This window comes from Triticum aestivum, chromosome 6B, assembly GCF_018294505.1.
Source record: "Triticum aestivum cultivar Chinese Spring chromosome 6B, IWGSC CS RefSeq v2.1, whole genome shotgun sequence".
Lineage (NCBI taxonomy): Eukaryota > Viridiplantae > Streptophyta > Magnoliopsida > Poales > Poaceae > Triticum > Triticum aestivum.
The window spans coordinates 91,816,931-91,889,019 of NC_057810.1; positions in this window are offsets into that span (position 1 = coordinate 91,816,931).

Genomic DNA, 72,089 nt, shown 5'->3' on the forward strand with positions numbered 1-72,089 from the left:
AAACCCGTAGTGAACTCGCCGGAGAGTCGGTTACCGTACATCCATTGCCGATTCATCTGCATTATTATAATATAAAATATATAATTAACCATCATGCATTTGTTAAACTAACTAGCTACAAATAATATAAATTAAACAATGAACTGCACACATGCATATTTTATCAATGACACATCAAAGGTTCATCAAGTTGCTAACCGCGATCGAGGAGTGTGGCTCCAACACTTCATGTCATGTTTGTTTCATGCTCTTGGGGCATTTCATCAAACACCTTATGTGCATAAGAGGAACCAAAAACAAACCTACACCCACTTGTGAAGAGAATGGCTCCAAATGGCTAAGTGTTGGCTGCCGGATGGGTATATATAGGGGAGGGGCTTTAGTTGCGGTTGGTCTGGCCAACCGCGACTAAAGGCCTTTGCGCACCATTAGTCGCGGTTGGCCTGGCAAACCGCGACTAGAGCCCGCGAGCTTTAGTCGCGGTTTGCCAGGACAACCGCGACTAAAGGCCTTTGGGCACCTTTAGTCGCGGTTGGCCTGGCCAACCGCGACTAAAGCCCGCGAGCGCCCTGGGCCCAGGCATTTGGTCGCGGTTCATCTGCCGAACCGCGACTGAAGACTTCATTAGTCGCGGTTCCTACAGTTTCGCGACTAATGAGGCTGGACGGAAGCCTCTTTTTCTACTAGTGAACCCGGTCAGCAGAAGAAGCCATTCAAAAGAAACCCTTCGGACCCATCCAGTTTAGACCGGATACTCGATCGCTCGTGCCAGATACACGGCACCGCCGAATAACCAGCCAACCACACCAACAGGGATTGTTGGGTGTTCAAGCAGGCAGGCAAGTTAAGTGCCGAAACCAGAGACAAGGGGTTGCATAGCGATGACGAGGAGGGGCCCTGGCCGCCGAACAACAGAGGACAGAAGGGCTTCCCCCCGCAAGTGCGGACGGTGAACATGATATACGCAACCCATATCCCCAAAAGGGAGCGGAAGCGTGCTCTCAAGGACGTCTATGCGTTGGAGCCGGTCGCCCCAAAATTCAACCCATGGTCCTCCTGCCCGATCACTTTTGATCGAAGGGACCACCCCACTAGCATCCGTCACGGCGGATTCGCCGCATTGGTCCTAGACCCAATCATTGACGGATTTCACCTCACTAGAGTCCTCATGGATGGCGGCAGTAGCCTGAACCTGCTTCATCAGGATACAGTGCGAAAAATGGGTATAGATCCCTCAAGGATTAAACCCACAAAGACAACCTTTAAAGGCGTCATACCAGGTGTAGAAGCCAGCTTTACAGGCTCGGTTACACTCGAAGTGGTCTTCGGATCCTCGGATAATTTCTGAAGCGAAGAGTTAATCTTCGACATAGTCCCATTCCGTAGTGGCTATCATGCCCTACTCGAACGAACCGCATTCGCAAAATTCAATGCGGTGCCGCACTACGCATATCTCAAGCTCAAGATGCCAGGCCCTTGCGAAGTCATTACAGTAAATGGAAACACCGAACGCTCCCTCCGAACGTAGGAGCACACAGCGGCCCTGGCGGCGGAAGTACAAAGTAGACTATCAGGGCAATTCCCCAATCCGGGTGTTAAACGTCGAAACAACGTAAAGCGCGCCCGAAGTAACCTACAACAAAACCGGCTGGCACGTTCCGAGCAAGCATGGCAGTGCGGCCCCAACCCCAGCCCTTGCCAAACGGCGATAGCGGTACCACGCGTACATAATTACGCTTTGGAAATACCATGGGCATAAGGGAAGGGGCACAACCACGGCACGCCCAGAATGCGGCTCAACCGCACTAGGGGCTCCCTATTCCGCCGTTTCCTTTATATATATATATATAATTTCAGGACCCAACTATCCGGAAGGCCTACCGGCAATACACTCGCCGAACACGTGATGCAACAGCCAGGGAGAGAGCAAGCCACGTCAAATGTCCAGGTGGTCTCTATAACGAGCTAAATACCTGTTTTACTTAAAAGTCTCACAGCTAGCCCCTGGAGGGGGACATGTCAAATAATCCCATCTCTTGCTTATTGCACTATTTGTATCGTTCTGCTTTCATAGAAGCCCCTTTTTAATAAACAATACATGGCTCTTATCTATTATTGTATTCGTCTATTTCTATACAAATATGTTCAGTCATGATATTATGCAACCGTATGCTTTGGTACGGCCAATACACCAGGGGCTTAAGCACCCCATAATAGAAGTGTGAGAAGACCGAACACTCTCACGAGTGCGGCACCCCGAACTTATAGCACTATATGCATCGGCTCCGAATCATGTCTTGGGTCAATAGTTGGGTTTGCCAGGCTCCCATGTTTTGGTACCTTACATTCCGCAATGTTGGCTAAGGTAGCGCTAGGAGAACTACTGCGATTGTGCCCCAGTGAGCTGGGTTAACACCTCAGTAGAGAAAGCTAAAACTGATCGTCATGATAGTGCGAGAGACCGGTCGCTATTCGCGAGGTTTTTCGAGTCCCTAAAGACGTATGCCGCTTCGAGCAAGGAGGCGGATTTATCTGGCCTAGGCGTGGATAGCGCCCCGAACTCAGTCTTCCGAATACTAGGGGCTTCGTCGAAATTTAAAATTATAGAATTCTATGGCTAAGTAAGAGTGATAAAGCATTATAAGTCCGACGGCCTTGTTCGTTGTGCTGAGTGCCTCCCTAGATGGACCCAAGAATGGGAACAAGAGCGCTCAGGTTTATCCCGAACACCCCAGCACTCATGGCATGGGGGTAGAAGCCGACGACTTGCATCTCTCAGATTTGATAAACGGCCGCACAGAAGGTAATATTTTAAATTAACTAGCGTTGCTTAACGCATATGAACAAAGTTTTCAGCGTACAGGATAACAGATGCGAGTCTACTCAAAAATTACATCTTTGGAGCATTCACCCGCTATAAGGCGGGCACCCTTCAGGACGCCCTTATAATACATCTCGGGCTTGCGATACTCCTTGCCCGGTGGTGGCGCATCCGTCACAAGCTTTTCAGCGTCCATCTTCCCCCAGTCCACTTTAGCACGTGCAAGGGCCCGACGGGCAGCTTCAATACAGACGGAGCGCTTGATGACTTCAATCCATGGACAAGCGTCCACCAGCCGCTGCACCAGACCGAAGTAGCTCCCAGGCATAGCTTCTCCAGGCCACAACCAAATTATGAGGCCCTTCATGGCCTGTTCGTCCACCTTGTGGAGCTCGACCAGCTGCTTCAGCTGGTCGCTCAGGGGCACCGGATGTCCGGCCTCAGCATATTGAGACCAGAACACCTTTTCCATCGAGCTCCCCTCCTTGGTGCGGTAGAACGCGGCATCATCAGACAAACTACAGGGCAGATCGGTGAACGCTCCTGGAGAGCTCCGGATTCGGGTAAGTAATAGATAATTCACTTGTATATGCTTCTTTTGCATAAAGAATGCCTTACCCGTCGCTATCTTCTTTATCACCTTGATCTCCTGGACGGCTTTCTGGGATTCGGCCTTAGCGGTTTTGGCACTCTGAAGAGCCAAGGCGAGCTCGGCCTCTCGATTCTTCGAGTCACGCTCCAAACTCTCGTGTTTCTCCACGAGAGCCTGGAGCTCTTGCCACACCTCTGCCACCCGTGCCTCCTGTTTCTCTCGCTCAATGCGCTCCAAGGCTGCACTGTTTTCGGCCTTGGACACAGCTTCCTTCAGGGTCGCCACCTCGATCGTGGTCCCTGCAACGTTCACATTGGTCCTATCATTATTTGCAACTAGGTACTTCTATATACATTTACATACGGTATTACATACCCTCCTGGTCCTCGAGCTGCTTCTTGGCACGGCCGAGCTCGTTCTCGGACCGCTCGAGGCTCTTCTTCAATGTATCGACCTCCGCAGTCAGTGCGGCAGAGGTCAGCAGCGCAGCCTGCATTCCCATATTGACATATTTATGTTAGACTCATGTGTATATCTTTTTAGATCCTCAGCTCGGCTTTTCTTTTCGAACGTTGAACTGAGCATCAGGGACTACAGTCTATGCGGTAACATTGTTATATGTTTTACATACCTCAAAGCCTGTTAGCAGGCTAGTACAGGCTTCTGTCAGTCCGCTCTTGGCGGACTGAACCTTCTGAATCACCGCACTCATAATAGTGCGGTGCTCCTCGTCGATGGAGGCGCCGTTAAGCACCTCCGGCAAATTGTCCGGCGTCTTCGGTTGGACGGAGGCCGCCGGCGTCATAGGCGCGCCTTTGTTGGTTCCGGAGCAGTGTCCGGCCCGGGGCCGGACTTAGATCCCTCTAGGGTTTTACCCCCTTTGGGCCTGGAGTCCGGGAGGTAACCTTGCGGCGCCTCCAGGACCACCTCCTCCTAGTTTAGTCCCTTTTGGGACTCCACCTCGGCGTCGTCTGTAGGGAGAGGGGAGGAGGCCGTCGGAAGTGAAGCGCTATTCACATCCGACGAGTCCAGGGAGCCGCTCGACGAATCGCCAAGCTGAGTCGGGGGCGGACTGCATGATTGAATTCGGCGTCAAAAGGTACCATACATAAGAGGAGCGCCATAAGTTATTCTGGTATCCGGATACTTACGATTTTGCCAGGGGCTTGACCCTGGATGGCCATTCCTCCACGCCGTCTTCGGCATCGGAGGCGTAGTCCGGCAGAAGGGTCCTCCCCTTCTTGGACCCTCCGGCCTCCCCAGGTGGGGCAGCCTTCCTCTTCTTTCCTCCCCCCGCTGGAGGGGGAGAAGCTTCTTCTTCTTCCTCCTCCTCCTCGTCCTTAGAGGCGGAGGGTGCTTCGGGGTTGTCGGGTAATGAATCCGACACCACCAGGCGCCGAGAACTCTCTCGGGTCCCCGTGGCCTTCTTCTTGGCCTTCTTCTCTGGCACCATGTGAGGTTCCGGAACCAGCAGCTTCGTCAAGCGCGCGTCTGCAGGGCCTTCGGGCAAAGGGGCCGGGCAGTCAAACTGTCCGGATGTCCTCTTCCAGTCCTGTCAAAGGAGCAGGAGTTTAGATCCTGCATGGAATCAAACCATGAAAATCAAATGTCCCGAGAAAGACTAAAAGCAAGCTTACTTCGGTGGCTTGGCGCTTGGCGCAGAATCCGTGATCCTCGGTGACGGGTGGGGAGAACTCAGAGCTCTTGAATAGCACCTTCCAAGTGTCCTCGTGCTTTGTGTCGAAAAGCCGGGACAGAGTCTAGTGCTGGGCCGGGTCGAACTCCCACAAGGTGAAGGCCCGTCGTTGACACGGGAGAATCCTGCGGAAGAGCATGACCTGGACTACGTTGACAAGCTTAACCTTCTTGTTCACCAGGTCTCGGACGCAGGTTTGGAGTCCGGTCACCTCTTTCGGACTACCCCACCACAGGACCGTCTCCTTCCAAGATGTGAGCCGAGTGGGGATGCCGGATCGGAATTCAGGGGCCGCTGCCCATTCAGGGTCACGCGGCTCGGTGATATAGAATCACCCCGACTGCCATCCTTTGATGGTCTCTACGAAGGCGCCCTCGAGCCATGTAATGTTGGCTATCTTGCCCACCATGGCGCCTCCGCACTCTGCTTGACGTCCGCCCACGACCTTCGGCTTGACGCTAAAGATCTTCAGCCATAGGCCAAAGTGAGGCTGGGTGCGGAGGAAGGCCTCGCATACGACGATGAATGCCGAGATGTGGAGGATGAAGTTCGGGGCCAGATCGTGGAAGTCCAGGCCGTAGTAGAACATGAGCCCCCGGACGAACGAGTGAAGAGGAAAGCCCAGTCCGCAGAGGAAATGGGGGAGAAACACGACCATCTCATGGGGCCCAGGGGTGGGGGCGAGTTGCCCCTCCTCGAGAAGCCGGTGCGCGATGTCGTCAGACAGGTATATGGCCTTCCTCAACTTTTTGATTTGCCCCTCCATGACGGAGGAGGCCATCCATCTACCTCCCGCTCCGGACATGATTGGAGAAAGGTCGAGGTGGGAAGTGCAGGCTTGGACGCTGGAGCTCGAGTGCGCAGGGATGGATAAGCAAAGGAGGAAGAAGGCGTAAATGGAAAGGGTGGATTCTTATCCCCTTATATGGGCGGCCGAGACTGTAAGCCCCCACTAGCCCAATAAAACTCGCCTATCTCCCAAGCGCCGCGGTTAATGACGCGGTTGGGTTACCCACGCCCGTATTGATGAGAATCCCGGAATAAGGGGACACGATATCTGCTTTGACAAGACGTGCCAAGGGAACCGCCTCGCTAAACGTGGTGAGGTGGAACAGTAAAACGATTCGAATAAAGGCTTGGCTATGGCGTGATGTCACGCTGCGGAATACGTCAGCAGATTAGAGTTGTGCAGATATTATTCTCTCTACGGTGGCATGTGGAACTTATTTTGCAGAGCTGGACACTATCCTTGTGTTCAACGTCTTCTATGGAGTATTCGGAGGAGGAACCCGCCTTGCAATGCCGAAGACAATTTGCGCGCCGGACTCGTCGTCATTGAAGCCTGGTTCAGGGGCTACTGAGGGAGTCCTGGATTAGGGGGTGTCCGGATGGCCGGACTATGACCTTTGGCCGGACTATGAAGATACAAGATTGAAGACTTCGTCTCGTGTTCGGATAGGACTTTCCTTGGCGTGGAAAGCAAGCTTGGCAATATGAAGATCTCCTCCCATTGTAACCGACTCTATGTAACCCTAGCCCTCTCCGGTGTCTATATAAACCGGAGAGATTTAGTCCGTAGGATGAACAACAATCATACCATAGGCTAGCTTCTAGGGTTTAGCCTCTCTGATCTCGTGGTAGATCAACTCTTGTACTACCCATATCATCAATATTAATCAAGCAGGAGTAGGGTTTTACCTCCATCGAGAGGGCCCGAACCTGGGTAAAAACATCGTGTCCCTTGTCTCCTGTTACCATCCGCCTAGACGCACAGTTCGGGACCCCCTACTCGAGATCCGCCGGTTTTGACACCGACACTATCTTACGATCATGCAAAGCAATATGACAATGAATTCTCAAGTCAAGTATATGATGATGATGGAAGTTTCATGGCAATATATCTCGGAATGGCTATGGAAATGCCATGATAGGTAGGTACGGTGGCTGTTTTGAGGAAGATATAAGGAGGCTTATGTGTGATAGAGCATATCGTATCACGGGGTTTGGATGCACCGGCAAAGTTTGCACCAACTCTCGAGGTGAGAAAGGGCAATGCATGGTACCGAAGAGGCTAGCAATGATGGAAGGGTGAAAGTGCGTATAATCCATGGACTCAACATTAGTCATAAAGAACTCATATACTTATTGCAAAAATCTACAAGCGATTGAAAATAAAGTACTACACGCATGCTCCTAGGGGGATAGATTGGTAGGAAAATACCATCGCTCGTCCCCGACCGCTACTCATAAGGAAGACAATCAATAAATAAAATTGTGCTCCAACTTCATCACAAAGCGGTTCACCATACTTGCATGCTACGGGAATCACAAACCTCAACACAAGTATTTCTACTAATCCACAGTCGCCCACTAGCGTGACTCTAATATCACCATCTTTATATCGCAAAACTATTGCAACGAATCAAACATACCATATTCAACGATCTACAAGTTTATGTAGGATTTTATCACTAACCATGTGAATGACCAATTTCTGTCATCTCTCTAAATAGATATAAGTGAAGAAAGTGAGTTTAATTCTTTCTACGAAAGATATGCCCATGCTCTAACAAATATAAATGAAGCAAAAGAGCATTCTACAAATGGCGGTTTTCTATGTGAAGAGAAACAGGCAATCCAAACTTCAAACGATATACATGAAGCACGTGAAGCATTCTATAAATCCATACTCAAAAGATTTAAATGAAGTGCAATGAGGATTCTATAAATGAACCAAGGACTATCTCATACCAGCATGGTGCATAAAATAAAAGTGAAAACTAAATGCAAAATACGCTCCAAGACTTGCACATATCGCATGAACAAAACGAATACGAAAACATACCGATACTTGTTGAAGAAAGAGGGGATGCCTTCTGGGGCATCCCCAAGATTAGACGCTTGAGTCTCCTTGAATATTTACTTGGGGTGCCTCGGACATCCCCAAGCTTGATCTCTTGCCTCTCTTCCTTTTCCTCATATCGAGACCTTTTCGATCAAACACTTCATCCACACAAAACTTCAACAGAAAACTTGGTAAGATCCATTAGTATAATAAAGAAAATCACTACTCTAAGTACTGTTGCAAACCAATTCATATTTTGTTTTTGCATTGTTTCTACTGTAATATAACTTTTCCATGGCTTAATCCACTGATAGGAATTGATAGTTTCATCTAAACAAGCAAACTATGCATCAAAAACAGAATCTGTCAAAAACAAAATAGTCTGTAGCAATCTGAACATTCACCATACTTCTGATACCCCAACAATTCTATCAAAATTAGGAAACATAAACAATTTTTACAGCAAGACAGTGCAAAATGAATGAGAACCATTTGACGTTCCAGTTAAAAGTGTAAAATCGCCCACTGCAGCCAAAGTTTCTGTCCTGCACCGTACAAACCAACAAGCATTGTAAACATCCTAAAGGCAAACCTTGGCACATTATTTTTATAATACAATGGAATTGTACAAGGGGATAATTATTTTTGATGAAAAGTTTCTGTAATTAAGATTCACAAAGTTTCCGTGAGCATGAACAAAGTTCAAGGAGCTCTCCCACTTCAACAATGCTTGTCTCTCTCACTTTCACTTTCCTTTTTGAAAAGTTTTTAGGTTCCCCTCTTTAATTTTTTTTGTTGTTAGACTATATAAAGGCACTCAACAGAAATAAATGACTCTCTAAAACTTCCGGGTTGTCTCCCTGGCAGCGCTTTCTTTAAAGCCATTAAGCTAGGCATATAGTGCTCAAGTAATGGATCCACCCGGATCCCAAGGTATATCAAAGCCAATTTTAATTAACAATGATTTGTAATTTAGTAGTGAGCACAAAGTAACATATATCATGCAACAACAAAGTTTACTCTCTTCCTATGCATTAGCATGTCATAAAAGAACAATTCATGCACACATAATAAAGGCCAATGCATAGTATAAACAGTTTCTTGCAATTTCATCGTATGGGAAACATAAAGAGGCAGAGATGTAGTTCCTCTCTCATAATAATTGCAAGTAGGAGCAGCAAGCACATGCATATTATATTCATCAAAATCATCATGTGCAACGGTAAAAGGCAACCCATCAATATAATCCTTAGTAAGCACCAACTTCTCCGATATAGTCTAGTTGGGATAATTCAAAAAGATAATAGGACGATCATGTGTGGGTGAAATAGCAACAATTTCATGTTTAACATAAGGAACTACAGCAAGTTCATCTCCATAAGCAACATTCATATTGGCATCTTGGCCACAAGCATAGCAAGCATCATCAAAAAGGGGTATTTCAAGAGAATCAACGGGATCATAACAACCATCATAGCAATCATCCTTCGGTAAGCACGAAGGGAAATTAAACAATGTATGAGTTGAAGAATTGCTCTCATTAGAAGGTGGACATGTGTAGCTAATCTGCTCTTCCTCCTTTTGTTCTTCGCTCTCCTCATCATTGTTTTCATCCAATGAGCTCACAGTTTCATCAATTTCTTCTTCCATAGCTTCCTGCAAAATATTAGTCTCTTCTTGGACAGCGGAGACTTTCTCAATAAATGCATCAATATTGTAATTGTATTCATAATTTTTATAGCAATATCTAAGTATAGCAAAATTTTAAGGTCTGTAAACTGAATCATCAAAATCTTCAAACTCTTTAAACATAGATTCAATCTCATAAGCTCCCATAAAAGCAACGAATTCTTCTGTTTGTTCCACATCATAGTAATCATATATACCATCAGCATAAGAAGCCAAGGTTTTATCATCATTAAATTTGCATGAAAAGGGAAGGTGTGGAGCCTTCATCCTAGAGCAACGTGTATAATCATATCTCAAGCATAGTTGCCTAGCATACCAATACAACATATAAATTTGATCCCATAATAGCTTCCCTTTTTGTGTCAAGCGATAAAACCTAAAGTATTCACATTGATCCAACGTGTCTCCCATAACATAATTGAATGCGGTTTTCTCAGGATTATCAAAGTAGTACATAATTTCTTTCACATAACAAGCATCGAGGGTTTTAGGAGGTCCCCCTTCACCATGAGTAGCAAGTACACATGAATTTTTTGGTATTTCGTGTTCCATATCCATAACTAAAGATAGAGAACAACTTAGAACAGCAAATAAAAATTACATAGTGATAAAGCAAACAAGCACACACGAGAATATTCACCCCACGCTATGACTCCCCGGCAACGGCGCTAGAAAAAGGTCTTGATGACCCGCAAGTATACGAGATAATTGTAGCCTCTTTCGATAAGTAAGAGTGTCGAACTCAACGAGGAGCTAAAGGTAGAACAAATACTCTCTCAAGCTCTATCTGCCACTGATACGACTCTACACATGCTTAGTGTTCGCTTTACCTAGAACAAGTATGAAACTAGAAGTACTTTGTAGGTGTGATAGGATAGGTTTGCAAGATAATAAAGAACACATCAATATAAACTAGGGGATGTTTAGATAAAGAAGCAATAAAGTAAATATAGCGAGTGTGGAAAAGTGGTGGCAGGAGTTGTGGAATTGTCACTAAGCAATTAACTATGTTACTAGACTGGTAATCACTATTGCAATTCTATTTGAGGGAGAGGCATAAGCTAACATACTTTCTCTTCTTGGATCATATGCACTTATGACTGGAACTCTAGCAAGCATCCGCAAATACTAAAGATCATTAAGGTAAAATCCAACCATAGCATTAAAGTATCAAGTCCCCTTTATACCATACACAAACAACCTACTTACTCGGGTCTGTGCTTCTGTCACTCACACCACCCACCATAAGCAAATCATGAACATATTGCAAACCCTACAGCGGGAATCCCTCACGCTTGCACGACACGGAGGGCACAATAGGACAGCACCAATAATAAAACATGCAACTCAAACCAATCATAGTAATTCATCAATCACCGGTAGGACAACGAAAATCTACTCAGACATCATAGGATGGCAACACATCATTGGATAATAATTTGAAGGATAAAGCACCAAGTTCAAGTAGAGGGTATAGCGGGATGCGGGAGAGTGGACCGCTGAATATAGATGGGGGAAGGTGATGGAGATGTTGGTGAAGAGGGCGAAGGTGTTGGTGTAGAATGCGGTGATGATGATGGCCCCCGGCGGTGTTCCGGCGCCACCAGAAGCAAGGGGGAGAGATCCTCCCTTCTTCTTCTTCTTCCTTGACCTCCTCCCTAGATGGGAGAAGGGTTTCCCCTCTGGTCCTTGGCTCCCATGGCGTGGGAGGGGCGAGAGCCCCTATGAGATTGGATCTCTCTCTCTCTCTCTCTCTCTCTCTCTCTCTGTGTGTGTGTGTGTGTGTGTGTGTGTGTGTGTGTTTCTGCGTTCCCAGATTCTGCCCCTTCACCGTTTCTTTTATATCCGGAGATCCGTAACTCTGATTGGGGTGAATCTTTCGCCCAGATCTTTCTCATAAAATTAGCTTTCTTGCGGCAAAAGAAGAGCGTCAACTGCCTTGCGGGGGGCCCAGGACAGTCCAGGGCGTGCATGCCTCCCTGGGGCACGCCCCCTGTCTCGTGGCCCCCTCGGGCACCATCTCGCATTGATTTTATTTCCCAAAAATCATAAATATTCCAAAATAATTCTCTGTCCATTTTTATCCCGTTTGGACTCCGTTTGATATTGGGTTTATGCGAAACATAAAACATGCAACAAACAGTAACTGGCACTGGGCACTGGATCAATATGTTAGTCTCAAAAATACTATAAAAAGTTGTCAAAAGTATATGAAAGTTGAATAATATTGGCAGGGAACAATCAAAAATTATAGATACGACGGAGACGTATCAGCGGCGGGTGTACGCGCGAATACGTTTCCTTGCCGAACTATCACTCCTCCGTCGGGAGCTTGTAGTTCGATATGTGGTTCACCAAGTGAGCCACCTCCGCGTGTGTCATCTCCTTAGTGCTCATCCGGCTGGGGTCCCGGGTCCCGCTCATTTAAAAAATCATGTGCAGCCAACCTTAAAGGGGGAGCACCTGGCGCGCCACAAAGGCGGTCAGCAGGTCCGCCCCCGTATGGCCCTCCACCCTCGTCATCACCTTGAGCCGCTCGACGACCGTGGCGGAGACGGCCGACAGCATCTTAGGCCGGTAGGCTGACGAAGTCGGCCTTCGGGTGGATGTTCTTCACATAGAAGTACGACTGCTGCCACATCTTCACCGACTGTATCAGTGTGATGGCCGGGAAGGGGTTCTTAGTAGCTGGCCTTCGCACCGCGACGAAGGCGCCGCACTAAGCCGACACCCCCTTGGTGACGGTGCTGAGCTTCGTGTAGAAGAATTCTCCCTAGAGCTGGGGAGGATGCCGAGGAAGCCTTCACAGAGGGTGATGAATGCAGACAGCAACACCATCGTGTTTGGCGTGAGGTGGTGCGGCTGGAGGCATAGTAGTTGAGGAAGGAGCGCAAGAAGCTGCTTGCCAGAAGCCGAAGCCGCGCATGGAGTGCGACCGGAAGATGACGCGCTCACCTTCTTCCGGCGCCGGCAGATCTCCCTTTCGGGCGCCAGGAGGACCCTCATGTAGTCCTGGCCGGGCAACCGCCGCGTCCGGCGAAGGAAGTCGATATGGTCTTCATGGACGGTGGACATGTCCCACGCTCCGGCGCGCGCCATGGGAACGTGGATCTTGCGGACGGGACGAGCGGCGGTGAGAAAGAAGCCTGCGGTGGTGCGGTAATGCAGCAGAATGGCCGGAGTCCGTGACGACGAGCTGTAGCACTGGTGGGAAGAAGAAAAGGAAGAGAATAGCGATGGAGGAGGTGGGCGCGAGTATGCCTGTCCTTCCCCTCCCCCCTATTTATAAGCCCAGGCAGCAAAGCCGAGGGGGCAAGTCGTGGGGGTCGTGGGATTAACTGCGCCCACGCCCCCCGACCCCATGATTACCGCGCCATAACAGTGCCCATTTAACCATGCCCGGAATGCCAACCGGTCGCCTCGGCCACATCAGCTCCGCACGTGGGCCGAGGTGTGGTGGTGGCGGCCCCCAGCCTGCGGCGACGTCCTGTCGCGCGCGTGGGCTGGCATGCTGGCCCAGCCGGCTGGACCGCGTGGCGTCAGGGCAGCGAGCGGCCGGCTCAACGCCCAGCGAGCGTGCCACCTGGCTCCCGCCTTCATGTTTCAAAACCCTCAAGGCGGCGAACCTGCTCGTAGACGGCTCCTAGCTGTCGGCACTGCAGAGTAGGAAGCTGCTGAGGCCTCTTGCTTTTTCAGCCGCGACACCCCACCAGCTTCGAGGACTACTGTCGGAGTAAATAGCCACGGTTAGCCTCATTGACACCCCTTGTTGCGGCCGGCTGGACCAAGCAGCCGGCTACAAGAAGGTGGCAAGGCCCAAAAAGCGGTCCCGGGGTCGGCCGACTCCTAGAAGGCGGCCACCAGAGTGGTTGGCTCCTAGTAGTCGGCCCATCCCTGCGCCCTCAAAGTTTGCACCCACCTAACGGCGACGAGATGGGGCGTGGCTACAGTACAACATGCCGGCCCCGAATCCCGGAGCGGACGTGGCCACAATGCAATCTACCAGGCAGCCATCCCCCGCCCGGTGCGGCACTGTTGCCACATTGACCATGACATCACCTATGGCTGAGCAGCCATGCCACCACAACGGGCTATCGGAACAGCCCATATGCGGTGGGCCCTACCTGGCAGAGAGGTACCCGAGGGCGGCTAGCCCAGATCAGTCAGCACAGGGGGAGGCCAGCTCCAAACAGTCGGCCCTCCCCTTCCCAAGAAGTTTGTGTACCATTAATCAAATAAGATGGGGCGTGGCAACAGTGAACACCCACTAGGCGGTGGCACTGTAGCCACGCTCCCATCGACCAGGCCATCATCAGCAAAGGCAAGGCTACAGTAACGAGTTGCCGACAAGGTCCACAGGTGGTGGGCCTGACCTGTCGGCCGAGAGCCCGGCAGCCGGCAGGGCCCACCAGGCGGCTAGCCCCAACAGCTGGCAGAGAAGCCAGCGACCACAGACACTGACGGCCTGGGCCTACGCCCAGCCAGATTACTATTGTACCCCTGGGGGGTAGGCCTACATAACCCCCCCCCCCCCAGGGCACCCATGTAAAGGTTTCAACTCTTAGACTACACACACCACGTAGAGAGAGGAGTAGTGCTAGCCTTGCTCTTCTTCCTCCTCTAGCCGAATAGCTCAAGGAGCCTCTTGTAGCTACTTGTCGATCTAGTGATCATGTGGAGACCCCGCAGAGTAGGACTAGGGGTGTTATCTCCTAGGAGAGCCCCAAACCTGGGTAAGATCCGCCGGCGTGCATGTCTTCACCTCATCCCGTTTCCAGGCACCGGTGATGTCTTACTAGCTCCCACAATGATTAATTATCCTTTGGCATATGTCGCACCAACCACCCGACAATCTAGCTACGAACATAGACATTGTAGTGGTAGACGCTCTTAGAGCATCGCCTCCAACAATTTCTTTCATGCTTCCCCTCTCCGACCTAGAACGCGCATGCTCGGAAGGGTTATGCAACAGGCTGGCTGGTACTATGCTGAACACTGAGCACGACGTGGTGTCTTGGTCTCTCACAAGTTCCAGGAAGTTTTCGGTTAAGTCGCTATATATACGCCAAGTTAATGGAGGGCCCTACACTTGGCATACCTAGGGGGCTGTGGAAAGTGGCTATCCCCCTCAAAATCAAGGTGTTCATGTGGCAAATGTTCCATGACCGGCTCCCATCTTCCAATAACGTTGCCAAGAGAATGGATCTTCAGACGAAAATTGTGCGGTCTGTAGGGCTCATGAGGATGCCAATCACATCTTTTTCAATTGCCACCTCGCCCGTTTTGCTTGGAGTGCAGACCAGGCAGACTTTGGGCAAAACTGGAATACCCATTCCCGTGGGGAGTTGCGCGCCATTCTCAGTGCCCGTAGGGGTGGTTTCGCTAGGATTCTTTGGCGTTGCATAGGGGCGCTGTTGTGGTCCCTTTGGACCACCCATAACAAGATTACTATCGAGCATAAGTTTCCTTCGCATCCTACTAACATCATCTTCAAATGCCATTTGTTCCTTCAAACTTGGATGTCGTTGGGGAAACGGAGGGACACTGAGTGGATTGAGGAGGCCATGGAGAGGATCCGCGCTATTTAGATCGCTGCTCCTCATTGATCCCCATGTATGTTTTGTTGGAGTTGGACTCCTTCATGTCGGCTGTTTAGGCTATTCTAGTTTGTTATCACGCTACGGCCGGTTGCATGTTATATTACTTTTGGCTTCGGCCGCGTGGTTTGTTTTCTGTGTTGTTTCGAACTTTGATGCTGCCTGTTGATAGGATTTATTAATTTAAAGCCGGGCACATCTTGTGTCTTCGTTATAAAAGAAAATATCTAAGGAACATATTTTAGAAGAGTCCCAACTATTCCGCCCGTGTTACCTGGGTAGTAGAGGAAATACATAGGTAGCAGTTCTTGGCGGGCCCATAAATGGTTTTGAACCCTTTTTATTTCATAGATTATTTGAAAATATAAATACTTTCAAAAATAAGAAAAAAATAAAAAATGTTATGTTCGCAACATTTAAAATAGATTGGTGAAACTTTAAAATATTTAGGAGTTTTAAAAATGTTCACTATTTTCTAAAAAAGGTTCATGTGAATTGAAAAATATCTCCATATTACAAAAATTGGAAAACTTCAGAAATATCCATGAATTATTAAAAAAATAGTTCACCAATGTTCAGGAATTTGAGAAAAAATTGAATTATTTAAAAACTATTTTTGGTTTCTGGAAAAATTCTTTGTGAACGATAAAAATAAAGAGAAATAAAGATAACCAATAGAAAATCGACTTAGAAGAAGTAGAAAACCGGCCTGAAATTTTTGATAAACTAATAGACAAAGTAACAGAACATGGTAGACACTCATTAGAGTGTTTGGGATACAAGCAAGACCGTGGGGTTGGCCTAGCCACACATGGTGCCCCCGATCTAACGAACTAGAAAACTTGGCAAGCGAATGGGCATGCAGGAGGAGTTCGACGCTCGACCCTCAAAAACAAAAGTACAATTAAAACCTGATGATCCTAACTTGATCTATGCAATAATCTGGCCATGCAGACTGCTACTTCCTTTCTGTATGTCATCTGCAGCTTGTTTGAATCAGTGACAATCATAATATCGTGGAGAAGAAGATCATCAGCAAATGAAAGTGCTTTGCTACATGCTATAGCTTCTAGTGTCACCACATCTCGCACTCCATGAATAACCAATGCATATGAACCCAAATTATTACCGACAAAATCTCGACAAACCGCTGCAACTGAACCTCGCACTCCAGATCTCGCCAGTCCCCCGTCCACATGATTTTTTGCATACCCAGCCGGTGGAGACGCCATGCGTCTAGGTTCCTGCATATGCATTGTCATAGGTTGTCACTAAGTTGCAGTTTTCTGGGATATATCTACTAGCTCCAAAGTCTATCTTGAGACAAACAAGTTTGTTGATAAAGGGCTCGGAAATACTCCTCCATGTATCGCCTTTCTTCCCGCCCACCACGTTTCCCATAGTGTCACTATCAGTAAAACAAATGCTTCATGGGAAAGGGACTTCATAATTACAAACAACCACTATTTTGCACATGGCTTGGTGGTTGCTATCATATGTTGTGCCAATTCATCGTCAACTTGTGACCAAATTCACATAGACATAGATCACTAAATTAAAGAGTGACGCCACAAAACCTCCATAACACATATACCGCAAGTGCCTGTAGTTGTCTTGTTTCGGTGACATCGCACATCTTCTGTTGGTAACAAATGTTTGGCTAATCTCCACAGGAACATTCTGATATTTCCTGGTACATCTGTTTTCCATAAAGATTTCCAAGAAGCTTCCTCCTGTCCCATGTTTGATGTTCTAGCTCCCCCGTTTAGCCAGGCTTCTCTTCTAAATTTGGTTGCAATCATCATTTTATATGTTGAACGAACTGTGAATGCACCTTTCTTCTTAAAGCTCCTTGCCCAACAATCACTCATATTTCATGTACACAGAGGTACACTCAGTACAACCGGAACATCTATTGGCATAAATGCCTCCTCCACCCGAGCTCTATTCCAAGTGGCACATGTGACATCAATCAACTCTGAAACAAATTGACGCGGGTTAGGAGCAACGCATCCATAAGGTCTCATCATCTCAAGTCTAGGTAGCCACTTATGTTTACATATCTGAGTTGTTTCTCTATTTCCCAATCCGTTTTATTCATCCCTGCTGAAGTATACCCCTTCCCTCCAATATAGCTCTCCAATTCTGTAATGGGTGGATTCCCACTACTGCCTGCAATATAGATGAAGAGGGGAAATAAACATATTTCAAGATTCTCGAGCTCAATATTTCGGGATTTTGCAACATACACCAAGCCCGCCTGGCCAAGAGAGCAAGATTAAAAAGCTCAAAATCCTTAAAACCTAGGCCACCCATTCCTATTGGTTGTGTCATCAATTCTCAGGACACCCGTCTTGGCTTCCTTTGTCCATCCTTACTGCCCCACCAAAACTTCCTGATCAACATATTAAGATGTTCGATCGTGGTTTTTATCTACAATTGTAACTTCCACACCTATTCCTTTGTCATTTGGTATAATAATTTCCCATATATAGAAAGAAAAAGATTCAAAGAAAGGATGGGAGATGTTTCCTATGTCAAATCAAAATATAGAGGTGAAAGATACCATAACAATGTGTATCATGCTCCATGTTTCTTTGTAGTTGGATCTCCTACTTTTGGGAATGTTCCATATTCCACTCGAGCATCCAAATCAGGATCAATACTAGCAAAAACATCTCAGAACAATGTTCTAGCGCCACAACAAATGTGTTTGAAAATGAAGAGCAAAGAAAAAGTAGCATGGCCAATAGTGAACCAACATGTTCGACCGCTGCGAAAACACCATTAGATTTCAAAGTAGCCCGGCCTAATTCAAGAGTTTCCACTGATTGAGAATGCCTCACATATTTTCTTATAGTAGCAGAATCGGAATAACTTACTTGATTAAGTTCGCTACCATAGAACTCCGCCGTCACACCTACTTGTTCAACACTATATTTGGATCCTGCTCTTCTAAAAGGAACGTCCACTCTAACAATTCCCTCCTCGTATCCCAGAACTACCGGAAATGGTTGAAAAAAAGTAGGCATAGGAGAAAATAAAAAATGCCCACTCCTTGCATGCTTTGGGCTGACCCAGTGCGAGGCATGGGTCACCATACTGTTTTTCAACTCCTTCATTTCTTTTCTCATTTTTACTATTTTTGTTATTTTTTTCATTTCCCTTTCGTATATGTTTTTCTTGTTCATCTTTCAGAATAAATGATAAAATTTCTAGAATTTGATTGTATTTCCATGAATATGGATATTTTTTAAAAATCTTCTCAAAACTTTTAAAAACGAATAATAATTTTTAAATGTTCCAAAATTGTAATAATATTACAGGATCCAAAAATATTCTCAATTTTCCCAAATTTCTCCTATTATTTTTTCTCATATATTTAGAAATTTACTTGAATTTGAAAAATTATTCAAAACTCAAAAAATGTTCATAAATTGTAAAAAACATCCTAGAATTAAAAATATTCCTTAATTTCAAAAAATGCACTTGAATTAAAAGTTGTTAAGTAACTATAAAAATGTTTGCTGAATTTTAAAAATGGCCCTGTATATTAAAAAATGTTTCATCTATCGGCCCCACAGAGCGAGGCCGCAATGATGTAAAATGGCGTGCGCGCGCGTGTGTGTGTGCTTGCGTGCGTGCGTGTTCGTGTGCGCGTGCGTGCGTGCGTGTGTGCGTGTGCGTGTATGTGTGTGTTGGACTTGCATGTTGATGATGACTAGATTAATTGTTCGCTATTGTACTTCTATTGAGATTGGGAGGGGGATTGGGTAGGCCCGAAGTGTTGGAGTCCTACATTTCGAGTGTCTGGACTCCTACAAACCGTCCCCATTTTGTCTTCAATTTACTGAAAAATCACGTCCAGACAACCCGCGGACCAATACAGGATCGCGTTGATGGTTTTCGCAGTCCAAACAGTGTAATCCGAACGGATGCGGGCTGTTTACGGGCCGACTTGGAGATACCTTTACTCCCATTATGACTTGCCTAAATGCATGGATCATGTTCTTCTAAGAAAAAGGACACGACTAGGGAGCACACGTGTGCTCCCTGGCATTCTGGAGCACACACCCAAAAAAGGTAAGTTTTTGTCCTAATGCTATGATGCAAAATCCACTTAAAAAAAGAAAGATTTTGTCCCATGTGCAATTATTTTGTGTGTTCAATTTTTAAAAAAAGTCATAACTTTTGAACGGAGCATCAAAATTAAGATCTGTTTTCACTATTAGATCCTTGGCGACGAGCTCTTCAAAACTAGATCTCATATCGATATGTTTCGACGAACTTTTTTTCTTCAGGAAACTTTGATGTCATGGGGAGGCAACTTTTGTACTACTGTAGGCAACTTTCTGTTAGGGTGTGCATCATGGTCACCTATCATTCCGGATGTTCTTTTGAGTTGGTTATGATGACTACCAAATTGTCTAGCATCACGTGTAAGTTGCCTACCATGACTAGCTATCAACTTTGCTGCTATATGAAGCACTTATTGCTAGGTTGCCTATCATGACTACGTATCGACTCAATGCTCTTATAAAGTTGGCTATCAGGATTGTCAAGTTGCCTGGCATTATCTATGAAGATGCTTTTGATGAACTTATCTTCTCAAGCAACTTTTTTGCCACAAAGAGGCAACTTTTGAACTACAGTAGGCAACTTTCATCCCTAATGTTCTTTTGAGTTGGTTACAATGACTACCAAATTGCCCTAGCATGACATATAAGTTGCCTAGCGTCAACTATGACGTTGCTTTCGACGATCTTTTTTTTCTCAAGCAACTTTGGTGCCACGGAGAGGCAACTTTTGGTTAGGTTGTGTATCATAGTCATCTATCATCCTAATGTTCTTTCGAGTTAGCTACGATGACTATGAAATTGCCTAGCATCACTTTTAAGTTGCCTACCATGACTACCTATCAAAGTTGTTGCTACGTGACCCACCTTGGTTCTTATCAGGACTACCTATTATCAACTCAATGCTCTTATAAAGATGGCTTTCATGACCTCAAGTTGCTTAGGTAGCCAATGAAATTGCTTCTGATGAAGAAAAATCTCAAGCAACTTCATGCCACGTTGAGGCAACTTTTTTATTACAGTAAGCAACTTTCGCCTAGGTTGTGTATCATGGTCACCTATCATCAAAATGTTCTTTTGAAGTGGCTACGATGACTACCAAGTTGCCTACCATCACCTATAAGTTGCCTACCAAGCTGTCTACCATCACATGAAAGTTTCCTACCATGACTACCTATCAACTTTGGTTCTACATAACACACCTCGTCGCTAGGTTGCCTATGATGGCTACATATCAAATCAATGCTTTCATAAGTTGGCTATCATGAACGTCAACTTGCCTAGCGCCACCTATGAAGTTTCTTTTGATGAACTTTTTTTCTTGTCAGATAGACAACTTTGGTGGACGGGGAGGCAACTTTTGAAATAAGGTAAGCAACTTTCAGTTGGGTTATGTATCATGGTCACGTATCAGTCCAATGTTCTTTTGAGTTGCCTAATATGACTAACAAGTTGTCTAGCATTTCCTATAAGTTGTCTGCCATGACTACCTATCAACTTTGGTGATACATGAAGCACTTTATTGCAATGTTGCATATAGTGGCTACCTATCAACTCGGTGCTCCCATAAGTTGGCTATCATGACCGTCAAGTTGACTAGGATTACATGTTAAGTTGCCTTCGACAAACTATTTTTTTTCGAGCAACTTTGATGCTATATTGAGCAATTTTGGTGCTACAAGAAGCAAATTTGCTGTCAAATTGCCTATGGTGACTATTATTAAACTAATGATTTTCTAATATGGCTATCATGACTCTCCAATGACTAACATCATTCTAAAGTTTCTTTTGATCAACATTCTTTCAACTCCGGGAGTTCAACTCCACAAATACTACAATACGCCATGACCTAGCAGCCAAGAGTTCAACTCCGGGAGTCGTCGCGTTTGACCTGGCTCTGGCGTAGAGTTGGTAGTGTTTGAAGCCGAAGCGTTACTGAACAGGCTCTAAGTTTGCTTTTGTACCGTTTACATCACAAACAAAGATGCATTAGCTTGCGCGAAGTTGTCTTAAAAATCCCAACCACAATGAAAATCAATGTTATTAATTCTCTCATGGTAGTTCTAGTTCCAGGTCTAGTTCATGATGTTCCGAAACCATCAAATAGACCCAAAATGTGATAATTTGCTAGAAGAAAAAAGAGACCTAAAATCTGCAAAAGCCTGCTCATTTCTTTCTAGAATTGTGGTAATTACATTACAAGTAGGCTCCCATCCAAGATTCCTATCCACGACCATGTAGCGGACAAGGACTGACATAGAGAAAAAACCTATTCATTATGCGAGCAGTTTTGCCATGGCAGTTGAGCAAGATGTGGTTCCACCACAACGTCAGCCTCACTGTCTTGCTCGCCGCCGCAGAACGTCACCATGGTGCTCGACACCGGCAGCGAGCTGTCCTTGCCGTTCTACGCCAGGAACAACGTGATGTCCTTCGGCCCGAGGAGCTCGACCACCTTCGTCGCCGTGCCCTGCGCCTCCGCACAGTGCCGCTCCCGTGACCTGTCGTCACCCCCGGCCTGCAACGCGGCATCGAGCAGGTGCAGCGTGTCGCTCTCCTACGCGCGGACGGGTCCTCCTCTGACGGCACGCTCGCGACTGACATCTCCGCTGTTGTGCGCGGCATTCCACTGCATTGCTTCCGGGTTCGACTCGTCCCGGTCGGCGGCCCGAGCTCCGGGCTGCTGGTTATGACCAGGGGTGCCCTCTCCTTGGTCTCGCGGGCCAGCACCCCACACTTCACGTGCTGCATCTCCGGCCGCGACGCCGCCGGCGTGCTGCTCCTCGGACTCCCACAGCGACCTGCCCACCTTCCGTCCCTCAACTACACGCCCCTGTACCAGCCGGCCTTGCCGCTTCCGTACTTCGACCGCGTCGCCTACGCCGTCCAGCTCATGGGCATCTGCGTCGGCGAGGAAGGGCATCGAGGCGACGAAATTGCAATCGAGCTGAGGATAGATATCGACAGACTTTTTTTTCTTTCCTTACTGCTGGTTGCTTGCCTGTCGCGTAGCGGGTGTGCTCGTTTCAGTTAAATAGCACGCGTGCACTTTTTAGAATTTGGGTAGATTCTTATCCCCTTATATGGGCGGCCAAAACTACGAGCCCCCCACCGGCCTAATAAAACTCGCTTATCTCCCAAGCGCCGCGGTTAATGACGCGGTTGGGTTACCCACACCCGTATTGATGAGAATCCCGGAATAAGGGGACACGATCTCTACTTTGACAAGATGTGCCAAGGAAACCGCCTCGCTAAACGCGCTGAGGTGGAACAATAAAATGAATAAAAGCCTGGCCGTGGCATGATGTCACGCCGCGGAATACGTCAGCAGATCCGATTAACGCAAATATTATTCTCTCTACGGTGGAATGTGGAACTTATTTTGCAGAGCCGGACACTACCCTAGTGTTCAACATCTTCTATGAAATATTCGGATGAGGAACCCGTCTTGCAATGCCGAAGACAACTTGCACGCCGGACTCGTCGTCATTGAAGCCTGGTTCAGGGGCTACTAAGGGAGTCCTGGATTAGGGGGTGTCCGGATGGCCGGATTATGACCTTCGGCCGGACTCCCGGACTATGAAGATACAAGATTGAAGACTCCGTCCCGTGTCCGGATGGGACTTTCCTTGGCGTGGATCTCCTCCCATTGTAACCGACTCTGTATAACCCTAGCCCTCTCCGGTGTCTATATAAACCGGAGAGGTTTAGTACGTAGGACGAAAAACTATCACACCATAGGCTAGCTTCTAGGGTTTAGCCACTCTGATCTCGTGGTAGATCTACTCTTGTACTACCCATATCATCAATATTAATCAAGCAGGAGTAGGGTTTTACCTCCATCGAGAGGGCCCGAACCTGGGTAAAAACATCGTGTCCCTTGTCTCCTGTTACCACCCGCCTAGACGCACAGTTCGGGACCCCCTACCCGAGATCCGCCGGTTTTGACACCGACAGCCACCCTTCCTTACAGATTTCTCCGTAGCCATGAACTTCAAACTGAATGGTTTCAATATGTTCAAAGGCTTCAAAGGCTTTCGCTTGTTGGTCAGACAGGAACTGGATTCGGGAGATTCAATGTGTTGCTGTAAGAATTCTGCAAATGAATGCAGACTATGAGAACCTAGGGATTCTCCCACGGACATGTACCTGTGACAACATTAGAGATGCGAGGGAAGGGGAAGAGGTCATATGCATTCTCAGAAGATTTTGAAGATAAATCAGTTTGAAGACATTGACCTCATGTTGCGAAGACATTCACTTATATGTTGAGAGTCGGTTCCAGATTTGTACGAATCCGTGAATAAGTACAAGTGAGGAATCTAAGTAGATATGAAGCTTAAGTGAATATACTAGGCAGTATGAGATGCAGACAGAATAGATCTAACTTTGTATAGACAGAAACCAATTTTGGTAAATTGGATGAATCATTGAGGATCAAAAAGCTGGTAAAAATGGAGTTATATTTACCACATGATGAACTACTAGATGGGATGAATAGGAGACCGAGCAGTTCAATCCACCGTGCCCTAACTTGGCGACGGAGCACACCTACGGCGGCGGCGGAAAGGACGATGCCCGCAGCCGGCATGAGGACGGCGTCGGAGAAGTCGCGGCAGCTAAGCGCTTCGTCGCCGGCGTCGTCGAGAGCTAGCGGTGGCGCTAGGGTTTTGATGAGGTGGAGAGGTGGAAGAAGGATTTCTTGACCGCAGGGGGCACGTATTTATAAGAAGGTGTGCGGCACAGTGCAACTACGCAGGTGCCCCTGCCTGTTCACATCTGAGGAACACGTGGCAAACATGCAACATACTCAGAGTTGTCCCACGTTCCCACGCCCGCCAAGTTTGTCGGATGGTCGTTCTGGCTTCTCCGGATTTCAGTCAATAAGGATGAATCATTTAACAGACTTAATGTTTGTCTCTGTGTCTTTTGCTGATAAGGATGCAGAGAAGACATTCGACAGTTTCAATAGAATGCATATGATTTGGACAGATAGAGTTTGAGATAGTAAGCATAGAGAGATTAGGGTCCGATCACATTCACTTAGTTCAAAAGATTCAACAATGAAGACACAGCTATAAGTGAATGCTATAGAGGACAGAATACTAGTATATATATATATATATATATATATATATGAAAAAGCAATCAAATCAACATAGTGAAGTGAATCATGAAGATTAGTTGAAATTTTGAAGTCAAATCAAATGCGAAGATATTCAACAATAACGCCATGAGTGAAACACTTCAAACCAAGAAATTTGGTGGTGGCGTTACACACCGTATAGGAAGTATTAGACCCAGACACGGCGCACAATTATCGTGGCGCTCTGAAGTCAAATTCCACGTTAATGTATTCACACTCAGAATGTAAGTCTTCATTGATTGAAGATATACTTTACTTCGTGTGTTGCACATCTAAGTCATCAACATGCTTAAGTGTTAGGATGTGTGCCTGATCACAGGACATTTGAGGATTCCAAGATATTTAGCTCACATGGTAACTTGCAAAACCTTTTCTCATCCAAGGGCTTTGTGAAGATATCTGCCAGTTGCTCTTCAGTGTTGACGTGAATGATGTAAATATCTTTCTTCATGACATGATCTCTGAGAAAGTGATGACGAATTTCAATGTGCTTTGTCTTCGAGTGTTGAACCGGATTGTTGGCAATCTTGATGGCGCTTTCGTTGTCGCAGAAGAGAGGTACTTGTTTCAGATTGACGCCATAGTCCTTGAGAGTTTGCTTCATCCACAGAAGCTGAGCACAACAAGATCCAGCAGCAATGTATTCAGACTCAGCAGTTGAGAGTGATACACAGTTTTGCTTCTTTGAAGACCAACAGACAAGTGATCATCCCAGAAAGTGACATGTTACTGATGTAGACTTGCGATCCACCTTGTCACCAGCATAATCAGCATCCGAGAATCCAACCAGATCAACTCTTGAGCCCTTTGGATACCATAATCCGAGTGTTGGGTGTAAGCCAAATATCTAAGAATTCGCTTCACAGCTAAGTGATGTGATTCCTTTGGTGCCGCTTGGAATCAAGCACACATGCAAACACTAAGCATAATATCTGGCCTAGATGCACATAGGTAAAGTAAAGAACCAATCATGGAGCGGTATACCTTTTGATCGAACTCTTTACCATTGTCGTCGGGACCAAGATGATGTTTGGCTGGCATTGGCGTCGTGTAGCCTTTGCAATCTTGCATGCCGAACTTCTTCAGACAGTCTTTGAGATATTTTTCTTGAGATATGAAAATGTCATTCCTTTGCTCACGAATTTGAAGACCAAGGAAGAACTTCAGCTCACCCATCATGGACATCTGATATTGTTCTTGCATCATGTATCCAAACTCATCACTATACTTCTGGTTGGTGCAGCCGAAGATTATGTCATCCACATATATTTGGCATACAAACAATTCACTATCATATGTCTTCGTGAAGAGTGTGGGATCGAGGGATCCTGGTTTGAAACCTTTGCTCTTCAGGAAGTCTTTGATTGTATCATACCAAGCGCGAGGAGCTTGTTTGAGGCCATACAATGCTTTGTTTAGTTTGTACACCATATCAAGATGTTTTGGATCTTCAAAGCCAGGTGGTTGAGCAACATACACTTCTTCTTCAATCTTGCCATTTAGGAAAGCACTCTTCACATCCATTTGATATAGCAACATGTTGTGGTGATTAGCATAGGCTAGCAGGATGCGAATAGCTTCAAGCCTAGCCACCGGAGCAAATGTTTCATCGAAGTCAATTCCTTCAACTTGAGTGTATCCTTGAGCCACAAGACGTGCTTTGTTTCTGACGACTTGACCATGCTAATCTTGTTTGTTCCGATATATCCATTTAGTGACAATAATGTTATGTTTGCGAGGGTCAGGGTGCTTGACAAGTTCCCCAACATTATTCAGCTTGAACTGTTGAAGTTCTTCTTGCATGGCTTGAATCCATTCAGGTTCCATAAAGACTTCAGCAACTTTCTTGGTTTCGCATATTGATACAAATGAAAAATGCCCACAGAAATTTGCTAACTGTGTTGCTCTTGAGCGAGTAAGTGGACCAGGTGCATTGATGCTATCAATTATCTTGTCAATTTGTACTTCATTTGCAACACGAGGATGAACTGGATGAAGCCCTTGCTCATGCTGATCATTGTCATCATTGGTAGGATTGTCTTCGGTCTGAGCATTGTCTTCAGGTTGGTTTGGTGCAGAAATGATAAGTTCCTCTTCAGGCAGTGCTTCAGAGGGCATGATTTCACCAGTTCCCATCAGCTTGATGGATTCGCTGGAAGGAGCTTCATCTAATGTGCTTGGCAGGAGCTCTCATTGTGAACCATTGGTTTCATCAAATCGTACGTCCACAGTTTCAACAATTTTGTAGTGGAAGAGGTTGAAGACTCTGTAAGAGTGTGAATCCTTTCCATAACCGAGCATGAAGCCTTCGTGAGCTTTGGGTTCGAATTTTGACTTGTGATGGGGATCCTTGATCCAGCACCTAGCACCAAAGACTCTGAAGTAGCTGACATTTGGCTTCTTGCCAGTAAGGAGCTCATAGGATGTTTTGCCCAGAAGCTTGTGGATGTAAACACGGTTGATGATGTGACAAGCTGTATCAATAGCTTCGGGCCAGAACTTTCTTGGTGTCTTGTATTCGTCGAGCATTGTTCGAGCCATCTCAATGAGGGTTCTGTTCTTGCGCTCTACAATGCCATTTTGCTGAGGTGTGTATGGGGCAGAGAACTCATGAGTGATTCCCATTGTATCCAGATAAAGATCAAGCCCGGTGTTCTTGAATTCAGTGTCGTTATCACTTCTGATATGCTTGATCTTGACGCCATAGTTGTTCATTGCTCGACTAGCGAATCGTCTGAAGACATCTTGTACTTCAGTCTTGTAGAGAATTAGGTGCACCCATGTATATCTTGAGTAGTCATCAACAATGACGAAGCCATAGAGACATGCTGTTGTTGTGAGGGTAGAGTAGTGAGTAGGGCCAAATAAGTCCATGTGCAACATCTCGAAGGGTTGAGATGTTGTCATGATTGTTTTCGAGGGGTGCTTGGCCCTTGTCATCTTTCCAGCTTCGCAGGCACCACACAAATGATCTTTCTTGAACTTGACACCTTTGATGCCTATGACATGCTTCTTCTTGACGAGTGTGTGTAAGTTCCTCATGCCAGCATGCCCCAGCCTTCGATGCCAGAGCCATCATTCTGAAGCTTTTGCAAGAATACATACGGCAAGTTGTGGACCTGCTGAGAAATCTACCATGTATAGATCACCTTTCCTGTACCCTTCGAAGACTAGAGACTTGTCAGATTCCATTAGTACAAGGCAACGATATTTTCCGAATATCACAATCATGTTTAAGTCACAAAGCATTGAAACAAACATTAAGTTGAATCCGAGGGATTCAACAAGCATCACTTTATCCATGTGTTGATCCTTTGAGATTGCAACTCTACCTAGACCCAATACCTTGCCTTTACCAGTGTCAGCAAATGTGATTTGACTCTTGTCGAATGGACGTAAAGTTGAGTCCATGAGAAGACTTCGATCACCAGTCATATGATTAGTGCATCCGCTGTCCATAATCCATTCTGAAGAACGAGGTGTCATACCCTACAGTGCAGTTAGGAGGATAGGCTTCACAAGGTATGTTGTGAAGCATAAGCATTTAATGCACACTAGGATTATCACAGCATAGATGAATGTTAGAACACAGTATGACAAGTAAACGATTCATATGTGGAATACATAGTGAGTCATTTTATCATGCGTCCCTTTGTGTTTTAGGTCCCCAGCAATAATATCGGACGCCTTTGATTGCTGGCTGGAGACCATATTCTGCAAAAGAGAGTTAATTCTTCTTCACCACCCACATTTTCAGGGGTGGTTTAGAAGCAATGAGTCTAAGTGCAGCATCTGAGAATTTCGGCTTTGAAGCCCTAGCAAATAGCCTTGCAGGAGATGAATGATACTCATATGAATAAGCAAAAAAGTTCTTAGTCCTATGAACATGGCGGTTTGAGGACACACGTTCATATTCATAAGTTTGAGTACGATTTTCCTGCAAAACATTGGCGTTAGGGTGACTCAAGTGAGTCCTGTATTCGAATGAAGCCGTTGGACCATATGATGCCTTTGGTCTGGGGTTTGTCTTCTTCCCAGGTGGTGTCATGATGACATTCACTGGAAGATTCTCAAGACAGCTTTTGGGAACCTAGATCTTCTTCATAGGTGGTCCATTCCTGCAGTTAGTACCAATATACCTGGCAAACACTTCACCATTCTAATTTTTGAACAGTTTATTGTTTGCATCAAAGGATTCATCAATGATAATAGGATTTGCACAAGTAAAGCCAGATAAAGTGGATGGATCCACTAAAGGTCCTTTGCAGCAACCCATGTGGTTTTGGGATACTGCTCAGGCTTCCAGTAGGAACCATTAGCATTCATTTTCCTCTTGAACCCAACACCCTCTTTCCTAGGGTTTCGGTTCAGAATCTGCTTTTTGAGGACATCACAAAGTGTCTGATGTCCTTTCAGACTTTTATACATCCCTGTTTCAAGTAGTGTCTTCAACCTAGCATTTTCATCAGCAATAGTAGTGGTATCCTCAGCAGAGGGGTTAGTTGCCACATCAGTAGTTGAAGACAAAGCAATAGTAGCAGCATTGGAACATTCAGCAACAGAGGTAGTGTTATTACGCTCAATGCATTTTAAACATGGTGGTTCAAATCCATTCTATGTAACGCTAATTTGTTGAGCAAGTAATGAATCGCGCTCCTTCCGAAGATCTCCATAATCCACCCATATCTTTTCGAGATCAAGCTTTCTTTGAAGACATTCAGAAGAAAGTTTCTCATGATCAGACAAGAGAGCATTATGTTGATCTTGAAGGGCGTCAAGCTTGGAATGAAGTCTTTGAAGACTCTCAGACAATGCTTTTGACTGATCCATTTCTTCACCCAACATATCATCGCTCTTACTAAGCATGTTTTGAACCTTTACCAAAGCTCTTTGTTGTTTAGTGGCAAGGGAAGCAAGTTTGACATAGGTGGGGCCAAATTCATCACCTGATTCATCATCACTGGTTTCAGAGAGGTAGCATTCAGTTACCTTAGCACCCCCTGCCATGAGGCATGGTGAAGATGAGGATGATTCAGGTGGAAAGGTCATCTCCTTAAGAGACTCCTTGTAATCATCAAGCCAAGGATCATGATGATTAAGATGACCTTCATAGACCTCAGAAAGCCAGTTCTAGATTAGCTTCACGTGATTGAGGTGCATGACATTCCTGAACTGATTTCAGGACAGATAGGAGCAGATGACATCCTTCGCTGTGAGGTTCAGTAGAATGTACTTGCGAATGTCATCAGCCTCTGCCATCTTGCATAGATCGGTAAGACCAATCTCACTGAGGGTCCATAGTTCGCTATTCATAGCCATGAGTCGTTTCTTCATCATGGCCTTCCATCATGGATACTCATGACCGTCAAAAGTGGGGAAAGATACATTCCTAGGGCTGGAATTCGAGCCGAGTCGAGCCAGCTCGGCTCGACTCGCTAGAGATCGTTTCGTTAACGAGCTAGCTCGACTCGACTCGTTATTATTAAGAGCTCAAATCCAAGATTGGCTCGACTCATATAACTCGCGAGCTGGCTCGTTTAGCTTGTTAAGCTTGTTAAAGATATGAACATAAAACCCTCAAATATTATAAAAATAATTATGTATATATTAAACATATATATCACTAACAATAGTAATTTCCTTGTAACGCATGAGTCTCCTAGGCGGTTGGGCCTTCAACTGCTAGGCCTTGTGTTGTGCGCCTAGGACATAGGTTGTTGAATGGCTGATCTTTTTTTGTATTGGGAGTGGCTGATCTTTTGTTCCGAGCCTAACGAGTTACACGAGTACTCGTGAGATTGGCTCATTTAACTTGCTCTATAAACGATCTTAAACTAAAGCTTGGCTTGACTCGTTATTCTTGGAGTTCGAGTCGATTCGAGCCGAGTCACGAGCTACTCGTTTAGCTCACAAGCTTCAAGCTTTTTTTCCAGCCCTATACATTCCTCAATCCTGCAGTCGACATAGCTAAACTCTAGGTGGTTAAACCGAATCACACAGAACAAGGGAGTACCTTGCTCTGATACCAATTGAAAGTGCTAGTTATCGACTAGAGGGGGGTGAATAGGCGATTTTTATCAACATCTTCAATACGTGGAAGTTTCGAAGACAAACAATAGAAATGACCTAATTGATATGCAGCGGAAGATAAACTACAACAAGCAAGCCATATTATGCAATAATATGAACGTACAAAGACTAATAGCAGCTAGGTAGTAAGGATCACGATGGAAGATAGTACAAAGCCAACCAACGGAAGTAGTCAAGCAATGAAGTCAAACAGATAAGACAATTAAGCAATGACTTCACGAAGACAAACTCAAAGTAAATGAGGGAAGGGATAGAACCAGTCACTTGTTGAAGACACAGGATTTGTTGGACCAGTTGCAGTTGCTGTGACAACTGTACGTCTGGTTAGGGAGGCTGAGATTCAACTCAGAAGACCGCGTCTTCACCTTATTCCCCTTGAGCTAAGGACACGCAGTCCTCGTCCAATCACTCTGGTAAGTCTTCAAGGTAGACTTCCCAACCTTCACAGACTTCGTTCACCGGCAATCCACAATGACTCTTGGATGCTCAGAACGCGACGCCTAAACGGCTGGAGGATACACAGTCCTCAAGTGTAATAAGTCTTCAGGTCACACAGACAGAAAGACTTTAGTGATGCCTAACACTCTTTGGCTCTGGGTGTTTGGGCTTTGTCCTCGCAAGGATTTCTCTCTCAAAGGCTTCGAGGTGGGTTGCTCTCAAAACGACAAAAGTCGTAAACTAACTCTGAGCAGCCACCAATTTATGGTGTAGGGGTGGGCTATTTATAGCCACAAGGCAACCCAACCTGATATGTCCGAAATGACCCTGGGTCACTAAGGAACTGACACGTGTTCCAACGGTCAGATTTGAAACACACACGGCAACTTTACTTGGGCTACAAGCAAAGCTGACTCATCCAGCTCTGGATAAGATTTGCTCTCATTTTCTTCGCTCGAAGATATAGGATTTGGGTTGAGCATCACTTCAGTCACTCTGACTTTGTTCACTTGGACCCCACTTATTAGTACGGTGGTTCCTATGACTCAACAAAGAAGAAAATGAAACAACGAAACAACTCAGTCTTCGCGCTCCATAGTCTTCACTCAATGTCTTCTCATGTCATAGTCTTCAGTGTGAATATCTTCACACACCACCATTGTCTTCAATGTCTTCATACATTTTTAGGGGTCATCTCCGGTAGGTAAACCAAATCAATGAGGGACACTTCCTGCGTTATCCTGCAATTCTCACAAACGCATTAGTCCCTCAACCAACTTTGTCGTCAATAATCCAAAACCAACTAAGGGTGGCACTAGATGCGCTTACAAATTCCACTAGCATCACATTCAAGCTCAAATGTCTTATTAAAATCAGGAAGTTGGAGTAAAGGAGCATGTGTCAACTTATCTTTCAACACCGTGAAGGCTTCTTCCTGTGCGGTACACCAAACAAAAGGCACATCCTTCTTTGTAAGCTCATTGAGAGGTGCAGCAATGGTGCTGAAATCTCTCACAAAACTCCTATAGAATCCAGCAAGGCCAAGAAAACTCCTCACTTATGTGACCGTTTTGGGTTGCGGCCAACTCTCAATAGCGTCAATCTTGTCTTTATCAACTTCAATTCCCTGTGGAGGAATGACATAGCCAAGAAAAGACACTCGGTCGGTGCAAAAGGTGCACTTCCCAAGGTTACCAAAAAAACGTGCATCACGTAGAGCAATAAAAACAGCACGTAAATGTTCCAAATGTTCTTCCAAAGATCTTCTATAAATCAGTATATCATCAAAATAGACTACCACAAATCGTCCAATGAAAGCACGTAAAACTTCGTTCATTAGTCTCATGAAAGTACTAGGTGCATTAGTTAACCCAAAAGGCATGACTAACCACTTATATAATCCAAACTTAGTTTTAAATGCTGTTTTCCATTCATCCCCCAATTTCATACGAATTTAATGGTATCCACTATGCAAATCAACTTTGGAGAATATTGTAGAGCCACTCAAATCATCAAGCATATCATCTAGCCTAGGAATAGGATGACGATAACAAATAGTAATATTATTAATGCCTCTACAATCAACACACATACATGATGTACCATCCTTTTTCGGCACTAGAATAATAGGAACAGCACAAGGACTAAGGGATTCGCGTATATAACCTTTGTCGAGAAGCTCTTGTACTTGACGCATAATCTCCTTCGTCTCCTCTGGATTGGTACGGTATGGCGCACGGTTTGGCAGTGAAACACCGGGAATTAAGTCAATCTGATGCTCAATCCCTCAGATAGGCAGTAATCCCGGTGGCACGTCTTGTGGAAAGACATCAGCGAACTCCTGCAAAATTTTAGTGACAGCAGGAGGCAAAGAGGAAGGCATGTCCTCGAATGAAAATAATGCCTCTTTGCACACAAAAGCATAGAAAACAGATTTGCTGAAATCTAGCTCATCAATATCAGATTTGGTGGCAAATAAACATGCACTTTTCAATTTAATTTCAGAAGCAACACTAGATGGTTTATTGTTAGGCTTCATTTGTTGCTCAAATTCTTTTGCCACAATCTGATTTTCACTCTTATTCTTCTCCTGTTTTGCTTGATTAGCTCTATTAATATCATATTTCAAAATGGAATCAGGAGTCATAGGAAGCAAAGTAATATTTTTATCCTTATGAACAAGAGTATACTAATTGTTTCTACCATGGTGTATAGAATTTTTATCAAATTTCCATGGTCTAGCAAGTAATAAGGAACATGCCTGCATAGGTACCACATCACAATCAACATAATCAGCATATGTAGAGATACTAAAATGCACACGAACAGTACGTGTTGCCTTAACCTTGCCGCTATTGTTGAACCATTGGATGTAGTAAGGATGTGGATGTGGTCTTGTGGTGAGAGATAGCTTCTCCACCATCTCCATGCTAGCCAAGTTGTTGCAGCTCCCTCCGTCTATGATGATGAGCACAGAACGTTCCTTCACAACTCCCTTTGTATGGAACAAATTATGCCTCTGATTTTGCTCAGCTTGTGTGACCTACACACTCAAAACACGTTGAGCAACTAAACATTCATACCTGTCAGCGTCTTCAGGAGCCATGTATTGCGTCTCATGATCAGAATCATATCCACCATGTTCTTCACGTGTAATAAGGGCCAAAGTCTCCTCATCATAGTCACTAGCGGACTCATACCCACCATCCTCAGTAGCAATCATCACACGCTGAGATTTGCATTCTCGCGCATAATGACCTTTTCCCTTACAACGACGACAAATAATATCACTTGTGTGCCCTATTGATGCCATGAAAGAAGAAGAGCTCTGTGTAGGCCCGGCAGGTGCGCTCTTGGCAGATCGTGGTGGTTGTGCCGGCTTTCTTGTATCACGACTGGAGGTGGCACCTGATGGAGGTGCTGTTGCAGTGGAAGTAGAAGATGCACGCGGTGTCCATGAGGAAGGTCGACCTGCAGAAAAGTTAGTGCGCGCCAATGCTTGTCGATCCTACACTTCACGTTCAGCTTTACAAGCAAGATGGAATAAACGAGTGATATTAGTATACTCCTTATACTCTAGAATGGTCTGAATCTCTACATTTAATCCACCCATAAAACGTGCAAGCATAGCTTCATTCTCCTCAATAATACCACATCTAATCATGTCAGTTTGTAATTCCTGATAATATTCTTCTACAGAATTTTTTCCTTGTCTTAAGCGCTGCAATTTTTGAAGCAATTCACGTTGATAATTTGGTGGAACCCAACGAGTACGCATAGCAGTTTTCAAAGCAGCCCAAGTAGCTAGAATAAAGTATAATCTACAATGTTCAGACCACCATACACATGCAAAACTAGTGAAAGCACAAACAGCAGCAGCAGCAACCCGTCTCTCCTCCGGATATTGCAAACATGTAAAATGTTGTTCAGTTTCTAACTCCCAAGTAAGATATATATCAGGAACATATATACCCTCAAATGGTGGAATATTCAATTTTAGTTTAGGAACATGGTCATGATCTCGTACCTGAGGTGGTGGTGCAGGCCTACCATTGCGAATAAATACCTGAGGTCGACCTGCTGGTGGTGGTGCTGGTGGCTGCACATAGTTCTGATTTTGATCAACCTCATCCTCATAATCGCCCGCATACTCATCATCCTCCTGGGTACCAGCAGCAGCAGTAGCAGGAGCCAAAGAAGCATCAACAACAGGTACAACAGCACCAGAAGTTTGGCCATCCTCAAGAGGAACACGCTTCGCTCGTCCATACTGATTCGGAAGGGGGTCTTGTTGGTGTTGTTGTTGTTGCAGAGGTGCGATAGGTGCAGCCGGCGGTGGTTGTGGAAAACGCGCGAGCAATTCATTAAACTTGTTATCAAGCTTTGTTTTGAACGTCTTCTCAATGCCATTTATCTTCTCCATGGCCTCTTCAAATCTGTTTAGCACATCTTGCACATGTCCACTCATCATTTGCTGAAATTTATCATGTAGCTATTTGTTCGTCAGGTTCTCCCAATCAGTCTCATCGCCTTGTGATCCTGCCATGGTTAGCAGCAAATAGAAACACACACGAATATGATCCTACAGACTACTAAGAAGTGGTGGTGGTGTATCACAAACCCGTCAAGCAAATCCAAATTCTTACCAGTTCTTACCCTGCAGCAGGAGGTGATCGACAAACGTTGTAGTCAAAACTCTCAAAGCTTGGATAAAGCGATTACCAGGGAGAGTCAAACACACGACGTAGAAGTATGTGGAGCTGGGAAGGCTTATAATATAGTAGCAAAAAGGGTCAGCAATAATCAATTCAGAGATGCAAACTTGAATAAACGCTCAATGACGGTATTGTGCTGGTCCTAGGCTAGACCGTGCTAGAAACGCGAGCCTAGAACACTAACAAAATCACGGCGCTGCACGAAAACAAGGGAGGAGCACACTCTGAAATTTTTTTCCACTTCTTTCTCACTTTTTTTTGCACTTTTTTTCCTCTTTTTTTTGCTCCGCAACAATTTTTTTTCGAAAAAGTCTACAAATGGTCTAGAAACTGCCTAGCCAGAATTTTCCAGACTTAGTTTTTTTTTGAAACTGGAACTATTTTTCTTGTGCGGGTAGCAAGAAAGTTCGGGAGTCCTACTCTGTCACGACTCGGAGTACGACGTGATCTCGAAATCCAAAACAGAGTAATAAAATACTGGATTCGGACTGGTGGCGGAGATGAATCTGGTGGAACTCGGACTGGTGGCAGAGATGAATATGGTGGAACTCGGACTTGTGGCGGATGTATGTTGCAGGTGGACTCGGATTGGCGTGATGGCGGCGGATATGTGGTGGCGTATATGTACTCGGATTGGCGATGAATTTGTGGTGGTGGTATATGGCAGCGGCTATGATGACGATGCGGTCATGATATATGGCAGCGGCGACGTGACAACCTGTGAACAGAAACTCGAAACTCTAAAGGACTAGACGCTAAGACCAGCAACTTGACATGACGATGCAACCGCAAAATCAACAAAGCAAATACAGAAAAGATTATGCAAAGGCTCAGATTGGTTCGGATAGGATGAACTAAACCTAATTTTTTTTGGCTTTTTCATGGACTATAGTTATTGAGAAACAGACTCGATCTAAACTATGAAAAACTGTTAAATCTCACCGAGGAACCTGAAAATCTGATACCACTTGATAGAGGCAAAGGTGTCTCGTCTTTCGATGAGATGATGGATATCGCTTTGGTGGAAGTCGACTTTGACAATCCGACTACGAACGTGCGAGGACATCGCGCCTTAGCAACCGCTAGACCAACTCCGAGAGGTTATTGACCATGCCGGAGCACGATCAACCTGACCACGAGGGTCTGTTTCCTGCGAGCAAACGAACAACAAGCAAGAAACTGAGATTGCAATATGGATATTGCGAATATAAGATGAAAGCTTTATTGATCAAGGTGGGGTTCTGTGACGCCTTTGTCTGGTCGTTGAACACAAACGAAGTACGCGAAGTTGCAGCTATGGCGAACTTTAATCTAAAGAAAACCCAAAGTCTAAACGACGCCCTTGGGGAAGGGGTCCGAAACCAACCCTATCTCTTGTTTCCCCACACATACGGACTCTAAAAATGGCCTATACTCAAGTATTTTGAAAATACATGGGCCTGGCCCAATAATAAGGTGACACAGCACCTAGAATAGCCTCTGGACGAAAGTTATGAAGTGGCATCTTGTATATTTCATCCAAGGCTTCATGCACACATTATGGTGGCTTCAACGTCCTGAAATCATCACTTGTAACTCCATTCTTGTTCCCCTTGCGCATGCCATCATCTCCATGCTTGTTCTTGCTCCAATGTTCATCCTTCTCCAAGCTAGGCCCTTCATTTGTAAGCAAAACAAATGTATCCAATTTAGGCAGCATCATATTCTCATGAACATTAGAATCATTACCAAGAAACGAAAGTACCTGGTAATTTAATTGGCGTGCGTGAGCTCTAGTAATTGGTCCAGTATGTATAGTAGCAGGGGTTGTGGGTGTAACAATGGTATTGATGTCCTCATCAGCTCGGGCAAACGGCGGTCGTCGCCATCCGTCGCACCCTACCGCCAGGGACCCTGGCAGTAGCCTGTCGAACCCTACCACCAGAACCCGTGGCAGTAGCGAAAGGGTCAGATCTCAATGCGGTGGAGCATGATCCATGCATTTAGGATAGTCGGGTCCATTGCATAACTCATAGTGGGGAGTAAAGGTATCTCCAAGTCCCATCCATTTGGACTGCGTTGTCCGCACTGCGAAAGCCATCCAATGCGGTCCTGTATTGGTCTGCGGGTGGTCTGGACATGATTTTTCCCGTAAATTAAAGACAAAGTGGGAAAGGTTTGCGGGAGTCCGGACACCCGAAATGTAGGACTCCGATCCTTCGGGCCTACCCAATCCCCCTCTCGGTCTCAATAGAAGTACAATAGCAAACAATTAATCTAGTCACCATCAACCTGCAAGTCCAACACACACACACACACACACACACACACACACACACCTACACGCACCCACACCTACACCCGCACACAAGAATGCGCAAGCGCACGCACACACACACACACACACACACACACACCATTTTACATCATTGCGGCCTCCCTCTGTGTGGCCGATAGACGAAACATTTTTTAATATACGGGGCCATTTTAAAAATTCATAATCATTTATTAAATTAAGCAAATATTTTTATAATTACATAAAATTTTTTAATTCAAGTGCATTTTTTGAAATTCAAGAATATTTTTAATTCCAGGATTTTTTACAATTGATGAACATTTTTTGAATTTTGAATAATTTTTCAAATTCAAGTAAATTTCTAAATATATGAGAAAAAATAATAGGAGAAATTTCGGAAAATTGAGAATATTTTTGGATCCTGTAACATTGTTACAATTTGGGAATATTTAAAAAATTATTATTCACTTTTAAAAGTTTTGAGAAGATTTTTTAAAAATCTCCTAATATTTTTATAATTCCCATTTTTTTCCATATTCATGAAAATAAAATCAGATTCTAGAAATTTTATCATTTTTTCTAAAAGATGAACAAGAAAAACATAAACGAAAGGGAAATGAAAAAAGAAAAAAATAGAAAAAATGAAAAAAGAAATGAAAGAATTAAAAAACAATATGGTGACCCATGCCTCGCACTGGGTCAGCCCAAAGCATGCAATGGGGGCGAGGGTGCACAATTGGTTGTAAGGCGGTGCGGGCAAGGAGTGGGCATGTTTATAAAAAAAAGGCAAGGAGGGGGCATTTTTTATTTTCTCCTATGCCTACTTTTTTCAACCATTTTCGATAGTTTTGGTATACGAGGAGGGAATTGTTAGAGCAGACATTCCTTTTAGAAGAGCAGGATCCAAATATAGTGTTGAACAAGTAGGTGTGATGGTGGAGTTCTATGGTAGTGAACTTAATCAAGTAAGTTATTCTGATCCTGCTACTGTAAGAAAAATATATGAGGCATTCTCAATCAGGGGAAACTTTTGAATTACGCCGGGCTACTTTGAAATCTAATGGTGTTTGCGCAGCAGTCCAAGAGGTTGGTTCATTATTGGTCATGCTACTTTTGCTTTGCTCTTCATTTTCAAACACATTTGTTGTGGCGCTAGAACATTGTTCCGAGATGATTTTGCTGGTATTTATCCTGATTTGGATGCTCAAGTGGAATATGGAACATTCCCAAAAGTAGGAGATCCAACTACAAGGAAACATGGAGCATGATACACATTGTTATGGTATCTTTCACCTCTATATTTTGATTTGACATAGGAAACATCTCCCATCCTTTCTTTGAATCTTTTTCTTTCTTTATATGGGAAATTATACCAAATGACAAATGAATAGGTGTGGAAGTTATTATTGTAAATAAATCATGATCGAACATCTTAATATGTTGATCAGGAAGTTTTGACGGGGCAGTAAGGATGGACAAATGAAGCCAAGACGGGTATGCTAGGAATTGATGACACAACCAAAAGGAATGGGTGGCCTAGGTTTTAAGGATTTTGAGGTTTTTAATCTTGCTCTCTTGGCAAGGCAGGCTTGGTGTATTTTGCAAAATCTTGAAATATTGAGCTCAAGAATCTTGAAATATGTTTACTTCCCCTCTTCATCTATATTGCAGGCAGTAGTGGGAATCCACCCATTTCAGATTTGGAGAGCTATATTGGAGGGAAGGGGTATACTTCAGCAGGGATGAATTAAACGGATTGGGAAACAAAGACACAACTCAGATATGTAAACATAACTGGCTAACTAGACCTGAGATGATGAGACCTTATGGATGCGTTGCTCCTAACCCACGTCAGTTTGTTTTAGAGTTGATTTATGTCACATGTGCCACTTGGAATAGAGCTCGGGTGGACGGGGCATTTATGCCAATAGATATTCCGGTTGTACTGAGTGTACCTCTGTGTACATGAAATATGAGTGATTGTTGGGCAAGGAGCTTTGAGAAGAAAGGTGCATTCACAGTTCGTTCAACATATAAAATGATGATTGCAACCAAATTCATAAGAGAAGCCTGGCTAAACGGGACCGTTAGAACATCAAACATGGGACAAGTGGAAGCTTCTTGGAAATCTTTATGGAAAACAGATGTACCAGTAAATATCAGAATGTTCCTGTGGAGATTAGCCAAACATTTGTTACCAACAGAAGATGTGCGTTGTCACCGAAACAAGACAACTACAGGCACTTGCGGTATATGTGTTATGAAGGATTCATGGCGTCACTCTTTAATTTAGTGCTCTATGTCTACGTGAATTTTGTCAAAAGTTGATGATGAATTGGCACAACATATGATAGCAACCACCAAGCCATGTGCGAAATAGTGGTTGCTTGTAATTATGAAGTCACTATCCCAGAAAGCATTATTTGTTCGGCTGATAGTGACACTTTGGGAAACGTGGTGGGCAGGAAGAAAGGCGATACATGGAGGAGTATTTCCGAGCCCTTTATCAACAAACTTGTTTGTCTCAAGATAGACTTTGGAGCTAGTAGATATATCCCGAAAAACTGCAACTCAGTGACAACCCATGACAATGCATATGCAGGAACCTAGATGCATGGCGGCTCCACTGGCTGGGTATGCAAAAAATCATGTGGATGGGGGACTGGCGAGATCTGGAGTGGGAGGTTCAGCTGCAGCAGTTTGTCGAGATTTTGTCGGTAATTATTTGGGTTCATATGCGTTGGTTATTCATGGTGTGCAAGATGTGGCGACCCTAGAAGCTATAGCATGTAGCGAAGCACTTTCATTGGCTGATGATCTTCACTAGTAGAAAACAAGGCTTTCGTTCAGGCCAGATAAGCCCATTAGTCCTGGTTCAGTCATGAACCGGGACCCATGGGGGCATTGGTCCCGGTTCGTGCGGCTAAAGGCATTAGTCCCGGTTCAAATGAGCCCTTTAGTCCCGGTTTGAGACACGAACCAGGACTAAAGGGTCCAATGCCCTTTAGTCCCGGTTTGTGTCTCAAACCGGGACTAAAGGTCCCATTTTCAAACTCTTACCCCCCTTGTGGATCGCCTTTTCAGTTTTGTAAAAAGCAAAAGAAAATGACAAAAACTTCAAAAATTAAAATCCTTCAAGATGTAGTTATGTCACTACATCTATTAGTTAGGAAAATTAGAAAACTTAAATTTGGACATGTTTTGCAAAAAAGTGTTATGAAAAAGTAAAATGGCCATATCTTTTGCATACGATGTCGAAACAACCCGCATAATATATCAAACAAATCAGCGCGAAAATCCGCATCTGATTTAGGCCTATTTGCAAATTTTTAGAATCCTCATATTCTGAAAGGAAAAAAAGATATGCTCAAATTTCAGTTTTTTTTGAATTTTGGTTAAATCTGGTGAAACATTGGTCAAAGTAGTTATTCAAGAAGTATTAGTGGTACTAAATAATTATTCGAGAATATTAGTGTTACTAAATAATTATTTCAGTATTTTGTATTTTGGTCAAATCTGGTCAAACTGTGGTCAAACTACTTATTCAAGAAATATTAGTGTTACTAAATAATTATTGTTTTTTAGAATAATAGTTTCAAACTCAAATAGTGAAACGTGTGACTTCATGCTCAAGCTAAACTCCTGAGGGTTAATAGGATTGACATCTTACTATTGTCAGGAAAACAACAAGTGCAGACTTGGAAACGAGGGAGAATAGAACCCGGAAGTTAAGCGTGCTTAAGAGCTTGAGTAGTGAGAGGATGGGTGACCGACCGGGAAGTTAGATGATTTGGAATGATGAAGGGTGATTAGAGATTAGAGGTTAAACTGAGTAGTGACGAGTGGTGATTAGAGATTAAGTTGAAAAATAATTCAGAAATTTGAAAATCGGGAAAAAATTAAAATAAAAAAATTTAAAAATAAAATTTCATAAAAAATAAAAAAATTCCTTTAGTCCCTGTTGGTGTTACCAACCGAGACTAAAGGTGGAACTCCAGACAGCGGCCACGTGGAGGGCCTTTAGTCCCGGTTCGTATAAGAACCGGGACTAAAGGGGGGGCCTTCAGTACCGACCCTTTAGTCCCGGTACTTTAGTCCCGATTCCAGAACCGGGACTAAAGGCCCTCTAGAACTGGGACAAATGGGCCTTTTTCTACTAGTGAGCTTCTTCTCCACGATATTGTGATTGCCACTGATTCAAACATGCTGCAAATGACATACACAAAGGAAGTAGCTGTCTGCATGGCCAGACTATTGCAGAGATCAAGTTAAGATCATCATATTTTAATTGTACTTTTGTTTTTGAGGGTCGAGCATCGAACTCCTCCTGCATGCCCATTCGCTTGCCAAGTTTTCTAGTTCTTTAGATTGGGGGCGCCATGGGTGGCTAGGCCAACCCCACGATCTTGCTTGTATCCCAAACACTCTAATGAGTGTCTACCATCTTCTGTTTCTTTGCCTATTACTTTATCAAAAAATTCAGGTCGGTTTTCTAGTTCTTCTAAGTTGATTTTCTATTGGTTTTCTTTATTTCTCTTTCTTTTTATCGTTCACAAAGAATTTTTCCAAAAACCAAAAATAGTTTTTAAATAATTCATAAACATTTTTCTGAAATTCCTGAACATTGGTGACCTATTTTTTTAATAATTCATGGATATTTCTAAAGTTTTCCAATTTTTGTAATATGGAGATATTTTTTAAATTCACGTGAACCTTTTCTAGAAATTAGTGAACATTTTTAAACTCCTCAATATTTTAAAGTTTCACCAATCTATTTTATACGTTGTGAACATAACAATTTTTTATTTTTCTTATTTTTAAAACACTATTTATATTTTAAAAAAATTATGAAATAAAAAGGGTTCAAAACCATTTATGGTCCCGCCAAGAACTGCTACCTATGTATTTCCTCTACTACCCAGGTAACAGGGGCGGAATAGTTGGGACTCTTCTAAAAGATGTCCCTTGGATATATTTTCTTTTATAACAAAGACGCAAGATGCATCCGGATTTAAATTAATAAAGCCCATCAACAGAAAGCATCCAAGATCGGAACAACACAGAAAACAAACCATGCATCCGAAGCCAAAAGTAATATAACATGCAACCGGTCGTAGCCTGATAAGAAACTAGAATAGCCTAAACAACTGGCATGATGGAGTCCAACTCCAGCAAAACATCCATGGGGATCAATGACAAGCAGCGATCTGAATAGCGCGGATCCTCTCCATGGCCTCCTCGATCCGCTCAGTTCCCGTCGTTTCCCCAACGACATCCAGGTCTGAAGGAACAAATGACATTTAAAGATGATGTCAGCAGGATTCGAAGGAAACTTATGCTCGATAGTAATTTTGTTACGCGTGGTCCAAAGAGACCACAACAGCGCCCCTACGCAACGCCAAAGAATTCTAGCGAAAACACTCCTACGTGCGTTGAGAATTGCGCGCAACTCCCCACGGTAATGGGGATTTTAGTTTTGCCCAAAGGCTTCCAGGTCCGCACTCCAAGCAAAACGGACGAGGTGGCAATTGCAAAAGATGTGATTGGCATCCTCATGAGCCCCATAGACCACACAGTTATCATCTGAAGGTCCGTTCTCTTGGCCACGTTATTGGAAGACGGGAGCCGGTCATGGAACATTTGCCACATGAACACCTTGATTTTGAGGGGGATAGCCACTTTCCATAGCCCCCTAGCTATGTCAAGTGTAGGGCCCTCCGTTAACTTGGCATATATATAGCGACTTAATCGAAAAACTTCCTGGAACTTGTGAGAGACCAAGATACCACGTCGTGCTTGGTGTTCAGCACAGTACCAGCCAACATGTTGCATAACCCTTCCTAGCACGCGTGTTCTGGGTCGGAGAGGGGAAGCATGAAAGAAATTGTTGGAAGGGATGCTCTAAGCCCGTCTACCACTACAATGTCGGTGTTTGCAGCTAGATGGTATAAAGACCGATGGCTTTGCCAAAGCGGTTCGGAACCACACCAGGTGTCAAACCAGAAGCGTGGCGATCTATCATTGTTAACTAGAAATTGGGCTCCTAGCACAAAAGTCAGTTTGACCGTCTGGATCCCATTCTAGAAGGTCGAATCTTTGGCCTTAGAAGTAAGGACGTTTCCGTCGAGGAAGTATTTCGCCCTAAGGATCTCCGCCAAGAGCCCCTGCTCATTTTGCGAGAGCTTCCACAACCATTTCATAAGAAGGGACACATTCATGAGTTTGGAATTTAGGATCCCCAGCCCTCCAACCTTTTTTGGTTGGCAAAACGTAGCCCACTTAACTAAATGGTACTTCTTTTTGGTCCTGGTTTCTTCCCATAAGAACTTGGACCTAGGAGTGTCAAGCTTGGCATGGGCACCGTCAGCAACAAGAAACATGCCCACGGTGAACATGGGTAGCGAGGAAACACTAGTGTTAGTCAGGATAAGTCTAGCGGCCGAGGACATGAACCTACCACGCCAAGGGCTGAACCTGTTCGCCACCTTGCCATAAAGGAGCTCCCAATCATGGATAGAGATGTGTTTGTCAGTGATCAGGAGGCCGAGGTACCTAATAGGGAATCTCCCTATCTTACAATTAAGCTTACCGGTGACTCGTAGCGCCTCGGGATCTGCCATCCCAATGGAAATTACCTCGCCTTAAGGAAGTTGATCTTCAGGCCTGAGATCACCTTGAAAGCTAAGAGGATGAGCTTGATAGAAGCGATACTGTGGTCTTCGGGATCAAAGAGCAACATCATGCCGCCCGCGTATTGGAGATGCGAACTCCCCCAGGAATGAGGTGAGTGACCACGCAGCGAATGTGCCCAGCACCCTTCACCTTGTCGATCATGGCCAAGAGGGCGTCCGCAACAAGGCTAAAGATCAAGGGGGAGATATGGTATCCTTGTCTTAGGCCATGCTTGTTGCGAAAGAAGTTCCCAGCTTCTCCGTTAATTGACACAACAGTCTGGCCCCCGAGACCAGGTGCATGATGCGATGAGCGAAACCTGATTCGAAACCCTTCCTAATCAGAACCTCATGAATGAAGTCCCAGTTCACTCGATCATAGGCTTTCTCGAAGTCCAGCTTTAGGACCACAGCCTGCTGCTTGGTGCGTTTAAGCTCATGGGCAATTTCCCGAAGCACTACCGAGCCCTCAAGAATGTTGTTGCCTTTGAGGAAGGCCGACTGGGTCTATTGATCACCCGCTGCGTGATAGGGGCAAGTCTCGTCAGACTTTTTCACCATTAGATCAGCAAACCTTTTCACCATCTTCCTAGTCTAGTCGGTCTGCCTATGTGTTGATTGTGGGGGTTTCAATCCCAAAATCTTGCATACTTCTTTTTGAATGGAGGGAAGGCCATCTTGCCAACTCACTGTGTTGAAATGTTTGCCTGTTAAAAGGATTTTCTAGGTTGACAGTATCTTCATATGAATATATTTCTTAAAACTATTACAAGAGCAAGATTTGAGCTTCCTTCAAGAGGGTTGGTTGGGTAGGATAGGATTGTGTGAATATCCAATTCGGCTCCCGAGCTCGTATACACCCTGTGAACAGTAAATTCAAATAAAATACTAGAAAAAAATTAACAAAATACAATTTTTTTGTGGTGAAAGATGGTTGAGTGTGTGATGCTCGTGCCAAGTTTCAACTCACATTTGGGTAGCTCTCAACAAAAAAAATCCAGCTCCGAATAGTGCAAAACAGTAAACTTTTTCACAGATACAAAATTTGTCTTTTTTGCTAAGACCTCATCAAACGTTCAAATGCACTGAATTTTGGCACGGACATCACAAATTCACGCATCTTTCACCACATTTTTTTGGGATTTTTTGAATTTTCTAGTATGTTTTGTGAATTAACTGTTCACTCCTGGGGTCATCTGAGTCCGGGAGCCAAAACGCCCTATCCAGGATTGTGACCTTACAATACAGATATTGGAGGAGGTCACGACAATGAAGATACAATAAACAAGGAAAATAAGGCTTTTGTGTTTACTTGAAAGAAGCCACGTTGAGCTAGTGGACACGACGACCAGTTCCATACAAACAATAACCCCAAATTGGCTTGAGTATTACCAATCCCATCATTTAATAATATGGCTGCATGCATCATTGATGCAGAGGCAGGGGGTTTTACTCCTTTTTCAAAAAAGATCGTTAATTAACCGTGCAACCCTCTTCTTTTTATTTAAAGGATTGAGCCCTAAATCCTTGTCGATCTAGCATACATGATAACCATTTCTATACAAACGATCACCCCACAGTGACTTGTGGAATGCCACTGCCATCATCAAACTTTGAGTTATCCATTGTGGTGGCCATAACGACTCCCCTGGTCTCCACGTGCACTAGCTCTATCCTCGTGCCCATCTGCGAGACGTTCCCCTAAGGGAATGGACGCCATTAGCAACATCAATGAGAGCACGATGACCAATAGCTCTAGCGACCCAACCAAAGTGTACTCTATCAAGCTAACGTAGACACCACTAATGACATCGAGAAGGAGTCAAGTGGCCACACCAGCGCACATGGTGGTGATGGTACCCTGTCTGTTTGTCGTGCCGTCACTGCAGAGCGCATTCAGGCCATCATAGAGCACATCGAAGGCATGTTCCTCCCACTCGTAGTGGACGTACAGATCCCCTCCCTTGACATGAGCGGTCATGTCGTGTAGACATAGGCTTCCAACTATGATCATCATCTGAAATTTCATTTCTACTCTGGTGCTCCCCCTGGGCTGAACATGAGCGGGGAAAACACAACAACACCTAGGATGAACCAAAAATGGTTCAGAACAAGGGGCACAATCGTCTTTGTTTCCCCCCGAGTATAGCCGTCGAGGAGCCCTGGGAGGCCCATACGGGCCCGGTTAGATCGTATGCCCGGTCGTATACGTATTTGTATATGAAGGGTGTATCGTTTTTGCATGCAGCCGCCCGCGGCCGTGGGGCAGCACGTGAACATGGGAACAAGCCAAAAACGTCCCATCATATAAATGTGGACAACAACCACCTCCGGCCTCATCGCCCACCATCCCCCCCTCCCCCCGCCCCCGCCGCATCATCTTCCTCTCCACTCCCTCTCCTCTCCCTCTCTCTCCCACGTCATCGTCCCCCTCTCCCCAACCGCATCCTCTCCATCACCTCCATCGCCATGGAGGATGCAGGAAGCGAGCACCCCGATTGGGGTGCAGATCTGGTGGCGCGGGCGCAGCAGGTCGCGGAGGGCACATGGGTGAGGGGAGGTGCCGCCATCCAAGGCGGTGCAGCAGATGCTGCAGATCTGGAGAAGGTGGAGGCGGGATTGAACGGTGCAGTTCAGCCAGATGCCCCCGCTCTGACGATCTTCGGTGAGGCGTAGAAGGTGGAGGCAGGCTCTGGCGAGGCGCACAAGGTGGAGAAGGTGGAGGCCGGCTCCGGCGAGGAGCAGGTGGAGCAGAAGGTATGTGCTTATCCCATTTAGTTGGTAGTTTTTAGATTCTAGGGCTTTTGGCCAGAAGTTTCTTGGGTTAGATTAGTTGGATGGAGGGTTTTCTTTGCATTAGGGTTCTTCTGTATTTGATTCGTGCAAGAATGGTGGACCACATATGATTATTAGATTAGGTTAGAAGTAACCGTATTGAGGGATGGGATTTTTTCAGATGCTTATTAGATTAGTAGTGGAATTTTTACTTGTTAGATTTTAATTAGTATGAGCTTGAACACCTTGTTTAAGAGGCAATTTAAGGATAGATAGACCATATATGATTATTAGTTCTATAGTTCAATGCCGCAGACATATATGATTATTTGATTTGATCTGTGGTTCAATGCTACTGATGGGGTCATGTACCTAGGGTAGGGCCACAGACCTGATCTAAGTACCCTGCCCAAGGACACCCTTAGAAGAGGTCACCTTCCAGTCGACTGACGAGAGACACACTCGACTGCCTTGAAGGACTCGACCACGATGACTCACTCGACCACCAGAAGGTCAAGAGGCACTCTGCACTGCAACGGCCTGTAATTAAGTAGACTTTATGATAGTAAAGACACTTTATGTGGGGCGTTACCAGTAACACCCCAGACTTAACTCACCTTAAACCCTCTCCTACGTGGGCTGGCTGGGGTCCTGGCGCACTCTATATAAGCCACCCCCCTCCACAGGTAGAGGGGTTCGGCACCCTGTAACTCATATACATATAATCCACTCGACCGCCTCCGGGCTCCGAGACGTAGGGCTTTTACTTCCTCCGAGAAGGGCCTGAACTCGTACATCTCTTGCGTTTACAACCTCTCCATAGCTAGGACCTTGCCTCTCCATACCTACCCACCACTCTACTGTCAGGCTTAGAACCACGACAGTTGGCGCTCACCGTGGGGCAGGTGTTTTAGCAATTTTGTGAAGAAGTTGCGATTCTTCCGAGTACTTTCATCATGGTGGCTGCTGGATTTTGGTCGAGGGTCGAGAGATCCGTCTCGGCGCTCTCACCTTCATCGCCGACGACTCCGCCTGGCTCCAGGAGGCTCCACTCGACGTTGATGCGCTCCCCGTCCGCGGTGCGACACATTTTCGCGCATGTGTCCGCGGCGTTCTGCTGCGGCAACCGTCGACCCCGTATCGGTCGACATCCCCATCGACCACCCTCCCGGTCTCCCGTCAGCGCAAGCGCTCGGGCCGGTCGAGGATTCAGCGGTGGGTGAGGCACGCGGTGGCTCGCCAGACGGCCACCACCCAAGTTGCGGCAATCGAGCCCGACGAATCTCTCTACGGCCTGTTCGATCTGTCGACTGGTTCCGTAGAGACCGCATCCGAGTGCGATAGCAGTGATCCAGCGGCAGAAATTCTGATGGTCGACGGGCCCCGCAGTCCCCCTGGCTTCGCCCGTGATGGTGGAGCAGGCGACGGAGGCGACCCCGCACGAGACCACGAAGAGTACCAGCCCGAGCCACTCGACTCTCTGCAAAGAGAAGAACTTCGCCGCAGGAACGTGGATGTTCCTGCGTACTCCCATCGCAGGAGAAACCCCCGAGGCTCGCGCCTTGGAGGAGGTACGTTTGGCCAATTTGGCCGAACGCACTCGACTGGAGAATCTTCAGCGAGCACTCGACGAGCGCGCGCGGCAACGAATTCCCGACACCAGTCGACGTCAACTCTTCCCGCCGACTCAGGTATATCGAACCCCAATCCAGAATTTAGCAGCTGCGACCCGTATAGCAGAGTCCATCCAACCCTCTCAGTCGGAAGCTGGCAGAGGCTTGATGCAGATCAGGGATCTGCTCCGGGCAGCAGGAGATCAGAATTCGGCCGTGTCGCAGTCGCGCAACAGAATTCACAGTCGATCCGTCGCTGCGAATACGGTTCAGTCGGCTCACAGCCCCAGATCGCCTCCGCGGCGTGAAGGGCGCGAGAATCGGCGAGACCAATATGGTGACCGACTCGACCGAGATGATAGGCGTCGAGTGCCCAATTCCCCTCCGAGGGGTGGGTCTTACGCTCCTCGGCAGCAAGATGACAGGCGTCAGTTCAGTACGGGGCGAAGAGTTCCAGTCGACCCCAGAGAACCAGGCTTCGACGCGCGATCCATTATCGTGCAAGGTTTGGTCGACCGGAACAGAGCCCATCGAGGCGGACTCGACAGAGATGCGCCCACAAGCAGTCGAGTGCATGTTTCTGGTCCTGAATGTTTCAGCAGAGCTATCAGAGCCGCAGTTATCCCTCCCAATTTCAGGTTGGCAACAGGAGTCAGCAAGTTCACTGGTGAGTCTAAGCCTGAAACTTGGCTTGAGGACTACCGAGTGGCGGTTCAGATTGGTGGTGGGAACGACGAGGTGGCCATGAAGCATTTGCCCCTCATGCTGGAAGGTTCTGCCAGGGCATGGTTGACTCAATTACCTCCTAGCAGCATTTACACTTGGGAAGATCTGTCCCGAGTGTTCATCAGAACGTTTGAAGGAACTTGCAAGCGACCGGCTGGACTGACGGAGTTGCAAGTCTGCGTGCAGAAGACCAATGAGACTCTCAGAGAGTATATTCAGAGATGGATCACTTTGCACCATACTGTGGAGAATGTGTCTGATCATCAGGCAGTCTGCGCCTTTAAAGATGGCGTCAAGAACAGAGAATTGAGCTTGAAGTTTGGTCGAACCGGTGACATGACCTTGAGTCGGATGATGGAGATTGCTACCAAGTACGCCAACGGCGAAGAAGAAGACCGACTCCGAAGCGGCAAGCACAAGCCGAGTCAGTCGGAAAAGGGAAACACCAGTCGGAAACAGAAGCGGAAGGCTGAACCGGCAGCTCCTGGAGAGGCTCTGGCCGTGACTCAGGGAAAGTTTAAAGGGAAACCAAAAGGATCCTGGAACCCTAAGAAGGTAAAGGATAAAGAAGGGAACGATGTGATGGATATGCCGTGTCACATCCACACGAAGAAAGACGAAGAGGGGAATATCATCTACCCGAAGCACACCACTCGCCAATGTCGACTCCTGATCCAGCAGTTTCAGGGAAAACAGTCTAATAACAAGGAGAAGGAGTCGGACAAGGTCGAAGACAAGGAGGACAGTGAGGAAGGATATCCCCATATCAACTCTACTCTAATGATCTTTGCAGATGTGGAGAGCAAGAGTCGATTGAAAGTTATTAACCGTGAGGTGAACATGGTTGCCCCAGCAAAAGCAAACTATCTGAAATGGTCCCAAACACCCATCACCTTCGACCAATCTGATCACCCGACTCATATTGCCACCCCTGGGAGGCAAGCTTTGGTGGTCGATCCAGTTGTTGAAGGCACTCGACTGACAAAAGTGCTTATGGACGGTGGTAGTGGGTTGAATTTGCTGTATGCAGACACACTGAAAGGAATGGGCATTCCGATGTCCCGACTGAGCACCAGTAACATGAGCTTTCATGGAGTTATACCAGGAAAGAAAGCCGAGTCACTCGGCCAAATAGCTCTGGACGTGGTGTTTGGTGATTCGAAACATTTTCGCAAAGAGAAGTTGACGTTCGAGGTCGTGGATTTTCAGAGTGCATATCATGCCATTTTGGGGAGACCAGCTTATGCGCGGTTCATGGCTCGACCATGTTACGTGTACCTCAAATTGAAGATGCCCGGCCCCAAAGGAGTGATCACTGTCACCGGTGATCGGAAAAAGGCAGAAGAGTGCTTCCAGAAAGGCTCAAAGATTGCTGATTCCCAGGTGACAGCGGTCGAGTTCGAAGAATACAAGCAAAACGCAGATCCGAGTGACTTGCTGCGATCCAAGAAACCCGCCACAGAGTCTGCATTTCAGTCGTCCGGTGAGACGAAGCCTGTTCACATTCACCCAACCGACCCCGATGCAGCTCCGACCCGCATCTCCACAACACTCGACCCAAAATAGGAAGAAGCGCTCATCCAGTTCCTCCGTGAGAACTGGGACATTTTTGCATGGAAGCCCGCTGACATGCCAGGTGTTCCCAGGGGACTGGCTGAGCATCGCCTAAGAGTCGACTCATCTGCAAAACCAGTTAAAGAGCATCTTCGGCGGTCCGCCGTCCAGAAGAGAAAAGCCATTGGTGAGGAAGTGGCTCGACTGTTGGCGGCAGGATTTATCCGAGAGATATACCACTCCGAGTGGCTCGCTAATGTCGTCATGGTCCCTAAGAAAGACAAATCACTCCGAATGTGCATTGATTTCAAGCACATCAACCGGGCCTGCCCGAAAGATCATTTTCCTCTCCCTCGCATAGATCAAATTGTTGACTCGACCGCGGGATGCGAGAGACTGTCTTTTCTAGACGCCTACTCCGGGTACCACCAGATCCGTCTGTACGGACCCGACGAGGTAAAAACAGCTTTCATCACTCCATTCGGGTGCTTCTGCTATATCACCATGCCATTCGGCCTCAAGAATGCCGGAGCCACATTTATGCGAATGATTCAGAAGTGTCTACTCACTCAAATCAGTCGGAATGTGGAAGCGTATATGGATGATATCGTTGTCAAGTCACGAAAAGGTTCCGACCTGCTCGCTGATCTCGCCGAAACATTTGCCAACCTCAGAAGGTATGATATCAAGCTCAATCCATCAAAGTGCACATTTGGAGTTCCTGGTGGCAAGTTACTCGGTTTTCTCGTTTCCGAACGAGGAATCGACGCTAATCCAGAGAAGATCGGCACTATTCTCCGAATGAAACGCCCTGTGCGAGTGCACGATGTCCAGAAGCTTACTGGATGCTTGGCCGCATTAAGTCGATTCATCTCACGACTCGGTGAAAAGGCATTGCCTCTTTACCGACTGATGAAGAAGGCAGACAAGTTCGAGTGGACTCCAGAAGCTGATGCAGCGTTTGCCGAGCTAAAAGCTCTGCTCTCCACCCAGCCGGTGCTTGCTGCTCCAATCAGCAAAGAGCCTCTGTTGCTCTATATCGCAGCCACAGGACAAGTCGTCAGTACTGTGCTAACGGTCGAGCGGGAAGAAGAAGGAAAAGCTCTCAAAGTTCAGCGCCCAGTGTATTATTTGTCTGAAGTCTTGACTCCATCCAAGCAGAGATATCCTCATTATCAGAAGCTTGTGTATGGAATATACATGACCACAAAGAAGGTTGCTCATTATTTCTCTGATCATTCCATCACAGTCGTCAGCGACGCTCCACTATCAGAGATTTTGCACAACAGAGATGCAACTGGTCGAGTGGCCAAATGGGCGATTGAACTTCTTCCCCTTGATATCAAGTTTGAGGCAAAGAAAGCCATTAAGTCCCAGGCAATAGCAGATTTCCTCGCCGAGTGGATTGAACAGCAGCAGCCGACTGAAGTTCACTCGGAGCATTGGACCATGTTCTTTGATGGCTCTAAGATGTTGAATGGTTCCGGTGCTGGGGTTGTCCTGGTTTCCCCCAGAGGAGATAAGCTCAGATATGTGCTCCAGATTCACTTTGATTCCTCCAACAATGAGGCAGAATATGAGGCCCTCTTATATGGGTTGCGCATGGCCATTTCACTCGGCGTCCGTCGCCTGATGGTCTATGGCGACTCGGATTTAGTGGTCAATCAAGTGATGAAGGAGTGGGACGTGAGAAGCCCAGCCATGACTGGATACTGCAGTGCAGTGAGGAAGCTGGAAAAGAAGTTCGAGGGGTTGGAGCTCCATCATATACCCCGACTGAAAAATCAAGCAGCTGATGATCTAGCAAAGATAGGTTCCAAGAGAGAAGCCATTCCGAGTGGTGTGTTCTTGGAGCATGTACACACTCCGTCAGTCAAAGAAGATCCTTTCACCGAAGAAGCTCCACAGCCCAAGAGTGCCACAGATCCGACTGAGGTTGAAGTCCCAGCAGTGGTCGACTTGGTCATGGAGATCTTGGTGGTCATTCCCGATTGGACGGTTCCATATATCGCGTATATCCTGAGAAAAGAGCTCCCGGAGGATGAGGAAGAGGCTCGACAGATCGTCCGCCGATCTAAGGCCTTTACCGTAATCAAAGGACAGTTATACAGAGAAAGCGCGACTGGAGTCGGTCAGAAGTGCATAACGCCGGAAGAAGGTCGAATCATCCTTAATGATATTCACTCGGGGACCTGTGGTCATCACGCGTCCTCTCGGACCATCGTGGCCAAAGCATACCGAGCCGGATTTTACTGGCCAAAGGCGAATGAGATGGCAAAGGAGATAGTGGATAAGTGCGAGGGATGTCAGTTTTACTCGAATATGTCGCACAAGCCTGCATCAGCCCTGAAGACCATTCCACTCGTCTGGCCTTTCGCAGTATGGGGGTTGGACATGGTCGGTCCTTTGAGAACAGGGCGAAGTGGCTTCACGCATGTACTGGTGGCAGTCGACAAGTTCACCAAGTGGATTGAGGCTAAACCAATCAAGAACCTTGACGCCGGTACTGCTGTTAGCTTCATCAGGGAACTAATATTCAGATATGGAGTCCCGCACAGCATCATTACGGATAATGGGTCGAACTTTGACTCGGAGGAATTCAGAGATTTCTGTAACTCTCAAGGCACACGGGTCGACTACGCTTCAGTCGCCCATCCGCAGTCGAATGGACAAGCAGAGCGAGCCAATGGCCTGATTCTCAAGGGATTGAAACCCCGACTGATGCGTGATCTCAAGCATGCAGCTGGAGCTTGGGTCGACGAACTTCCCTCAGTGCTTTGGGGACTGCGGACCACACCTAATCGGTCGACCGGAAGAACTCCATTCTTCTTGGTCTACGGAGCTGAAGCAGTCTTGCCGAGTGATCTTCTCCACAATGCTCCTCGAGTTGAAATCTACAACGAAGCAGAAGCTGAACAAGCGCGGCAGGACGCAGTCGACCTTTTAGAGGAAGAAAGGGAGATGGCTCTGATCCGGTCGACCATCTACCAACAAGATTTGCGTCGTTTCCACGCCAGAAATGTGAGAGGTCGAGCCTTCCAGGAAGGAGATTTGGTTCTCCGAGTGGATCAGCACAAACCACACAAGCTTGCTCCTTCTTGGGAAGGTCCCTTCATCGTCACCAAGGTTCTCCACAACGGGGCGTACCGTCTTTACAACGTCGAGCATAATATCGACGAGCCCCGAGCTTGGAACGCGGAACTACTCCGCCCATTTTACACTTAAGTTTTATCACTCGGATGAGTTGCAATAAAGTACTTCTGTAGTTCATGGACCTCAAAATAATAGTGTCATAGTTCCTCCATAATTTTTGTCACTTTTTATTTTGTCTAATAAAATTCCCCCTCAGTGGGTGACTTAGCCGCGAATCCGTTCCGCCTAAGTTTGTAAAAAATCCTACCGAGTGGTGAGCCAGACTCCCACTCGGAGGCTTAGCTGCGAATCCGTTTCGCCTAAGTTATGAAAATCCTACCGAGTGAAGAGCAAACCTCTCACTCGGAGGCTTAGCTGCGAATCCGTTTCGCCTAAGTTATGAAAATCCTACCGAGTGAAGAGCAAACCTCTCACTCGGGGGCTTAGCTGCAGTCCAAGTAATCGCCTAAGTTATAAGAATCCTACCGAGTGAAGAGCAAACCTCTCACTCGGGGGCTTAGCTGCAGTCCAAGTACTCGCCTAAGTTATAAAAATCCTACCGAGTGAAGAGCAAACCTCTCATTCGGGGGCTTAGCTGCAGTCCAAGTACTCGCCTAAGTTATAAAAATCCTACCGAGTGGTAAGCCAGACTTCCACTCGGGGGCTTAGCTGCAGTCCAAGTACTCGCCTAAGTAATCAAGAATCCTACCGAGTGAAGAGCAAACCTCTCACTCGGGGGCTTAGCTGCAGTCCAAGTACTCGCCTAAGTTATAAAAATCCTACCGAGTGAAGAGCAAACCTTTCACTCGGGGGCTTAGCTGCAGTCCAAGTACTCGCCTAAGTTATAAAAATCCTACCGAGTGGTAAGCCAGACTTCCACTCGGAGGCTTAGCTGCAGTCCAAGTACTCGCCTAAGTAATCAAAAATCCTACCGAGTGGTAAGCCAGACTTCCACTCGGGGGCTTAGCTGCAGTCCAAGTACTCGCCTAAGTTATAAAAATCCTACCGAGTGGTAAGCCAGACTTCCACTCGGAGGCTTAGCTGCAGTCCAAGTACTCGCCTAAGTTATAAAAATCCTACCGAGTGGTAAGCCAGACTTCCACTCGGAGGCTTAGCTGCAGTCCAAGTACTCGCCTAAGTTATAAAAATCCTGCCGAGTGGTAAGCCAGACTTCCACTCGGGGGCTTAGCTGCAGCCCAGCGCTCACCTAAGTGGACTAAGGAATAAGTCGATTGCAGTAAGCGCCCTGCTTTGAACCTGCAAAAGACATTTCGAGCCAAAAGCAATCATATTCAAACGACAAATTCAAGTTCGGATCGATATCTAAAGGAACCGAAAGTGCTCGGGTGCTAAGCCCGTTAGGGTTTATCGGTTACAACTCCACTCGGCATACCGAGGCAAATTTAAAGCGTCGAGCTTAGAAGAAGTTTTTTACCCCTCCTGTGGAGGGCTGGAAGGTGCAACGAACTCATCAAGATCAATTCCATCTGCGATCCGAGTGGCAGCCGCAAGGAAAGTTTCCATAAAGGACCTGAAGTCGTGTTTCTTGGTGTTGGCCACCCGGAGGGCCGCCAGCTTCTCTTCTCGCGCATCTTTGCAGTGGACTCGGGCCAGACACAGAGCAACATCTGCACCGCACCGAGCCGAGGACTTCTTCCACTCCTGCACTCGACCAGGGATCGTGTTCAAGCGAGCCATCAGCGACTCAAGGTCATTTTGAAGTGTCTCCCCGGGCCAGAGCGTCGAGTCGATGCGAGATGTGGCGACCTTCAGCCTTGCAAGATAGTCCACGGCAGCTGCAACACGGGACTCCAGTCGGAAAACATTCATGGCAACTTCGTCGTTCACCGGAGAATTGACGGGGTCGAGGTTTGGTTCCAGCCGGCTAGTTTCTTCTTCAAAGTTTTGACAAAATTCTGCAAGGACGATCACCGAGTCAAGGCGATGGTCGAATGGAAAAACCACGATTGGAAATGATTGCCGAGCATAGAGGTTTACCTTCAAGCATAAGAAACAGCTTCTTGGCAAGACCACTCAGGAAGGCCTCCAGATCATTTTTCTTCCCAGTCAACTTACTGACTTGGTCGGTCAGGGCAGTTTTATCAGTTTTCAGTCGACTGACTTCCTTGTTGGCAATCCCAAGAGCAGCTTTCAGATTGGTATTGTCTTGTTCAAGCTTGGTGACTGAAGCTAGCTTCTCGTCAGCGAGCTTGATCTTCTCAGCTAGTTCAAGGTCTTTTTTCTGTTGGGCCTCCCTTACCTTACCTGCAAGTTACAGCAAGATCAGATTTTGAAACAAACGAAGGGGAAAATCAGTCGTCAAGGTCTCACCAAACATACCTTCGGTCTCCTCCTTTGCCTTCGTCAGTTTCTCCTGAACCAGCTTCAAATTCAGCTCGAGCTGAACGTGCTTGTTTTCCAGCTCAGAGTAGCGAGCCACAAGATCACAGGAGTTCTGCGAAGAACCAATCGACTAAATGTCAAATATAATTCACTTCCGAGTGAAAAAGGAAAAATCACACGTTTCTAAGACTACAGCCGAATACAAGCATTCGACCGTAGTCTCGGGGACTACACCCAGTGGGTGCACTCAGCGTGCCCCCACTAATCCTATCGAAGATAGAGTCGACCAGTCGACCTCAAAAAAAAAGAGAGAGATGTATTCTTTAAGACTGTAATCGACTGCAAGCAGTCGACCACAGTCTCGGGGACTACACCCAGTGGGTGCACTCAGCGTGCCCCCACCGGTTTGCGAAATCCATTCGACATAGTCGAATGACGCAAAGACTGAAATTATAAAACCTAAAGCCGACTGCCAGCAGTCGACCTTAGCCTTGGAGACTACACCCAGTGGGTGCACTCAGCGTGCCCCCACTAATCCTATTGAAGACAGAGTCGACCAGTCGACCAGTTTGCGAAATCCAGTCGACATAGTCGAATGACGCAAAGACTGAAATTATAAAGCCTAAGGCCGACTGCCAGCAGTCGACCTTAGCCTTGGGGACTACACCCAGCGGGTGCACTCAGCGTGCCCCCGCTAACACGGAGTCTAAGTCGACACACCCACTGGGTGACTACTATAAATTCTGGAAAGAAAAGTTTTTGATAGCATATCTTAACAGAACAGGCGGTGGTCGACTGACCTGAACATTGCTTTGAAGGGCGGAACTAGCGTCGTAAGCTGCCTGGCTCGCATCCCGGATGGTCCTTAACTGCTCCATCATGATCCCTGCCTGGCGTATCGCCTCCTTCGCGGCGCCAGCTTGGTCCTCTGGGACATGGTGCGTCGTGAAGAGGGAGGGCTGCTGAGCACTCGTCAGTGGATCTGCGAAGGACACAGTGTGTCGAGTGGTGTTCTCCTCCTCCGCAACCAGAGTCTCAGGCACCGTCACATCCTGGGGCACCCTGCTGGCAGACGCTTTCCTACTCCTTCTGTGCTTCAACGGTTCCTCATCTTCATCATCATCAGGGAGAGTGATAACAACATTGGGTGGAGCTACAGAAAAGAATCAGGATTAGAGATCATGAGTCAGTTGACTAAAAACGGCGTTAAGAGTATAGTACCTGGTTTTGAGGTTGCTGCGTCCTCCATCTCATGGTCATCAGCCCGGGCTGAGGTCTCAGAAGTAGCAGCACTGCAACTCCAAAGAATCAGTCGACTAACTCCAGCGCCAACCAGAGACAAAGTTCGTACAAAATAGGAAGACTTAAGCAGCATGATTACCCTGATATGGTGGGGATGGACACCTTCATCTTCGGCAGGAGCTTGGTCGGCTTTGACGGAGCCGCCCTGGGCTGCTTCGACGCCTTTTCAGTCGGCGCCGGAGAGGTGGTCCGAGGGCGCTTGGTCGACTGTGCAACGGTCGCAACCCCCTTGCCACGTTCAGTCGCAGGGTCGTGGACAAGCTTCGACCGCCTTTCCGAGCGCGGTGGTACGACCTCCTCCTCCTCTTCTTCCTCGTCTTCAGCATCATCTTCATCACCGTCATCGTCGTCATCGTCATCATCATCCTCAGCAACGTCCGAGTCCCACTCCTCCTCCTGGCTCTCGCCCCCACTCGCCTCACCCTCCTCAGTCGGAGCCTGTGCTCCATTGGGCATCGAGTACAGCTCGGTGAGGGCCTGATAGACATCAAGACAAAGATCAATCGACCGATTGGCAGAATAAACAGAAATGAATATGACAAGAACACAGTGGAGAGCAGAGCAGGCATACCTTGTTTGGATCACTGTGGTGGTCGAGTGGAGGAATCCTTCTGGCTCCGCGTGGGTTATCCTTGTTTCCGGTAACGGCGGCCATCCACCTTTCCAGAGTGACATCGTCGACTGCTTCTGGATGGACCCGAGTCTCGTCCTCAGTCCCACAGTACAACCACATGCAGTGGCTCCGGAACTGAAGGGGCTGGATACGACGCCTAAGGAAAACCTCCAGGAGATCCATGCCCGTCACTCCCTCCCGAACCAACTGTACTACGCGCTCCATCAACATCTTCACGTCAGCTTTCTCCTCCGGAATCAACTTCAGAGAGGAGGGCTTGTTCACTCGGTCCATGGTAAACTGAGGGAGTCCACTCGACTGCCCCGGCGTCGACTGATCCTGGCAGTAGAACCAGGTCGACTGCCAGCCTCTGACTGACTCGGGAAAAGTCATGGCTGGGAAGGTGCTCTTATTCCTCACCTGGATCCCCAGGCCCCCACACATTTGGACAACTCGGGTCCTTTCGTCGCCTGGGCTCGCCTTCTTCACGGTCTGAGAGCGACACGTGAATATATGCTTGAACAAGCCCCAGTGCGGTCGACAGCCCAGAAAACCCTCACACATGGACACGAACGCGGCAAGATAGGCGATAGAATTTGGGGTAAAGTGATGGAGTTGCGCTCCAAAGAAGTTCAAGAAACCACGAAAGAAAATACTCGGCGGCAAAGAAAATCCACGGTCGACATGGGTAGCCAGGAGCACGCACTCACCCTCTTCTGGCTGGGGCTGCCACTCCTTCCCCGGAAGCCTCGCAGCTCCATGAGGGATCAGGCCCTCGTTGGCCATGTCGAGGAGATCTTTCTCCGTGATGGTCGACTGGATCCAATCTCCTTGGACCCAGCCCTTCGGCAGGCGGGATCTAGACGAAGACCCGCCGCGGCTGGTGGATCTCCCCTTCGCCTTCTCCGTCGCCGACGCCTTCTTCGCGCGTTCCAGCGCCGCCGTCTTCTCCTTGGCCATGGTTGCCGGTGAGACGCGCGAGGAGAAGTTGTGCGGAGGCGAGAGCGAGCGCGCTGGACGGAGACGAAGGGAGCAGAGAAAGAGAATGCTGAGGCACTGTACAAAAAACCCTCGCCGGGCGTATTTATAAGGTCCCTTCCGAGTGGATGACAGGTGGGCCCGGTCGATCTAATCATATCCAGGAACAGTTATGCAGGCGGGATACGTGGCGAAGAAAGCGGCGCGGGGATCGAGGCGTCTATGTCCCGTCCCATCCGAACGCCGCGGTCCGCTCCGCTTCGCGCGCTTCCCCAAATTTCGCATCCCGCGGAATCCGCGAACGGCAGATCGGTCTGTCAGACGCGGGATTTCCTGCGATCCGTCGCTCGGAAATCGTCGAAGCCCGAAAGATCACTCGACGAAAGAAGAGAATGGATCGAGTCGACTGAAGACAAGTTGCTCACTACCAACGAAGAGATTCTTTGGTCCAGAACAACGCACGACCAGTGTGCAAAAGTTAATCGGAAACAACATCAACTCCTTCCTCACTCGAAGCCTCAATCCATTCGGGGGCTAATGATGGGGTCATGTACCTAGGGTAGGGCCACAGACCTGATCTAAGTACCCTGCCCAAGGACACCCTTAGAAGAGGTCACCTTCCAGTCGACCAACGAGAGACACACTCGACTGCCTTGAAGGACTCGACCACGAAGACTCACTCGACCACCAGAAGGTCAAGAGGCACTCTGCACTGCAACGGCCTGTAATTAAGTAGACTTTATGATAGTAAAGACACTTTATGTGGGGCGTTACCAGTAACACCCCGGACTTAACTCACCTTAAACCCTCTCCTACGTGGGCTGGCTGGGGTCCTGGCGCACTCTATATAAGCCACCCCCCTCCACAGGTAGAGGGGTTCGGCACCCTGTAACTCTTATACATATAATCCACTCGACCGCCTCTGGGCTCCGAGACGTAGGGCTTTTACTTCCTCCGAGAAGGGCCTGAACTCGTACATCTCTTGCGTTTACAACCTCTCCATAGCTAGGACCTTGCCTCTCCATACCTACCCCCCACTCTACTGTCAGGCTTAGAACCACGACAGCTACTGGATGGAAACATAATGGAATTGGAATGCATTAATTTTGATGTGCCAATGAATTGATTTAGATGATACAAGATTCATCTATAGTATAATTTTTTGTTGTATAGATTCTGTGATTGATTCATCAAGTAAATGGAGTACTTCAGAGATTAATTGATTTAGATGATACAAGATTCATCTATAGTATAATTTTTTGTTGTATAGATTATGTGATTGACTCATCTATAGTATATTTTTTTGTTGTATAGATTCTGTGATTGATTCATCAATTCAAACTTCGGAGATTAAGAGATGAACTGGTGCATTATTTTGGCCTTGGATTTTAATGGTCGACACTATGCAATGTTGCTTATCTCCACTCCTGGAATGATCATTCTTTCCACATAAGCTTTTTTGAGTGGAAGTTTATTATTACCATTGCTATAGTTGGGTTAGGTTAAGGCATTTGTCCTTTTGTCGTTACTTTCTGTTTGAATTGATGCTGGGTCTCCGCTGTTTGGAGATGTGTTTGTCTGAGCTGCTCTTGCTCTCAGTTGGGCTTTTGTATTGAATTCATTTAAAGCCAGTGATATATGTAATTAAATTGTGTGACTGAATGATGTAGTAGAAGTAAGAGTTAATATTTTAATTAAATGTATGAGTTAGGGTTATTTGTACTGGATTCATTCATAGTTTATAAGTATGGCTAGCTCTTGTTAATATAACAAAAAATAGTTTCTACATCTCTAAATGTGTGTTTAAAAACTGCATTGCAGTAAAATTTGCGCTTATATCTCATCTTTTAGGTTATGTGCTTACTAAAAATCCATGGTGAAGATAAAACTTCCTCAAGTTATATATAAAGGTCCTATTTGCATTGTCTGTCAAAAACTGCTATTTCATTGGTGAATAAATTTGCAGTGGGTGGTTGCTTGCAAAAAAGAGAGGAATGGCTATTGATTTATACCTACATATGCATGTTCAAAAGTGAAATCTGGATTTGTATGTCCCCAAGTAATTAACTGTGTAGGCTTTTTTAGCTAGGCCTTGATGTTCTTTTGAGCGAACAAACATTAGTGTCTTGACCAAAACATTTAAAATTGCATGAAGACATATTTTTATCCATTTAGGGTTCCTTATTTGATGTATAGTAGTTAACATTGGATCAGTTTGAACCTCATAACTTGGACACACACAAAGGAGAAGTGTTGGGTTAATCCAGGCAATGTCAAGAATGCAGCATGGATTTTCATTAGCATATATGAAGGAAAGCATTTATTTGTTGATTGATTGCTTAGATTCTGTATTTATAAGGAAAGCATTTATTTGTTGATTGATTGCTTAGATTCTGTATTTATAAGGAAAGCATTTATTTGTATGTACATATCAATGAACTTGTATGTTGATAACCCTACTGTTTAGTATCTATATAGCTTAATTTATAGTCTATGAAATAGCTGTAGGTTTCATATTAATTTTTTGTTGCATTGGACAAATATATTGGCAATATTGGACCCTTGCAACATAGATTTGTAGTTCAAATTCACAATTTTGTTTGTGATGACATTCTTTGAACTGCAATTCTAATCCTTGTAATTGATGAGCTTAATTACAAGGGGGCAATGGTCCAGGCCCGGTCAGCCCATTAGTCCCGGTTCAATCCAGAACCGGGACCAATGGGGGCATTGGACCCAGTTCGTGAGCCCCGGGGGCCGGCCGGGCCACGTGGGCCATTGGTCCCGGTTCATCTGGACCTTTTGGTCCCGGTTGGTGGGATGAACCGGGACCAATGTGCCTCGCTCCTGACCCACCACCATTGGTCCCGGTTGTTGGCCTGAACCGGGACCAAAGGCTGCCCTTTAGTTTCGGTTCTTGCCACGAACCGGGACCAATTAATTGCCTATATATACCCCTCGCCCGCGAGCAGAGCACTCCCACTGCTCTGTTTTTCATGGCCGGCGAGGAGAGAGATTGGTGGTGCTCTAGCTCACCTCCTATGCACACGAGGTGTTCGATGGAATGCCCGAGCCACACTACTTAAGCTTTCTCCTCTCCAAGCTCGACCTCCAAGCTCCATTTTCCTCAATATTTGTCTAGGTTTAGCGGTCCGTCACGTCCCGTCCCCGTCTTCACCGCTGTTGATCGCCCGCGCCGATCTCGTCGCCAAGCACCACCGTGGTGAGCCTCTTGTTCTTATCTTCTTTCTGAAAGCAAAAAAAAAATTCTTACTTGTATGTTTATATAGATACTTGTATAATTTTCTTACTTTTATTATTGCATCTTATATAGTGCGATGGTTTTGGTATCCGCCCTCGTCGGCCCTCGTCCTATCTATGATTCGAATGTGGTATATATTATATTTTCATAACTATTGGTTCATCTATTGTTTATGACAATTATGCCGACCAACGTGACATAGATTTTATTTATCTAGGAGGTTGTTGAACCAAAAATTCCAACCGACCCTATTGTCGAGAGGTTAAATTTAGTTGAAGAAGAAAACAATTTCTTGAAGGAAAAAATTAGAAAAATTGAGGAGGAGAAGATGATATTGGAGTTGCATGTTGCGGATGTCGTCGATGATCACAAGATCAAGATGGATGCAATGCGCTTGAAGATTAGAAATATTAGAAAATATGCCATTCATACCAAGGCTTGGTATCATTATGACGTTGGATCAGTTGTTACATTGGTTGCGATTATGATCACATTTGTTTTCGCATTGAAATGTTTTACATAGTTTCGATGTATGGTTTAATTAATTTAGATGCTCTGCAGAGCTTTATGTTGTTCGATGAGAACTATGTATGTACTTTGGTTTTGATGTGATGATGAACTTCTATTAATTTGGTCACTTAATTATCTATTCATGATGTTCTGTAATGATTTTTGACACACTTAATTATATATAATGCACGCTGATGAACCGGCAATGGATGTATGGTTTTCTCGAAGTGGCTGAGGCAAACAAGCAGAATGGTTTTGTGTGTTGTCCATGCCCTATATGTGGGAATATGAAGTCTTACTCTGACCGGAAAATCCTTCACACCCACCTGCTTTACAAGGGTTTCATGCCACAGTATAATGTTTGGACGAGGCACGGAGAAATATGGGTTATGATGGAAGATGGCGAAGACGAAAAGTACGATGACAACTATGTGCCCCCTGAATACGGTGATCCTACTGAAGATCAAGAGGAACTAGACGATGTGCACGATGATGCTGCAACAGGCGAAGCTGCTGAAGATCAAGAGGAACCAGACGATGTGCCCGATGATGATGATCTCCGCCGGGTCATTGTCGATGCAAGGACGCAATGCGAAAGTCAAAAGGAGAAGCTGAAGTTCGATCGCATGTTAGAGGACCACAAAAAAGGGTTGTACCCCAATTGCAAAGATGGCAACACAAAGCTCCGTACCGTACTGGAATTGCTGCAGTGGAAGGCAAAGAATGATGTGCCTGACAAAGGATTTGAGAAGCTACTTAAAATATTGAAGAAGAAGCTTCCAAAGGATAACGAATTGCCCGATAGTACATACGCAGCAAAGAAGGTCGTATGCCCTCTAGGATTGGAGGTGCAGAAGATACATGCATGCCCTAATGACTGCATCCTCTACCGCGGTGCGTACAAGGATCTGAACGCATGCCCGGTATGCGGTGCATTACAGTATAAGATCAGACGAGATGACCCTGGTGATGTTGACGGCGAGCCCCCCAGGAAGAGGGTTCCTACAAAGGTGATGTGGTATGCTCCTATAATACCACGGTTGAAACGTCTGTTCAGAAACGGAGAGCATGCCAAGTTGATGCAATGGCACAGTGAGGACCGTAAGAAAGACTGGAAGTTGAGAGCACCCGCTGACGGGTCGTAGTGGAGAAAAAAGGAGAGAAAGTACTAGGATGAGTTTGGAAGTGACCCAAGGAACGTATGGTTTGCTTTAAGCGCGGATGGCATTAATCCTTTCGGGGAGCAGAGCAGCAATCACAGCACCTGGCTCATGACTCTATGTATGTATAACCTTCCTCCTTGGATGTGCATGAAGCGGAAGTTCATTATGATGCCAGTTCTCATCCAAGGCCCTAAGCAACCCGGCAACGACATTGATGTGTACCTAAGGCCATTAGTTGAAGTACTTTTACAACTGTTGAATGGAAACAGTGTACGTACATGGGATGAGCACAAACAGGAGGAATTTCACCTAAAGGCGTTGTTGTTCGTGACCATCAACGATTGGTCCGCTCTCAGTAACCTTTCAGGACAGACAAACAAGGGATACCACGCATGCACGCATTGTTTACTTGAAACTGATACTATATACCTGGGAAGCTGCAGGAAGAATGTGTACCTGGGCCATCATCGATTTCTTCCAACCAACCATCAATGTCGAAAGAAAGGCAAGCATTTCAAAGGCGAGGCAGATCACCGGAAGAAGCCCGCCATGCGTACCGGTTATCACGTACTTGCTATGGTCAATGATTTACACGTAATTCTTGGAAAGGGTCCTGGCGGACTAGCTGTTCCGAGTGACGCTGGGGGACACACACCCATGTGGAAGAAGAAATCTATATTTTGGGACCTACCCTACTGGAAAGACCTAGAGGTCCGCTCTTCGATCGACGTGATGCACGTGACGAAGAACCTTTGCGTGAACCTGCTAGGCTTCTTGGGCATGTATAGGAAGACAAAAGATACAGCTGAGGCACGGGAGGACATGCAACGTTTGCATGAAAAAGACGGCATGCCTCCAAAGCAGTATGAAGGTCCTGCCAGCTACGCTCTTACCAAAGAAGAGAAGGAAATCTTCTTTGAATGCCTGCTTAGTATGAAGGTCCCGACTGGCTTCTCGTCGAATATAAAAGGAATAATAAATATGTCAGAGAAAAAGTTTCAGAACCTAAAGTCTCATGACTGCCACGTGATTATGACGCAACTGCTTCCGGTTGCATCGAGGGGGCTTCTACCAGAAAACGTCCGATTAGCCATTGTGAAGCTATGTGCATTCCTCAATGCAATCTCTCAGCAGGTGATCGATCCAGAAATCATACCAAGGCTAAGGAGTGATGTGGTGCAATGTCTTGTCAGTTTCGAGCTGGTGTTCCCACCATCCTTCTTCAATATCATGACGCACGTCCTAGTTCATCTAGTTGACGAGATTGTCATTCTGGGCCCCGTATTTCTACACAATATGTACCCCTTTGAGAGGTTCATGGCGGTCCTAAAAAATTTGTCCGTAACCGCGCTAGGCCAGAAGGAAGCATCTCCATGGGCCATCAAACAGAGGATGTCATCCGGTTTTGTGTTGACTTCATTCCTGGCCTTAAGAAGATAGGTCTCCCTCAATCGCGGTATGAGGGGAGACTGACTGGAAAAGGCACGCTTGGAAGGGACTCAATAATATGCAGGGACGGATATTCTTGGTCTCAAGCATGCTACACAGTTCTACAGAACTCTACCTTGGTGACCCCGTATGTCGATGAACACAAGAACAATCTGCGCTCCAAACACCCGGAGCAGTGCGACGACTGGATTACATGTGAACACATCAGGACTTTCAGCAGTTGGTTGGAAGCACGTCTCAGATGTGACAACACTGTTTGTGATGAGCTATACTTGTTGTCCAGGGGACCATCCTCGACTGTTACGATTTGGAAAGGATACGAGATAAATGGGAATACATTTTACACTTTTGACCAAGATCAAAAGAGCACCAACCAAAACGGCGGTGTCCGCTTTGATGCAACAACCGAGAGGGGAAAGGACACATATTATGGTTACATAGTGGGCATATGGGAACTTTACTAGGGACATGATTTTAAGGTCCCTTTGTTTAAGTGCAAATGGGTCAATTTGTCAGGAGGCGGGGTACAGGTAGACCCACAGTACGGAATGACAACAGTGGATCTCAAAAATTTTGGGTACACTGACGAACCATTCGTCCTAGCCAATGATGTGGCACATGTTATCTATGTGAAGACATGTCTACCAGACCGAGAAAAAGAAAAAATAAGGAAGCGAATACATCATACGATGAGCCAAAGTGCCACATAGTTCTTTCAGGAAAAAGGGACATCGTGGGAGTGGAGGGCAAGACAGACATGTCTGAAGATTATGAAAAGTTTCATGAATTCCTCCCTTCAAAGTCAAGGCTGACCCCAGCATCCTGATAAACGATGAAGATTATCCATGGTTACGGCGCAATAAGCAAATGACACAAGTGTCAGGACCCCGACTCAATGCCACATTGATCTAGCATGTAACACCTCATATCACTTTGCGGCCTCATGCACGGTATTCCCACGGGTGTCGCCTTACCTTTGCCCGGGACCGTTTGCGCCTTTTGGCACACGTATATGACAGTGTCGCTAGCATCCATATGATAAGGAGCCCGGGCTGACATGGCTAGTCGTAAACCCGAAGTGGCACAAACTTACAGGGACAGGCATCCATGACCCAGCATCGAACGTGTCGGTCATCAGCGAGTGAACCCAGGCTGTAGCACTGGCCTAGCAGGACTCCGGTGAACCGGGCTGTAGCGGGCTAACAGGACTCCGGTATTCATCGCGTGACATTTCCCCGAAGGGACAGACACAGGAACGAAGAAGGACACATGCCGGCCAGCCTAAGTGTTCCGGAGCAGTAGCAAGCTACCATGGCTCGGTGGAAACACTAGGAGACATTTCCCCGTAAGAGAGGCTACTAAAGATAAACAACTAGATGGTCAGATCCCACACATACCAAGCATTTCAATAACATACACACAATATGCTCGATATGTGCAAATACAACATGGCATCACAACATGACTCTACGACTCAAGTAATTTATTCAATAGGCTCCGAGGAGCGAGATATTACAAACATGGGTCTCATGACCCAACAATCAGAGCATACAAGTCAAAGCACAAGCGGAAGCTATCATGTCTGAGTACAGACATCTATAAATGAAAAGGCTGAGAAGCCTGACTATCTACCAGATCCTGCCGAGGGCACAAGATCGTAGCTGAGGTATCAAGCTAAACGTCGAAGTCCACGCGGAACTACTAGTGAGACTGAAGTCTCTCTGCAAAAACATAAAATAGGCAAACGTGAGTACAAATGTACTCAGCAAGACTTACATCAGAACTAACTACATATGCATCATTATCAACAAGGGGATGGTGGGGTTTAACTGCAGCAAGCCAGCTTTGACTCGGTGGCTATCCTGAACTACGACTGCAAGTAACTCTTTTGAGGTGGCGCACACGAGTCCACATATTCACCATATCAATACACCACTATGGATCCGCTCCTGTCTCCCTACGAGAACGCCATCCATAGCACTCACGCTTATCTTGCGTATTTTAGAGTATCCACTTTCACTTGTCTATGAACTGATATAAGCAACCCAGAAGTCCTTTTCCGCGGACACGGCTATTCGAATAGATGATGTTAACCCTGCAGGGGTGTACTTCTTCATACATGTTTCCACCACTTAGCGTCTGCACACGACATGTGCTCGGCAGACTTCAAGCGAAAGCCGACGTGGGTGTAGACCACGACCTACCTAAACACTCAAGTCTCTAGTCCAGGTTTATCGCCTATTCGGGTTCCATCCATGAGGAGATCCGGCCGGAGTTTCGCTCACAGCCCCAAACGATGTGAACAGGGTTCCGTGACACCAAACGGGCGCCCGGTTACCCGGCCACGTGCCTACCGCATCACAGCCCACCCCTACGGTCAGCGCTGTCCACGGCCTCCAGCATACTACAAACACCAGAAACTACTTGCAACTCCTGGACAGAGGACTAGGGTGATAAGAAGTCGAGCGGGGTCATATTTCAGGGCCCAATGTATGGTAGTAGCTGAATCATGGATCACAAACACAGAACTCAGTTCCTGAGGACGGCTTCAATGAGACAACCCACCATGTACTCCTACATGGCCTCTCACCGACACCTTTTACCAAATCGTGTTCACACACTTAGCTCACACATAGTAGGACATGTTCACACGCCTCTGATTCATCCCCGATGAATCAGACCTGACTCAACTCTAAGCAGTAGCAGGCATGACAAACAAGCATGAATGAGTAGGCACAACAGGGCTCAAACAACTCCTACTCATGCTAGTGGGTTTCATCTATTTACTGTGGCAATGACAGGTCATGCAAAGGATAAAGGGGTTCAGCTACCGCAGCAAGTAACAGATGAATCGGTGTTGTCCTAATGCAGTAAAAGAGAGCAGGAGCGAGAGAGTAGGATTGTATCGGAATGAACAAGGGGGTTTTGCTTGCCTGGCACTTCTGAAGATAACATTGAGTCTTCATCAGTGTCAATCGATCACATCATCGGTATCACGTCTATCGAGAGGGGACAAATACCGGCAACACAGAAGGGAACACAATCAATGCAATGCACAATATGATGCATGCTATGACATGGCAATATGAATGTGTTTTGGGCTAATGCACCTAGAACAGATTAAATGAAGTTGGTTTGAATACAAGATTCAAATTCAAACTCCATATGTGATTATTTAAATGCCATTCACTTCATTTGCCCTAAACAGTAGTGATAAGTTGTTCTAACATGCATGAAAATGGTACAGATGGATTCCTTGAATTTTTCTGATAATTTTTCATATATAATTTATTTAATTTGGAGTTACGGTTGAATTTCTATGATTTTTAGAAGTTTTAGCTATTTTCTGGAATTTCCTGAATTATAATAAATCCAGAAAATGATTTATTGCGTCAGCACTAGGTCATGCTGATGTCAGCAGGTCAACTAGGCGGGTCCAGGTCAAACCTGACCAGTGGGGTCCACTGGTCAGTGACTGGGGCTGGATAGTGCCAATGACAGGTGGGGCCGGGTCAACAGACACGTCAGCACGGTCAAAGCTGACGTGTGGGCCCATGGTGGTTAGGTTAACACTTAACAGAAAATAATAAAAATTAACTAAGGGCGTGGGGCCCATACGTCAGTGGCTCTGGGGAGGGTTAGTTGGGTCATTAGTGGTTAACTAGACCGGGGTTAGGCCGACGGCTCGTCGCCGGCGAGGTCAGTGGCGGCGGAGCGCGTCGGGTTTCGCCCACAGGCGACCATTTGGATGGCGGATTGGTCCTACGCGTAGCTGGGGGTCGCGCGCGTCTGGTAGTGCAAGTGGGAGGAGCTGGGGTGGAGCGGGCTCGCCGGAGTCGAGCTCGTGGCGGCGGCCGGAGTTCGGGCAACGGCGGGTTCGGCGCTATGGTGCATGGGAGGAGGGGTTGGTGGGCGCTACGGGCTCGTGGAGACGTTCTGAGCACGATGGTGCACTCAGGTGGGAGCTCCAGTGGCTCTGGCCACGACGGCGACGAGGCACGGCGGCGGCGAGCTTCGGCCGTGGTGGAAGAAGGAGCTAGGGAACGAAATCAGGTGCGGGGAGTGAGGGGAAGAGAAGAGGAGCTCACGGGGAGTTCGTCGGCGGTCTCGGGGAGCTCGGGGAGGCGTCGGAGGCGGCGAATCGACAGCGGCGGTCCTCGGTGGCCGAGGAGGGGAAAAGCGTCGGGACGGCGCTTCGGGGCTTCTCCGGTCGCGTGAGCCGACGGGGAGGTCGAGGGAGGCACTGCGGAGCTCAGGAGCACGTCGGGGAGGAGAAGGGGTGGTGGTGGCCATGGGTACGGCGACGATGACGGCGAGCTCCGCTCGGTGGTGTGCGCGAGAGGGAAGCAGAGGAGGGAATGGGGTCCAGGGGGAGAGAGGAGAGGTGCAGGGGGCGAGGGGGAGTGCGTGGCGTCTCCGGGCGTCGAGGAGGGAGGCAACCAGGCAGGAGGTGGCCAGGGGGGGAAGCAGGAGGTGGCCGAGGCCTCTCGGGCGCGCGCCACGCCTCGCCTCTGTTCGTCCTCCTGGCAGAGGAGGAAGAGGACAAGGGGGAGGAGGTGGGCTGGGCCGGCTGGGCCGGCCAGATGGAGCTGGGCCAGGCTCTGGTGGGCTGCACGGTAAGGCCAGGTAACCTCCTTCTCTCTCTCTCTTTTTCTAATTATCTCAGTTTTCTATTATTCTGTAAATTTAGGGCTTTATTAAAAATACTCAGACACTTTCAAAAATCATGAAACTAATCATGGCTACTGTTTAGAATATATCCAACAGTAAACATTTTAGTTTATGATTATTTGAGCATTTGAAATATTTAATAGCATTTAAATGCCCAAATGAAAATACTATATGATTTAATTCAGTGACCAAATATGTCCTGCAAAAATATAAACCATTTTTGGTAGATGCTTCCACCTCAAACCAGAAATGTTGAACATTTTTAGAGGACATTTTGAGTTCAATGAAAAAGGTTTTATTTTGACCCTAGTTGAATTCATTTGGTGCTAGGGCTTAGTCAATCCCCATCTCAGGTTTAAATGAAATTTAAACATGATGTAACACTCTAATACATGCACTAGGCATTGTCAGAACTAGGGATGTGACAACTCACCCCCACTAAACAAGAATCTCGTCTCGAGATTCAAGCGTAGGGTAAGGTGAAGGGTAAACGCAACTAGTACAATCTTCACGATCCAGGGTGCACTTCAGTTGAACGTTGATTCATTCACCATCATTGTCTTGATGTCTTGCTCTGAGAAATCCTGCCAACATGACATGGAGGGAAGAAGGAGACTCTAGAAGGGTCGATCTTCTTGAAGATCGAACAACTCACGGAATGAGACATAGGACCATCTCTCGGGTTGAGACACGAGATACACATCAAGAGGGGTGGAAAGAAACGGATGACGAAGGTTCACTAGGTGGACAACAATTCCACACTTAAGAAGGTGGTAATCGGTTGTCAACGTAGCGAGGAGTTGAGTTGCCATGATACAACAACGATACACCTTAGGGAAGGTGACTCGTAGAGATATCCCCTTAAGTGGCAAAAAGAATTACTTTTGATTCAGAGATCATTGAAACTCTTTAAACCAGCCTAAGGCAATTCTCGAGCGATCGTTTGGAGGGGGTCGGTAGAATGGCATACTCGGACTTGGATGATGTGGATTACCTTGTTGAAGACAACGTAATGGATGAATTTGCTTATCACCGGAAATGGAAGAGACCCATGGTAGAATGGCACATTGGCGGTGCAAGCTAGGAACAAAATGCAAATGCTAGGAATGATTCTGGTAACTGGGGAAGAACCCAACAATAGGGAGTGAATTCACTGTTTGAAGAGGTCATAGCATTGCCGAGGAAACTGAGAGCAAACCCAGTTAGTGCCGATGATAACACCTAGCGCTTGTGCATGCTCTCAAGAACTTGAGCATTTCCATATTCATCAAGGTTTTACCAACATCCGTGTCAAGGATCCTGGCAACACAACATACCACCATGATGAACAACGATGGATGATGCAGATGCATAGGAAGATAACATCAACTCAGATTTCATCCTAGCGAGGCCAAGGAAACAAAATCTGGATGATTGACCGAGAGACATTTAGCACTCCGCTTCTAATGTTCTCCTTGATGTGCTAGTGTAATCCAATCATTGAAATGGTTTGGTAACTAGACATCAAGTAAAAGGTCGGACTTCGGGAGCAATAGAATCCATAAGGAACAGTTACGGAGGTAAATCCTACGAAATCCTTATGGGGAGGTGGCCAACTTCCTCAATCAAGATATTATAATAACAGGTCTTCCGGCTGGGTGTGTTGGCCACGACATCCACTTTACCGGTTTTCGAGGGACCGATATTATAATTCTTGGGAAATATTCCAACCATCATATCTGCCTGAGATTCAGATCTGGTTGGTGTCAGGATATTCCAGACTCATCGAGTCTAGGAAGAAAAACGGAAGTTTGCAACACAAATCGACGAGATGACGTTGCGAGATTCTCGGGGAATGAACTACGATAG